Source organism: Platalea leucorodia (genome assembly GCF_965183815.1).
Source record: "Platalea leucorodia genome assembly, chromosome: 3".
NCBI classification, from domain to species: Eukaryota; Metazoa; Chordata; class Aves; order Pelecaniformes; family Threskiornithidae; genus Platalea; species Platalea leucorodia.
The window spans coordinates 91154718-91226806 of record NC_138825.1 but is presented as its reverse complement, the minus strand read 5'-3'; the positions used below and the strand labels follow the sequence as shown (position 1 = coordinate 91226806).

General features: G+C 39.0%; 1 protein-coding gene across 2 annotated transcripts; it reads left to right on the top strand.

The window, feature by feature from the left end:
- Positions 1-32618: 32618 nt before the first annotated feature.
- TTK (TTK protein kinase) lies at positions 32619-71855 on the top strand (the record flags this gene model as incomplete). Of its 2 annotated transcripts, none has more annotated exons than XM_082305913.1 (22): positions 32619-32787; positions 38238-38382; positions 38682-38907; positions 43503-43609; positions 47627-47770; positions 52412-52520; positions 52615-52690; positions 52774-52871; positions 53913-54012; positions 54763-54859; positions 57716-57894; positions 58007-58143; positions 59751-59877; positions 60836-60928; positions 65143-65300; positions 65391-65542; positions 66765-66889; positions 67213-67293; positions 69188-69364; positions 70102-70192; positions 70461-70558; positions 71766-71855. In XM_082305913.1, exons 2-22 carry the CDS (start codon positions 38238-38240, stop codon positions 71853-71855), a joined length of 2610 nt encoding a protein of 869 aa, XP_082162039.1. In that variant the 5' UTR covers positions 32619-32787. The 2 variants fall into 2 exon arrangements, with proteins under 2 accessions (XP_082162039.1, XP_082162038.1); XM_082305912.1 differs by having other exon boundaries at positions 54736-54859.
- Between the last annotated feature and the right edge of the window lie 234 nt (positions 71856-72089).

The following is a 72089-nucleotide window of genomic DNA, read 5'->3' as shown; positions in this document are numbered from 1 at the left end:
CTGGTCAGTGGCTGCAGCACAGAGGACATGGCCCTCAGACCTGCTGGCTATCGTGTCAAGAAGCAGCTGAAACATCTGTCTTGGTTGCTGTCACCATCTCCACTCTCTTTTCAGCCCAGACTGGCTGCCTATCAAATAACCTCCATTTAACTTTCTGCAGCAAAGCAAAAGGAAAGTCGTATCTTTTATCTCTATGACATACAAGAGTTTCCATTTCTCTTCTGTTTTGAATTAAGTACTTGTGAGTTGTTACTTATCATCATTTTTTTTCTTGTCTGAACGTCCCGTTGCAGCTTTTAACTACCTGTTATGCTTTCTCTGCCCTACTGTATAGATCAGTCTACTGCCAGTAATCTCTTCTCTATGTAGGTATTCATATGTCTTCATTTAGTAACCTCTTGATTTTTTATTGGACTGCAAACCAGATTAGTCTTATTTTGACTGTTATTGTTAGGCATATATTCCAGATGTTATATCATTCACCAAAGTTTTTGGAAGTTTTCAGTATTTTTTTAGAAGTGTGAATGCCAGATCTGTCCGTGGCATCTCAGAAATGGTCTTACTACTTACAGCTGAATGGCTCTCCATTTGCAGTTACCCTTTTGTTCTGTCACTTAATTACTTGTTAAGCCATATAATTTAAATTAAGTAATTTTTGCATCTCTATTTTTTTCATAAACTCATGCAATTCAGGTGCCTACAGAAGCTTTATCTTATATTCTAGTACCATTACCTTTATCGGTCAGACTTTTGATCTTCAAATAACAAAACCCATCTGACAAAATCTGTATTTCGTAATACCAGGCTGATGGACATTAATTGCTTATATATTTTATTTTCTTTCTCATGGAATCCTATTTCTACCTTTTTAATTGAGTCCTGAATCCATGTCATGTTAATGTGCTACAAGTTTCTGAAATCAATCAGTTTAACATTTTGACATTTTCTCTAATGCACTTGCAATTCATGAGTGGTTCAAGATTAGAGAAAAATCAACTTTAATCTTTCAGAGAGTTCTTTGACCAACTATTTTAATATTTTAATACTCTTGGAGAGTGAATTCTCCACTCCTGTGTTTTTTTAAAATATTACCATATAATTAAAGATCTGTGTCCAGTTAATTATAATATTACTTCCAGTGTTTCGAGTGTGATAGCTTTACTTAGTGACTTGTGAAGTGCGGCTAGGTTGGATGCAAATTGTATTCTGTTCCCTGTGTACTGCATTTAATGTGTCATAAATGACAGAAAAGTTTTTGCATGGCAACTAAAAATGAAATCTATTCCTAGCTGTATTTTGTCTTTTTTTCTGATATGTACAAAAGTATCCTGGAACACAGGTTACAATGTGACGTGTCCTGAGCTATACTTCCAGTATTTGCTATCTCACAGTACGTCATACAGGATTTATGATCTGTTAATAATCGCAAATTTGCTCACATTCATGAATGATACAGGTAAGACACACTGTAAAGGAATATTTGTGAATGTACAGGTGTGATAACAATCACAAATATGCTACTGTATAGGAATTGCAACACTGTGATAAATAATAATAACAGTAGTAACAATACAGCCACAATACCCCTCATGGTCATCGCAGCGGTGTTTGCAAGACTGCTATATTTAGAGAATCAAGCACTAAACCATATATAGCATATATAGCAACTTTTATTGCCACTTGGGTTTAGATTCCCTATGAATGTACAGGGTTTTTTCTTGCATGACAATATTAAACATGTCAGAATATCTGTCAGTATATCCTAAAATCTGAATATTCTGTGTTTCTAATACATGTATGAATGGAATTTCATCCATGAGTATAATACACCCAGTGTATAACAACTATGGATTATAGGAGGTTTAAAAAATATTCTATTAATTGCAACTAATAATGGTTTATTTGCAATGTCATAGCAACGAGAAACTCTGGAACTTGTATGTTAGAAATCATTTACATTACAGCAAGGACACAGCCCTTACCGTAAAGACCTTAGGCTTGGATTAAAATATCTTATAGGCAAGTCGGATATTGGCAGTTTCAAAACACTCTGACATGCTTGCATGAAAAATGCTTTGGCCATGGGAGGGGAGGCTAGGGAAAATGGCATCTGGTTCATGTTATGGGTAGAGACTACCAAGAAAATATTCCTATATAGGTATAGTGACCCATAATAATGATTCACTGATCTTACTGCTGTTTAAATAAGTACCTGAGGTGATTCCACCTCCTTCGCCTCTTCCTACTCCTCCTTTCATTTTTCCAAACATGAGCTCAGCTTTGATGTTAAGTTTAAATAGATTCTTGCTGCGTATTCTATTTCTGTGGTTAGGGCTTGCTGTGCGTTCAACGAAGAAACCTGAGCTCATGCCTGCAGGACTTGGAGTTTCCAGGTTATTCTCCTGTGTTGTGTCCGTACGCTAACAGCACAGTGTAATAACAATCCACACGTGCAATAATAGAGCTGGGTACACGCTTGTATAATTTTTGTTATTCAGCTGTCCAGCTTGACTTAAAGGATATGGTGGGTACAATGCATATTATCATCTTACACAGGGGATATTTTAGCCATATCGTTCTTATGAACAAATAATACATAGCAGCAGTTGATTGAGCAAAATGGTAAGTCTGTGATTAATCTCACTTTACTGTGTGCGCCTCCATGTCTTGTATGAACTATTTGAGGTTTCATAGCCAATGGGGAGAAATAGAGGAAGATGCAGCCTGCCACCCTTAGATAAAACAAGCCATTGCCTGAGGTTTTCTGTCTCTATCAATAATATAAAGAGCCTAGGGTGCTGACTAAGGTGAGATACCGAAGTGTTAGATGGCTAAAGAAAATGAACCCCACCCTTATATACAGTTGGTAAACCTCACCCATTCTGAGCCAGTGTATATATTCTCTATGTACATACAAGCAGAATGTCCTGTCCTATTATGAATAATAAAAACACTTTCCATGTATGTGTCTCATTCACCCCAGGATATCCTCTGTGTGCTTTATGATCATTAATTAATGTGGCTTCATAACAATCTCATGAGGAAAAAACCGCCCCCAATTTAGAGATGAAGAAATGCAGCCGTAGCGTGCTTAAATAAGTTGTCCCAGGTTGCACAGAAAAACAGTGGCATAAATGCAAATACCAGAGGATGCCTCACAATCATAGCCCAAAGATAATAATCACATCTTAGATGTGGTGTTAGCCACATCTTAGATGTGGCTCCCAAATCAATACAAACAGTATAATATGGTGCTTGCTTCCTCCCTATTCAAAGTAAATAGGTTGAGCTGTGGTGTGCACAGGGTAATTCCTGATGTGTTCACATCAGTCATACATTAAACTTGGTACAGATGTAGCCAGACTGACTAAGGACAGAATGACAGGGCAAGGGTCAAATACCTGTTCCACATGCTCGAAACATTTTTGTGTCTGTACGATTCTGCAGAATCCAACCTTTCAGCAAAGAAACACAATTTGATAGCAGCCCTGCAGAGAAGGACTTGGGGGTATTGGTGGATGAAAAGCTGGACATGGGCCGGCAATGTGCACTCACAGCCCAGAAGGCCAACCGCATCCTGGGCTGCATCAAAAGCAGCGTGGCCAGCAGGTCGAGGGAGGTGATCCTGCCCCTCTACTCTGCTCTGGTGAGACCCCACCTGCAGTGCTGCATCCAGCTCTGGGGTCCTCAGCACAGGAAGGACAGGGACTTGTTGGAGCGGGTCCAGAGGAGGGCCACAAAAATGATCAGAGGGATGGAGCACCTCTCCTATGAAGAGAGGCTGGGAGTGTTGGGGTCCTACCCCCTGGACAAGGCTTAGAAACAGCTGGGGAGAAGGCTAGCTGGTTCAGGCTGAAAGCAGGACAGGGAGCGTTTTAGGAACTTGCTAGTGTAGATGATTTCAGTTCAGGATCGTGGAACATTCCTTGACGCCAATTTATTAGTGAGAACATAGGCACTACTGATGCCAGGCTTTGTTCACACCTTCAGTTGGCTTCACGTCATGACTTCCGAGGTTATCTTCAATATGGATTTACTGCATATTTTTCCCCACACTGCCCCTCTCCCCTTCTGGCTTCATGCCTTTATTACCATTCTTGCCCAACACCTCTTATTCACATGTCTAAACCTACCATTATCAGTGTGTGCATCTCCAGAGCTGCAGGAAAAATTGTGTGGTGAGGTTACCTCCCTGCTTTGCCATATGGAAGCAGCAACCACATGGGTACTTCAAATGCTGTTAAAGTAGTCTCAAAGTATTTTTCACCCAATTCCCTTCATGTTTTTATTCTCCGTACTTTCTTCCTTGTCACTCTTCCATGTACTGGATAACTTCCTGATATGTATGATTTGTACAATGTTTCAGTCTCCATTTCCATATGGCCCGCTCCATTTGCTATGCAGTTCATCGCAGTTATGCCAGCCAACCAAATGCCAAGTCACCGTTCTTGCTGCTATCTGGGTCATGGTATGGTTTGGGTTAACTGCTGGTCTGAGCAACCAACAGCCAACTCCTTCAGCCATCACCATCTGCTATGACATAACTTTGAACAGAGGCTATCTCATCCTTTTCCTGGAGGATACAGGTGAAAGTAACTAAGAGGTTGCATGTTAATGGCAAAGAGGAAGGAGAAGAGACCGCAATGACCATGGGCCTCAAGGTCAGCCACTGGAAGTGGGTGCACTGGAAGGTGTTCTGCTGAATGCTACAAGCGCCAGACTAAGTAAACCATTCTTAGAGAATGGTCTATGGCCAGAAAAAGGTCCACTGATCCTTTTTACTGTTGTCATGGGCGAGCTGTAACAGAACAGGAAGAGACTCCTGAATTGCACTGCAGTATCCAGCTTTACGCACTGGATTTATTACTGTTTTACAGCTATGAATTGTATTTGGCTTTGTGTAAAGATGGGAGAAATAGCATTTCTCTTGCACCACTTCTTTTTTTCCTATATCTGGTAATCTACAGAGGATGGAAAGGAAGTGATTTAAACATACAACTATGGCCTCTTTTCAGCTGTCTTTGCAATTTGAAGAAATATAAGGGATATAGGTATAGTAAGGAAGAGTACCTGTCTCTTCCGATATTTTTGTAGATCTATCCCAGCAGTAGATTGAGACAGATTAACTAGCACTGAAAAATTGTTCAAACGGATGGACTGTGGATCCCAGTACAGTTACAGTCTTTGGCTTGTGTCATTTCTTAGCAAGCTTTTTCTGATTGAGAGGGCTGGGGAAAGGCACATGAAACAATTTGCTTTTTGGAATTCCCCTCATAGTTCAACTTCTCTTCATGCTTGCCTAGATTTTCCCTTTAGCTGGCAAGTGACACCTCAGAACACTGCATACGGGTGGAATTGCAGGTGGTCAATGAGATGCTAGTGAGTGCATGCTTTCAATGGCAACCTCCATAACTAACACATATTACAGTCTATAATACACGGTTGAGTCACCAGGTAATGAAGAAATCTCCTGTGCATTAACAGGTGGAATTATGATTATCTTTCCATAGTTTACCTTTTTTTCAGTCTCCAATACTAATGTATTCCAGGACCCACTGAGTATGAAGCAATAGTGAAACCATTTCTGGTAACAAGATCATGATGTCATACTATGTTATATTATTATTTTGCCTAGCAATTCTTCCTTCCATTTTCCCAGTTATTAAAAGTTTTTACTGGTTAATAAGGAAAAAAAAAAAAATTCTTAACATAGTTTTTGTTTGTTTGTTTTGGCTCAGACTGCTTTGGCTTTAAAGACTTCCAAATGCACACTATTTCAAATGGGAATAAATGCATGCCATGTTGATAACAAATCCTAACAGGGCTTTCGTTTTTGCCTAGATAAGAGATGGACATTTTTTCCCTCTTCTATTAAAAATATTTTCAGTTGTTCTGCACATACTTTTGGTTTTGCAGATACTTTTGATTTTGTTGATATATTGGCTGAGTACCCTAAAAATGGGGTTATGTGCTTGGAAAATGAAGGAGGAACATGTTGTTGCACCCAAAACTTTTATGGTAGGTAGAGTCCCTTAAAATTCTGTAAAACCAAAAGTCTCTGATGCACAACGTCAAATCAGTCCATAACAGGAGAGTGGATACGCATACCACAGCAGTACACAACACATGACATGACCCGTGGTTGCCTGGCATTCCTTCATTCCTAAGCTACATCATCCTTCAATAGGGGATGTGGGAGCAGGAGGCATCCCTCATTTTCCCTGGTTGCCTCCTCTTAGCCTCAGAGGGAGGAGATGATAGGATTTCTGTCTGTGTGCCAGATCTAGAAGCTGAGTGTGTACTGGGGTAACATATGCAACCACAGCCTGCCATATCTTCTCAGATAATGAGAAGGTAACATAAAAAGTATGTAAATGTTCACTACGTAAGCTGCAGCATGGCCAGGACCATATCCAGGTGTTTCCCTACACAGTGACATTTTCACCTCAGACTGCACATTCTTCCGTCGTCCTGCAATCACTAGGCATCATGGTAGGTGCAGGTCAATGGGATTCCTTGCAGCAACAGTGAAATCACATGCTTAATTGATTACCCTGTCAGTGAGTAAAGTCTCTGTTGTCCCAAAAGCCAAACATTGGATCTCTTCAGCAATGTGACAATATATACCTTTGCTGATACTTCTTATATATACATATACACATGTTGAGTACCACTTGAGAATGATGGAATAACAGCCTCAGCAATTCACTTTCCACGTGTTCACTTGATGGGCAAATGAGGTACACGTGAGTACCACTGATGACCTTACTAACACTTGGTTAAGTCCAATTCCAGACAGCTGCTATTTCAGGGATATTTGAAGAACTGTCCTATCACACAAAGGTGTCATTTCAGTGCCTGACTTTCTATGGTGCTACTCTAACAAATGAATTAGAAAAGGGAATAGGAGTGAAGCATGTGGCAGTAGAGCTGGATCTTGATGCAAATAAGAAGACAGATGCAGATGAGGAAATGGATAGACCTTTCTGTTTGGGAAAAATGTTGTGAAGACAGAGAAAATAAGAGTATAATTTTATGATGTGGAATTGGGAAGGGATTCTCCCAAAGAGGATGGGATTATTTGAGAAGACAGGTGAATATAGTATTGCCAAAACAATGCCAAGTGATAGGGGCACCAGATACGAGTGTGCATGGAAAGCTGATGAGAATTCAGTGTGGAAAAAGGAAAAAAGGTGAACTAGTAGTGAAGTTATTGGACCAGGCTCTAGGATTACAAGTGTTATTATAGACATGTACATGTTGTTTTCCTGAAGGAAGGGAAAAGGTATGCTATTACACTTCCATTTTGATGACTTTCAGAATCTTGTTAAACAATCAAAAATATTTGCATATGGGGGTTTCATTGATGTTGAGTCTCTTCAGCATTATTCACTTGTCATCAGAGCTGTGTCCTCTTGAGCTGTTCCATCATCAAAGAGGTAGGGCACAAGTAAATCTAACTGTAGCTTCTCTTATGAGTCCAATGCAGCCACCTTTCTTAGAAGTATGTTAAAAAGGGCTGTAACTGAATATTCAATTTATTCCTTTGGAACTGGAGTTCTTCAAGCTCTTAGAGTTACTCTGTACTGTGGCTTACTTTCTCCTTTCTTTTTCTCCCTATGATACAAAATTTTGATAAATCAAATACCTTATTCAACAAAAACATTGCGTAAGTCTTGCAACAGTTAGAGACTCACTGTTCAACAGAATGGACACTTCTGAGAAAACTACCACTCAGAAGGCTCATTTTAAAGTTATCCTTAGCAAATTCACCATTTCAACAGATGGACTAGAGAAGAGATAGGACTAAAGTGCATAGTGGTGGAAACAGGACTGCAATGCAAAAAAGAGTTCCCCACAATATTCATGTCATATGAATTACACCTCCTATACAACTATGCAACCCAGTCACTCAGCATATGGGAAGTCATTTAGGAAACAAAAAGTAATAAAATAAACACGACAATGCATTTAATAGTTCTGGAAAATTTATTTAGAACAAAATTGGCCCCATTGTCAATGCTGCATTGCTAAGAAGGCAGAGTAAGGTACATGCACGAATAACTAGCCAACAATGACAAAAAATGGTCATAATTCCATGGTAACTTAATTAGTACAAAAATTAGATTGAAAGACTGTTGAGTAGGAGTTTCAAAATGTTCAGTCTTTAGTGGGATCTCTTCTCCTTCTGGTAAAATGGACTCATGTTTAAATAGATTGTTTTTTCTGATCTTTCATGCACTACATGTTTTTAATTCCCATCTAATTTTGGTATTCATGCCTCAAGAGCAACCAGAGATACCTTAGCCTCATTAGTATTCTTCAGGTGTACAACATCAACCATACTGATCAGTACAGGCAGTACTTTTTGAAGTCCCACATTGGTTTTGGCCTCCAAACTCACTGTCAGGACCTCTGAAATTAATTATTTTACAGTGTTTTAAGTCAGACAGGACTGTGAAATGAACAGCTGTGCCGACATATCACGACTCACTGCATTTCATTGTATGACCTTTGTGTTGAGCCAAATACATTTTTTAAAAAACATTCTTTCAGAAGAAGTAAATTTGATTCAAAGACGATTATTCAAAGCTTTATTTCAGTGGTTATGCTCTGTGCTGTGCTTTGTCTCCAGTTCAGATGTGTCCAGTTTCTTCTTCCAGACATTAGTTTCTTTGAACTTTTTCTCCACTAGAGACCACTGTAATCCCCACTCTTTGCTCCCAGCAAAGATAAACACAGTAATCAACTTATCTCTCAAATCTCCTTTTTTTTTTTTTCTCTTTAAATATCTAAGAAGGCATTTTGTTCAGCTCTGAGGTATTTTTGTGGCTCTTTTGTGCATTTTAATGACTCATTTTTTGAAGTGAGGATTCTTTGCTGTTGTCTAATATGAGACTCACCAGCACCATATATGAAAATAAAATCGCCTCTCAGCTCCTACTCACTAATCACCTGCTTTTTATACATAAGGATTGAGTAATTTGCTCTTGCAATACCATCATAGTTTTAAGTTTGCTGTCCTTAAAATCCATATAAATCTCAGAATTTTCCAAAATACATCAAGGTTCTGGAGCAAGGAAGACTTTCCTTATGTGGAGGAGAATCATGTTAGGGACTATTTAAATAAACTGGACATACACAGTGGACCTGATGGGATGCACCCACAAGTGCTGAGGTTACTGACCAATGTCATTGCAAGAACACACTCAATTATCTTTGGAAGATCATGGTAACTGAGGTAAGTAACTGAGGACTGTAAGAAAGCAAATGACAGTCCTGTCTTCAAAAAGGACACGAAGGAGGATTCAGGGAAATACTGTGAGGCCGGTCAGCCTCACCTTGATTCTTGGGAATGTGGTGGGTCAAATCCTCCTTGATACTATTTCAAAGCATAGGAAGGACAAGAAGGTGTTGGGAGCCGTTAGCATGATATCATGCCTGACCAACCTGATAGCCTTTTACAAGGAGACAAGTGGCTTAGTGGATGAGGGGAGAGCAGTGGATGTTGTTTATCTTTACTTTAGTAAGGCTTTCAACACCATCTTGCATAATATCCTCATTGACCAACCGATGAAGTGAGGTGGCTTGAAAGTGATCTGAACTACTGGGCTCAGAGGGTTGTAATCAGTGGCATGAAATCCAGCTGAGGCCAGTCACTAATGGTACCCCAGGGGTTGATACTGTGGTCAATACTGTTTAACATCTTCGTTAATGATCTGGATGATGGGACAGAGTGTACTCTCAGCAAGTCTGCAGACAGTGCAAAACTGGGAGGAGTGACTGACACACCAGATGGTTTTGCTGCCATTCAGAGGGACCTTGACAGGCTAGAGAAATGGGCCACTAGGAATCTCTTAAAATTCAACAAAGGGAAATGCAGAGTCCTGCCCTGGGAAGGAATAACCCCATGTACCAGTACACACTGAGGACCAACCAGCTGGAAAGCACCTTTAGAGGAAAGGACCTGGGGAGCCTGGTGGACAAGCTGACCATGAGCCAGCAAAGTGCCCTTGCAACAAAGGCCAACAGCATCCTTGGCTGCATGAGGAGAAGCATTGCCTGCAGGTCAAGGAAGGTGATTCTTATCCTCTACTCAGTCCTATGGTGAGACACAGCTGGAGTGCTGGGTCCAGTTCTGGGCTCCCAGTACAAGAGAGATATGGACATACTGGAGTAAGTCCAGAGAAGGGACACAAAAACGATTAAGGGATTGGAGCATCCCTGATGCAAGCAGAGGCTAAGAGAGCTAGAATTGCTTAGCCTTGAGAAGAGAAGGCTCAGGTTCCTGGCAGGAGCCACGGCCTGTGGAGACGAGCCCACACAAGAGCAGGTTTTCTGGCAGGAACTGTGGCCTGTGGGGGACCCACGCTGGAGCAGTCCATTCCTGAAGGACTGCACCCCGTGGGAAGGACCCACATTGGAGAAGTTGATGAAGGACTGAAGATTCAGCTCCTGATTGGCTTTGGCTTTCCTAATTCCATGCCTGCATGCTCAGGTCATGCCTCTATAGTCCTCCTGAGTCACCTGTCTTTGTTTCCACGTCTTGCACACTTCCTTTCTGTGTTTGAGTTTTGTTAGGAGCTCCCTGCTCATGCATGCAGGCCTCCTGCCATCTTTGCTTGACTGCCTGCCTGTCAGGTTCTACCGTTCTTGAGCTTGTAGGAGGTGATCCTTGAATTTCAAACAGGTCTCCTGGACTCCTTTTCTTTCCAGGACTGTATACCATGGGATTTCTCCAAGCAGGTCTTTGCAGCCAAGACTGCCCTCGACCTTCACATGCCCGAACAGTTCTTCCTTGTTTGTAACTATCAGATCCAGTGAGCATCTCCCTTCGTTGGCTCTTCAATCACCTGTGCCAGGAAGCTGACATCAGTACACTCCAGAAACCTCCCAGATTGCTTGTGCCCTGCCATGTTGCTCCTCCAGCAGGTATTGTGGTGGTTCAAATCCCCCATGAGGATCAGGTCTTGTGAATGTGAAGCTTCTTCCAGTTGTCCAAAGCAGGCCTCATCCACTTCTTCTCACCAAGCAGCCTGTAGCAGACACCCACCCCAATGTCACCCATGTTGGTCTGCCCTTTAGCCGACCCATGAGCTCCCAGCTGTCCCCAGGCAGAGCTCCATGCATTCCCGCCGCTCTCTCACATAAAGGGCAACTCACAACTCTCCCACTGCTCTCCTGGCCTGCCCCCCTGAAGACCCTGTATCCATCCACAGCAGCACCCCAGTCCTGTGAGCTACCCACCACGTCTCTGCGATCCCAGCAACATCCCAGCCCTGCAACTGTACTTTTCATGCATTATGCAGAGAAGATTATGATGTCAGTGTGTAAATTTCTTGTTGCCATTTCTTTGTTTAATATTAATAGGCCTTTCATTCAGATTTGATGGCTTTAAAAATGGCGTGGGGATGGGAGAATGTGATGAACTTGCATATAAAAATGGACGACAATCCTGTAGCTCCATTCACAGGTGGAGTCTTTGCAACTATACTTTTAATCTTATTTTTAATTGAAGAAATTTGCCCATTTAAATCACTTAGGAAACAAAATGTATCCAGTAAAGATTGTTTCAGCCATTCTTCTTGTCCTTCACCCTATTAAGGACAGCAGATTATTGTTGACATGTCAGTAACACACTGCAGCTTCACAATAATGTTGTGAGGCATTAGCTACATTATTTATAAACTGCACACCTTGGTTATATTTAAAATTCACAGAGAACCAGATTTTAAAATAAAACCGTGAAAAATCCTCCCTATTTCAGACTTGCCTGACTTCCCAGTGGGAAGATGTGGGCAAACAAATGAAGTGATGCACTGTAACTGGGTTGTAAAGGGGGATACAAACGGTGCCAGGGCCAAGTGATTCTGCTGCTACCGCGTTCATTAGTACAGCTCCAAGTTAGTGTGGGTGCCTCTATACAGTGCAATAAAGCAGTTCTCCCTGGAGTGTAGTGAAGCAAGTATCTCATTAATCTAGTTCTTTTCTCTGTTCTTAGGTATGCCACTACTTCAGTAACTTTAAATACTTGCTTTTGGATTTTCTCCATATACTGCCATTTAATTTCTTGGCTTCGTTTTCCATTTTTGTCCAGATCAAGCCAATAGATTGGCCACGTCAGGGCAGAAATCTGAAGAAAGACCCCTGTATTCTCTTGTTTTTCACATCTATGACCCTGGCTTGGCAGTGAAAAAAAATGGCAAAATCTTAATCCTGCTTCCAAGTTGCAAAACTACTTATAGAATAGGCTTTCTGGTAGATTTGATGGGTAAAGGAAGTTTTGCATTGCCAAAAAAAAAGAGAAAATGGAATGGTTATCTCTTCAAACATCCAAGCACTCAAAGAAAATGATTTTTCTGCTTGCTGGCTTTTCCAGGGTATTCTGTAACACATTTTCTCAGAAAAGGTGGACTTTATATAAAAAAATCAACCTGAAAACCTTTCCGCGGCTAGTATTAGAAAGTATTTAATGTAAAGTCATCTGATCCTGCAATCTTTAATATGTAGCAGCATTCACAAAATCACAGGTTAATATGCTATCTCTGTAAATAAACAGGGGTGGATTTTGCTTTGTGGAGGAGTCTTGAAATACATCTTCCTGTTTCAAGCTAGATACTGCAGGTTCCCTGAATGAAAATAATTGCTCTTCTCAAATGCAATTACTGTCCCTGACCCATAAGCAATCAAACTTAGGAGAACAGCAAGTGGACAGACTGCCAGGCAGTAATCTAGGGATCTGAAGTCCCCACATCTCAGCTACTCATCAGTATCTAACTAGGTGCCTGCTCTCACCTTGTGGTAAAAGTGAGTTCACTGAGGGGTGATCTATTTGCCACATTCTTCAGAGATTAAACCAGACAGTAATGCATGGTAACATGGGCAATTAAGGGACAGCTGATGCATTCTAAATTCATACCCTACCTTAGCCCGCAGTAACTGGCTGATACATTCATCTCTTCAATTTACCTTCCTGGTATTAATATGAGACCACACATGGTTTCTTCTCAGAAGACGTGTAAGATAAAGACTAGGGCAAAACCAGATGTGATCTTATTGGTTGCTCTGCCAGTTATCTGGCCAGCTAGTTTAAAACATTGTGGGATTTTTACACACAGGAATTCAGATTCCAATGAAACAGTCAATGTTGAGCGTAATGGTTTGGGACATGAGAAAATTTTGCTGCGTCTGTCTAATTTTGGGTGAGAACTCAGCAGATTTTTTTAAGGTGCTTTGTGGGTTTTGTGAAGAAAGGCAATAAATCAGGCACTCAGCTGCCATGCACTTCAGAAAGACAGCAGGCACTTTTTTGGGGAAAAATGGGACTCAATATTTCATAGAACGCTCACAGAATAATATAAGCTATAAGGCATTGGATTTGCTCAACCATGAATGCTTGATTCTTTCAGTTTAACGTGGAGAAAAAAGTCTTCCTCCTTATCCACTTAGATTATGTTGGATTTGCATGCTACAGCGAATAATTCACTATTCCTGCTCTGATAAGTTTTTAAAATTTATCTTCTATTACCTTAAGTTATCATTTAATTTTGGAAGGAATAACACTGATGAATAAGACAACTTTTACTTGTAGTCTGTTTTTCTAAGGCATTTTATATTTTTGTATGAAAGAGCTGGTACTGAGGCATGAGACATGCCGGTATTGGTTAGTGGCTGGGTAAGTAAGAGTACCTGTAAGCACTCAGGATGTAGGCTTTATCTCTGTTCTCTTTACAGAAGATCATCTGCTGAAACCACTTTCAACCTCTGTAGGGTAGTTTTCCTTTACATCACTCATTGATAGGTCAGATTATTTGCTAATTCAAACCTATCCCAGTCATGTCCTCTGAGCACTTTTCCTCTGTGTTAGCTCAGTCCTTGATCTTTGCTGCTACCTTGTTTAACACTCAGACCATCTTCAACGGGTTCAGTACTTTCTAAACATCCACTGGGATTTCAGATATTAATGGCTTAAAGTTTCCAACAAAATTCTTCAAAGAGTGTTAAGCTTGAAGGGTTCCTAACAGGTTTCTCTATTTGCAAGGCAGTCCTCACAGTGCTTTCTTGGTCGTACAGGGTCTTCCTTTTTGACAATCAAGATATTTCATTTGGTCATAAATAAATTCCCTTCTTGCTACTGCAAACAGGCACAAGTTTTCAAACTAGTTTTCATGCAGAGTCTACATAAGCACACACTGGAGCATACCTTGGCTACATCAGCATAAGGAACTATTCACTGAGAATGAGGCTAAATGCCAATGTCCTACTAAGTGATTACTTAGTAATAGTAAGTAATAATCAAGTTCTCCTAGTATATATGAACTGGCCGGCATAGGTAAGGTCAAAATGTCAACTTTACCTACCTGTGACTGTACTTTAGTTCTGAAGGATTTAATATCAGCAGTTTTAAGATCATTTGCTCCCTTAAAACAATGGTCTTAAGGTCCTCTAAGGTGTCATAATCTGAATTTCAACTTTCCCAGGGCATAAGGTAATAAACTGGACAACTGCAGTGGTTTCTCCCCTAGACAGCATCAGAAATGTGCACTGCCATGATGACTCCCCGTCCTTTGTTCTTGTATTTTCTCCCTGGGGACAAGTCCTCTTGTGATGCACTCTAAGTATCGAATAACTGGTTATTCTCATGTCTTTGCTTTTAAAAAGAAGTTTTGTTTTGTCTTACCTCTGGGTACCTATTTCACGCACAGGGAAAACAGGTGTTACTGCAAGACTACAGCAAGTAGATCAGCCCTTCCAATGAACCTGGAGTTGTCTTGGCAAGTTTAGCCCTCTGGGTAGAGGACCCTGCTGTCTCCACTGGCCTCTCCACATGTTCACCTACAAATGGGATGCACAGCAGCAGCATTGGCAAATACCACTATGTGGGCTGTAATCTGGCTAGTTCAGTTAACCACAGCATTGATAACAGTAACAGCAACAGTAGCCGGGGCTATACAATGAATACAGAATACATTGGTTACTGGCCCACACCGTGTTGCCATGTCTTCACTGCTATGTTACCTCTGCTTACGGGATTAAAGCTGACTTGTGCTTGTCTCTTCATGCTGCTCACACACCCAATGGGTAGACAAAGCCTTCTAATCTCTTTTTATCAGTACTGTGTGTCTGGACATTTGCTAATTGCTAATTTCAACTCTCACACCTTTGATTAAATCACTCTTGGTGGTTGGTTCCTTTGTGCCATTAATCTATGGGTTCCTTTTTGAGTAACCTCCTTCCTTGAGAAACCTTGGGAGGGGGTGTTGCTGCAGTGAGGTAACACGAGTACAGTTTGCTAGCCAAGCCATGGTTCCTTTCCTAATTTTCTGTTGTTTTCATACCCCATCAATTAGAGAAGTGTGCAGCTCATCATGCAAGATCTGATTCCCAAGGAAGTAACCTGATTTTTCATTATCAACCGTCTTGCAAACCTGTCAGGACAGAATAGCAGAACTGACTCTGTACAAAATCACGATCGTCTCTTAAGTTAGTCAGATTCTTGCAGAGCAAACAAAACTTTCTATCAAGCAGTAGTCTGTACTGTGCTATATATTATAGGTATTCCTTAAAAAATGTTATTTGGGTACCAGAAGCAACAGTGACAGCATGGAGAACCATGCAGGATAGAGCACAGCTTCTCAGCTCAACAGTTCTCAGCAGCGTGTGGGAGCCCACGTTGCTCTCTGTTGCTGCCCTTGGACTGCTTTCAATAACCAGGTTAGCTCATTTAAGATGAGCTAAAATTAAGAGCTCTAACGAGGATGTCCTGAGGTGGATCTTTTGGCTCTCATGCTGCTATTTACAGCTGTGATAAAAATCAGTTACATATTTATTCCTAGTAGTAAGATCTTAAAATGCACCTCATGTTTGGCAGGCTTAGATCAATTTTTTCTTCTACATATTTCCTGAGGCTCTGTTCTGGGCAATCTGCCTACTAACAGCTTCCACTAGCTTTGCTTCATTGTGTCATCTTGAATTGCATTTTCGGCTGGAAAAGTCAGTTCTTTTCATCCAGTACCATTATTTTAGGTCTTTTTAATAATTTAGTATTGGCGACCAGACTTTTCCCTTCAGCTTCAATTTTAATTTCGTTCATGCTTTACAAAAACAGCATTTCAGTCAATTTTGTGTCTATGGTAAAATTTCAGTTTGCTTCTCTTTTGCTGAAGTTTAAAATATATTTTTCAATTCCAGCAATGGCAACAATCCCTGATATTTCCAATCTTACCATTCTTCACTGTTTACATGGTCTCATATTATTAAAACAAAAAAGCTCTTTATTTCCATTTACTGAGAGGTATCCCAAAAATAGCCAAATAGAATCATAGAATGACTTGGGCTGGAAGAGACCTTAAAGATCATCTAACTCCAATCCCCCTGCCATGGGCAGGGACAAATAAACATTCAGTTCCCTTAAATACTTATTCTTCAGTTGATCAAAGTTTTCTTTTTTCTTTAAAAAAGATGTAGGAAAATAAGCCTTAATTTAAAATCTATCATCACAGTTTAAAAACTTGCAGAGAAAATATTTACTAATTTTCTTGATACATTAAAAATCAAACCACAAGCTTCAACTCAAGGGAACTACTGACTATTTTGAAGAAAATAAATTGAGAAAAATAATTTCACAGCAGAGAAAATGAAAGAAAACAGTTTCTACACTCTGTGCATTTTGTCGAGAGTGTTGATGGGATTATTTGGCTGTATTGGCAATTAAACAAAAATCTACGTAACTTCAGCTGAAGCAGTATCCACAAGCAGGTATTTTTCTGAGACTGCAACAAACAGTTTGTATGTCAGGTTCTATCTTCCTCTCTGGCAAGGTCTGATTAATCCCTGTTTCCTATATGATTAGAAATAACAGGGTCCACTTTCTCAACAATACTGATGGGTAGTAATTACAATGTACCTCCAAAGAGTGCTCAAGACATTAACATCAAGATGATGCAACACAAAGCTGACCTATCTGTATGGTACTACAATCTGTTGCTTCTGTGTGTAATTTTAATTATCAATCAGTCCAACTGAATATTATAGCATGATGCATTGTTACTGCTTGTCCGGCTTCACAAATAAAATTCATTCAATTTTGTCCCCATGTCATTTTTTACCAACTGCCTGAATTTTTTATTATTTTTCCAAACTCTTTCCAATTTGTAAATAACTTTGTGATAACATAATAACTTTGTGATAATGTGGTAACTGGGAGCCTCAGTGATGCTTTTGATGCAGTCTGTCCAAAGCTGTTAAGAAAAAGAAGATAGGAAACTCTGAATCTGATCTCTCTGCTAATTCTGGCAACAAAGGTATTTGAATTCATGTCCCTGCCATCCTGGTTGAAATGACAGGCTTCCTTGTTAGCAGATCATTAATTTGTTGTAGAGTTGTGGTTAGTGCATGCTCACAGTTCATCTACCATACCAAAATCTCCTGTTGAAATGAGCAGATGAATGCTTAGTGTCGCTAGAGTCTTCCACTAATGCTAAGTGTGAGACAAATGTCAAGCATTGCATGTTGTTAACATTTGAGTTGTTTTCTCATTACGATCGGCAAAAACAGTGAGAACTTTCAGGGTAGAAACAAATTTATCAATTTCCAGGGGTAGGAGATGATTTTGAGAGTAATTGGCCTGAATGTTTTGATCATACTGCTGAGAAAAGAGGTGAACCAGTTTGGGAGACTCCCTTCATCCCCCTGCCTGAGGTTACTTTCCCTGTAGCAGAATGCAGCAAAAGAAATGCGTATTTGAGCTGCACCAATTCGGTCGAGCATCCCGCTTTCGCTGGGATTAAAGAAGTATACTGCATTCTTTATTTGCATTATGGAAGTAGTGACCTCAACAAAAGAGGGAGAAAACAGGTAAGGAGTGAAAAGCAAGATTCATGAGAACTCTGTCAGAGTCCTTAATTGCTTAAAATGGCAATTGCTTTTGGGGGCAGTTATGACATACTTATGTCCTTGTGTAACATCATCTATACTTCCCTTGCAGCATTACTGATTGCCCACTTAGTCATTCTTTTTGAATGTTTGTGGGGGTTTTTTTTATAATTTTGTTTTCTATTCTGGTTCTATTTTGTATTCTCCTGAGGTTGTTACATGTTACTCACTTCTATTCCAATTCTTGCCATTCACTTATCAATTTCACTAATATTTTATTTATTTCTTGTTAAGGTCATTAATAAAGGTGGGTCAGAAGTGCAATCTCTGTGGCATAATAATACATTGTTTGAATGCACTGATAATTCAGAGGGTGGAATATTAATGATTGGCTACTTAAATAAATGTTGAACCCTACTTCTTCTAGTCATGAGGGGACACTTAATTCCAGTACAAATATATTATTATTTATGCAATAATAACAATAACTGCATTTACATACTTATAATAGTATCTTCCACATAAGGAACTGCAATGATTACAAATCCATTATTATCATCACTTTTCATAGATAAGGAAGAAGAAAAAAACCAAAGGACTTAAGCCTTAGCCAAAGGAAAAAAAGGAGAGTTTATGACCTTCAGAAGAAGGGACAAGCAACTCAGGAGGACTACAAGGATGCAGGGAGAAAATTAGAAGGGCCAAATCCCAGCTAGAACTTAATCTGGCTACTGCCGTAAAAGACAATAAAAGACGTTTCTAGAAATAGAAACAAAAGGAGGGCTAAGAAGAATCTCCATCCTTTATTGGATGTGGAGGAAACATAGTGACAAAGGACGAGGAAAAGGCTGAGGTCCTTAATGCCTTCTTTGCCTGTCTTTAATAGTAAGACCAGTTGTTCTCCAGGTACCCAGCCCCCTGAGCTGGAAGACAAGGATGGGGAGCAGAATGAAGCCCCCGTAATCCAAGGGGAAATGGTTAGCGACCTGCTACACCACATAGACACACACAAGTCTATGGGGCCAGATGGGACCCACCCAAGGGTACTGACGGAGCTGGCGGAAGTGCTCACCAAGCCACTTTGCATCATCTATCATCATCAGCAGTCCTGGCTAACTGGGGAGGTCCCAGTTGGGTTAGCAAATGAGATACCCATCTACAAGAAGGGCCAGAAGGAGAATCCGGGGAACTACAAGCCCGTCAGTCTGACCTCGGTGCCAGGGAAGGTTATGGAGCAGATCATCCTGAGTGCCATCATGCAGCACATACGGGACAACCAGGGGATCAGGCCCAGTCAGCATGGGTTTATGAAATGCTGGTCTTGCTTGACTAACCTGATCTCCTTCTATGACAACGTGACCCACTTAGTGGACAAGGGAAAGGCTGTGGATGTTGTCTACCTGGACTTTAGTAAAGCCTTTGACACCATTTCCTACAGCATTCTCCTGGAGAAACTGGCTACTCATGGCTTGAATGGGAGTACTCTTCACTGGGTAAAAAACTGGCTGGATGGCTGGGCCCAAAGAGTGGTGGTGAATGGAGGTAAATGCAGTTGGCGGCCGGTCACAAGTAGTGTTCCCCAGGGCTCAGGATTGGGGTCAGTTCTGTTTAATATCTTTATCAATGATCTGGATGAGGGCATCAAGTGCACCCTCAGTAAGTTTGCAGATGACACCAAGTTGGGCGGGAGAGTAGATCTGCTGGAGGGTAGGAAGGCCCTACAGAGGGACCTGAACAGGCTGGATCGATGGGCTGAGGTCAACTGTATGAGGTTCAACAAGGCTCAGTGCCAGGTCTTGCACTTGGGTCACAACAACCCCATGCAACGCTACAGGCTTGGGGAGGAGTGGCTGGAGAGCTGCCTGGCAGAAAAGGACCTAGGGGTGTTGGTTGACAGCCGCCTGAACATGAGCCAGCAGTGTGCTCAGGTGGCCAAGGCCAACAGCATCCTGGCTTGTGTCAGAAATAATGTGGCCAGTAGGACTGGGAGGTGATAGTGCCCCTGTACTCGGCACTGGTGAGGCCGCACCTTGAGTACTGTGTTCAGTTTTGGGCCCCTCACTACAAGAAGGACATCGAGGTGCTGGAGTGTGTCCAAAGAAGGGCAACGAAGCTGGTGAAGGGTCTAGAGAGCAAGTCTTCTGAGGAGTGGCTGAGGGAACTGGGGTTGTTTAGCCTGGAGAAGAGGAGGCTGAGGGGAGACCTTATCGCTCCCTACAACTACCTGAAAGGAGGTTGTAGCGAGGTGGGGGTCGGTCTCTTTTCCCAAGTAACAAGCGATAGGACAAGAGGAAATGGCCTCAAGTTGCACCAGAGAAGGTTTAGATTGGGTATTAGGAAAAACTTTGTCACCGAAAGTGTTGTCAGGCACTGGAACAGGCTGCCCAGGGAAGCAGTTGAGTCCCTGTCCCTGCAGGTATTTAAAGGACATGTAGATGTGGTGTTTACGGACATGGTGGCCTTGGCAGTGCTAGGTTAACAATTGGCCTTGATGATCTTAAAGGTCTTTTCCAACCTAAATGATTCTATGATTCTATAAATGTCAGTAAGACGGTAGAAGACTCATAAAGAAAACACAAGTCTTTTCCCTATTACCTTTTCATCAGCTCAGTTTTTATAAAATTGTTGAAAAGGAATGCTGGGAAAAGAAGTAGCTGGCAAGTAAGAGGTGGCGTAGATATGGAGTCGTACTTACTCCTGAGGGGCAGAGGAAGTGTTCCCATCTGTTGGATTTAGTGTCTGAAGGCTTGACCCTGTCTAGGCTTGTTGGATCTTGATTGTGCCTTCTTGGATGTAGTCATCTTCAAAGACCTTCTATCTCTCTAGGTCTCTTTTTCCCAGCAGATGATTCCTGGAAAATCAACCCATCTGTTGTTTTTTTTCCTGTTACTAAATATCATAGTTACATGGGATCTGGGGGTTCTGGTCGATGGCAAGTTGAACATGAACCAACAGTGTGCCCTGGCAGCCAAGAGGGCCAACCATGTCCTGGGGTGCATCAAGCACTGTATTGCCAGCTGGTCAAGGGAGGTGATTGTCCCGCTCTACTCTGTGCTGGTGTGGCCTCATCTTGAGTACTGTGTGCAGTTTTGGGCCCCACGGTACAAAAAGGATACCAAGCTACTAGAGAGTGTCCAGAGGAGAGCCACAAAGATGGTGAAGGGTTTAGAGGAGAAGCTGTATGAGGAGTGGCTGACGTCACTTGGTCTGTTCAGCCTGGAGAAGAGGAGACTCATCGCAGCCTACAGCTTCCTCATGAGGGAAGGAGGAGGGGCAGGCGCTGATCTCTTCTCCCTGATGACCAATGATAGGACCCGAGGGAACGGCAGGAGGATATGCCAGGGGAGGTTTAGGTTGCACATTAGGAAAAGGTTCTTCACCCAAAGGGTCGTGGAGCACTGGAACAAGCTCCCCCGGGAGGCAGTCACGGCGCCAAGCCTGACAGTATTCAAGAAGCATTTCGACAACGCCCTCCGACATATGGTGTGATTTTTGGGGTTGTCCTATGCAGGGACAGCAGTTGGACTCGATGATCCTTGTGGGTCCCTTCCAACTCAGGATATTCTGTATTCTATGAAAATTGTAGAAGCTGCATATGAAATGAGTCTGATGAGAACTGACATCTTGGTTAAATATTTAGAAGTCACTTCATGTTCTTCTGGTTGACTATCATTTAGATTACCCAAATCTAGATCTTGCCATCACTTTTTTCAGGACTGAATTCACAATTATATATGGTATCTTTTCTTGCTTTCACTGCTTGTGGTAAAGGAGTCACTGAAGGAGACTTTTAACAATTGCAGTGGTCTCAACAGCTATACAGTCTGTGGAGCAGCATGCCCAACATTTTATAGATCTCCCAACCTTCTAAAGACCCCATTACATGGACTGGTGAATTAGCAGAAACAAATCTGTATCTTATTTTCTCTGCAGGGTCCTATGATCTGACAATAAACAACTGTGGATCAGTATTTATCTTTTTTTTTTTGACACTGAAACAAGAATTGTCTGATACCATAGCTGTATGTCATATTACAGCTATAATGGTGATTGCTGTTTAGATGTCTGTTACACCTCTTTTAAAAGGTATATGTTAAAATGACTGATGCAGATTATTGCGTTATGGCCACCTACTCTTTGAAATACTCTAACAATGCAGTGAACAATGGTAACATGTTGTAATAACTTTAGGCCTTGATCTAGCATTGTGAACAAGTGCATCTTTCGCTCATGCACATTCTTAAATTTGCTACTTTGAGCTGCCCACATAAAACTACTTTTACTTGCTTCTTTCTGATAGTCTAAGTATTTTCTCCAAAACCTAACAATAGCAAAGTCTCAAGTCAGTCATTTATGAGGAAAGATGTCAAGAACAGATGTTGAGCAAAGTCAAGTCTCAGATTTCTTAAACTGGAAGGCATTCACAGATGATGTCCCTCTGCCCACCCCCCTTATTTTCATTAAAAAGTAAATTGCAGTCTCTCAGGACTTTTTAAGGGAAAGGTGAAAATAGATTCAAGTTTCTCTGTCCAAGCTTAAGCTAGTCACATAGAAACCACGTGCAGTCTAAGGGCTGTACAGAGGAATGCTATGCACAAACAATCATGTGCTGCTTCTCAGGCAGGCTTCAGAGGACCATTCCAGTTCAATTGTGTCTTTTCTGAACTGGGCCTGGTCCATGTCCAGCTGGACCAGAACGTGGGCAGAAAAGACTGTAGCTTGTAGCTATGTGACTAATTGTCCTTAACTGACCACTTCTGCCAAAGCTTTAATCACAGAAGTATTATCTACAGTTTTACAGGTCAAAACTCAGATTTCAAATTTCACTAAGGAACTGAGTAGCAGCCAGTGTAACAAGTTTGATAGATGTCCTGGTTTCAGCTGGGATAGAGTTAATTTTCTTCCTAGTAGCTGGTACAGTGCTGTGTTTTGGATTTAGTATGAGAATAATGTTGATAACACACTGATGTTTTGGTCCTTGCTGAGTAGAGTTTACACCAGTCAAGGACCGTTCAGCTTCCCATGCTCTGCCCGGTGCACAAGAAGCTGGGAGGGGGCACAGCCAGGACAGCTGACCCAGACTGGCCAAAGGGATATTCCATACCATACGGCGTCATGCTCAGTGTATAAACTGGGGGAGTTGGTTGGGGGGCAGCGATCGCTGCTTGGGGATGTGCTGGGCATCGGTTGGTGGGTAGTGAGCAATTGCATAGCGTATCACTTGCTTTATATCTTATTATTGTATCATTATATTATTATTATTATTACTACTACTATTCTATTTTATTTTACTTCAATTATTAAACTGTTCTTATCTCAACCCACGAGTTTTCTCGCTTTCACCCTTCCAATTCTCTCCCCCATCCCAACAGGGCCTGGGGAGTGAGTGAGCGGCTGTGTGGTGCTTAGTTGCTGGCTGGGGTTAAACCACGACAATAGGTTTTATTGCAGTTAATATATATTACCTGACATTTTTAGAAATATTCAAGAATGCTTTTATAAAATGTACTGCAGTAAACACGGCAACTGTACCATGCTTAGCTGCTATAAGATGGTCAATCAAAAGGAAATTTCTGACAGAGATATATACAAAATATATTTTCTTCTGTTATTTTTACATGGACATACAACAGAACCTATGGATCCAGCATGACCTGAAGTTGTGAACCTGCACAACAGACTGTTCACATGATTTCTCAACTCTGTTCTTTTCTAATTATTTCCAGCCCACGTGAATCTGTAACTCCGTTTGGCCATATACAAAGTAAGCTGCTGAACAGCACCAGCTGGATCTGATGAAATCGGTATGTACAACGGGGTATTATCCTCCTACTGAAGGTACCACAACTCTCATATCATCACAGATTTCCTATGTGGCCTCGTACATACATTGTACTGGCCAGATAACAGAACAAAACACAGGAGAACTCCAGTTGAAAAGTCATCCACGGCAGATTAGTAATTATCCAGTATGCGGGTGAGCAATCACCTACTATTTGTTGTACTCAGTGCCAACCTGTAGAGGCTGACACTGTAATAGGTCTTACAATTATCACCATTTGAAGTTGGTATATATAATAATATACTTTTCCTCAACGATTACTGCAGCTATTGAGTGCTAAACAAATACTCAAATGAGAAGGTTCTTAATGTGCTGGAATTGACATCGGGATCTCTGGGGTTGATCTCTAGATCTGTTTTGGGCATCCTGTATGACTTAAGGTATGCTATTCACTTTCCCGTGCCTTAGTTTTCCAATATAAGATGTGAATAGTATTTCTCAGTCTTACATAGGTGCTGAAAACAAAATTCTCAGATACATTCAATGTATTCTGATGAGATGGCGATGCACAGAAAAGCATCTGAAAATGAAAAGGAACTGACAGGATGAAAATGGGTATTCGAAGCATGCAGCAATTCATCATTGAGATACACAGGCTGCCCTGTTATTTCCAAGGGGAATAAGTTAAAATCTTTAATAATTAATATTTAATTGACTGTGAGTTACGCATTTAGACTAAGATAGCTGCAGACATTCCCTCAACCATCAGCTGAGAGAAAGAACGACACCTCCAGAGTCCCTCACCTCATCTGCAGACTGGACGGACGTAGGGTTAGACAGTCTCCCCTGCGCTGGCTGCAAAAGGAACATGGATCACTAGCTTTGACTGGCTACCTACCTCTCAGATAGCTCAGAGGAGGTAAAATTAACCCTACCCTCCTGTTTTGATTTTTTTCAATAGTAGCCAAAAGCTTAATGCTAGCAGTTATTTCAAAGTGTAATAATGAACAATCAGACATTGCACCACCACATGAGTAAAGACATGTCCTTATTATAAAAGAAGTATAATTAACCCTGTCTTCTCTATAGCTCTCTCTTGCGCAACTGCTAGCTGTTTTTTGGCAAGTAGCAGAGGTTTGTATCCAGATTAAGCAATTCTTGTTTGATAGATTTTGAATATTATTTGAGGCCAGTATTCCTTAAGCAGCAAAGACAGAAAGAGAAGAACAAAGAACTAAAAGCAGAAAGTGGGAGAACAAGACACGTATAGATTTATATAAGCAGTAAGAAGATTCATCAGAAATTATTTCTCCAATTCCCCAGGAAGCAGGTGCTGTGAAGAAACAAATCTGAAGAAAAGAAACTTCGGAAGGTGAGACCTATACTTTCCAAGCCATAAAGAATGCTGATCAATTCTTGAACACCAAGGATACATCTCTCCCAAGTCTTGTGGATTCACGGAGTTCAAGGCGGAAAGGATCATTGGATTATTCAGCCTGATCTCTTCTTAGCACAGTTTAGAAATTTTCACGTAGTAGCCCTACTATTGGTCAGAGTAAATTATGCTTAAACATAACATATTTTACTACAAGCTTTAACTTAACTGCCAAAAGCAGGAAAATGTATGCATTTCTTTCCAGAGCTTATCACCTCTTTTCCCATTTCTCAGCTCTTTTTCACCAACCTTGTGCCTCCCTTTCTCTGTCCCAGTCTCCTCCCAAATACAGGATCTGCTGCTAATTCCTTTTTCTCCGTTAGTCCCAGTTCTGATAAATTTGTATTCAAATCTGGTATGTCCAGTACCATTACCTAAGTGATCTCATATTTATGATGTGTTTACGTAGGTGCTTTTGGTGTTGTAAGATTGTACTCCACAAAAGATGCCCTTTCCAAAATATTCCCCTTCAAATAACCTGGGAAGTTTGGCTGTTCCTCACGTAACTCCCCCATAACCACATGTGAGATCCAGCCACCTTTCACAGCATGATCTGTAGCTTTCATCAGCTTATCACAAAGTTATTAATGCTCAGCAATTTCTCATGTCACGTTCACTAGATTTCCACATCCCTGCAGCTGGCTTAACCTCAGGCCAGGACCTAGTCAACAGCCCAGTCATTTGCCTGCAGCCTCAACACCACCTTTGTATCAAGTTTATCAGCAGCCATTTTATATTAACCTCTGTATCACCGATACAATACTCAAAATCCATCATGGTTAGAGCCAGTCTGTGAGGTACCCTTCTGAAATGAACAGCTCGAACATTTCTTAGTGATGCTTCCTTTTTGGGATCTGTTGATTAGCCAGTTTATAAATCAGTACTTTCTTTGTGTGTGTACATCTGTGCATTTAACAGCAAAAAATGGTATCTATCAGACAACACAAAGAAGCCCAGGTACAATGGTTCTCATTATTTTTGTGATCGAATGCAATCATTCGAAAAAAAAGTTGGTTCCTTAGAAAAAAAGTTTCTAAGTCCAGTCAGAAAGCATGCATCAGATCTGTAAATGAAGAAACGCCATGGGACAAGATCCACTGATACTTTAACTATCGTTCTCTCTTTCTCTTCATCAAAAAACTAAAAAAAAATACACACAAGTCTCAAAGTCGTCAGTAGTGACAAACAATTGGTATGTCATGGAAACATAACAGCTAGAAGGAGTGGGAATACTAGGTATCTGGTGATTACTCTTGCTGCTGAAAATCTTAATAGCTTGTTAATTACCCACTTACTATTTTTAGAAAAACTTCTCAGTCGTTGAGGTGACTCCGCCATCTAGATCGTTTGTTTGCTTCTTCTCCTGGACATCCGTAGGTTGTAGCAATGCATCAGCAGTCAGGAACACTCCGGATACTCTCGGTGAATGGAGTCCATGAAATATTCCGCAGAGCTTTCTCCAAATGCGCTTTCCGCCGGATCAGCTACACTGAATCTCTGTCACTGGTTGTAACCAATGAGCTACCAGCTCCTTTCTTTTAGATCAACCCTTTCTATCAGAGGCATTAAACCTCAAATACCAACTTGAGAGGATGGGTTAGTGGCTGCCAAATTTTCAACTCGAAGAGGAAGGCCTTTCTCTCATATCCATTTACAGAAAACACCACAGTGTGGTATAAAGATTTTATCAACACTTGAAAAATCCTTAATGACTCACCTGTGCCTTTGCTACACTTGGGTTTGCAATACCATCATCCAAACTGGTACAAAATCTTGCCATATGATCAGGTATTTAAAATAATAAACAGGATTCTCCTGATGGTAACTCATCACAAAAGATTGACCTCTCTTTCCTTCTGTTTGTCATCCAATCTTGTCCTTGTTTTTTGTGATTCACATGTCACATTTGTCATTCAAACTGGAATCACCTTTAGGTGGAGACTTCAATTGGTATACTTCTTAAATTCCCTATAGATCTATGACTTTATAATGAATAACAAGCATAAGCAAGTAGATGATGGTTCTACCAACAATCCAAACACCACACATATTTTATATTTTGTTGAAGAATACTAAATGGAGGCTCCTTTATTTTTTCTAAGCATATTACAGCCTTTCGTTCTCTGACCTTTTCTCTCTTTGCTGCTTTCTCCTTCCTGTTCATTTTGGTTTTGCCAGGATTCTACAGGGTATCCCGATTTGTCACAGCTACAGAAATCAAATGACAACCCCTTACAGCACTATTCACTCACTACAACAATCCAACTCTCATCTCCTTTGACCCAATCAAGACTCCTCCTAATAAAATAATCTATGACTATGTACCTCAAGTGAAGACAGATGCAGAGCAGATCCATGCAACTTGTGCTGCATCTTTAATTTTTCACTAGATCTGGATTCTAGTGGAGCACGAGAGCTCCAACACAACAACAAAATCATCAAAACCACCAAAAATGTGTATATGCAAGGAGTAAGGCAATATAGAAAAAAATATAATCTCACTTAATCTTAGATACCTAAAAGTTAGAATTGCTTTATACTTCGCAGAGAAAAAATGAGACCTCCCTCAAAAGGATGACCCATTACATTCTAAAATAGGTGTTTGAACTGAATTTTTCTCTTGAAATGCCTCTTTTCCTTGACTGTAGACCGAGTTTGTATCACTAGATTAGACAAGATACTTAAATTCTAGATGAATAAAGATGAGTAAGATAAATTGCAATGATAGGCCGCTTGAGGTATATTATTAAGATATCATGCATGATGTCTATGGAAAGCTAGTGATTAGTAACTTATCAAATTAATAAGGCATGTATATACACATCTCACTGTTTTTTATAGCATGTTAACAATCTTGAAAATATTATAAGCAACAGAAGAACCATACCTGCTATACAGAACACTAATTAATACGTACAGCCAGAATGTAAATTGAGAGAGGCTGAACAGTTCTTCGTGCATTTGCATTACTGTAATCCAACTCCAAGAAGAACGGGACAGCTCAGAGAAGGAGCTGCCTTTAGCAGCCGTAGGCACGCTGCAGATATGGGACCCTCTTATGAAGAATCCATCTGAGAAAAATGGTAGAGGTAAACTGTAATCTTAAGGAGCTGGTCCCACAGTTCTGTTACAGCTGAATGAAGCTTCAAAAAAAAATAAACTAGTTAGCCCTTAAAGTGGAAAATATTTTCAGCTTTATTTTAAGTAAGTTTGCATTATCTTGTTTGTGTGCTCCGCACTTTGTCATCAAGAACTGAACCCGGGCAGCCCACACTTCCCTTTCCCTCTTTGTGGGAACCGGGAATAACGCCGGGAGCCATGCCAGTGCCCCGGGCGGCGACGAGCCTACTTCGACCGCCCCGGCAAGCGCTCGGTCGGGAGCCTTCCCGCACCGCTCCCCAGAGCCCACCAGGGAAGAGAGGCCCATGGCGGGCCGCCGGCAACAACCCGCCACCGCCGCTGAGGGAAGGTCTTCCCGCCCTCCAGCTTCTCCCTGGAGGGCAGCGCGGCGGCCCCTCCCTCTCCGCTCTAGGGGGAAGGGGGTAGCGGCCCGGGGGTACCGGAAGGCGGCAGCCCCAGCGCCCCCTCAGCACCGGGGGCGCTCAACGGCCCCGCCGCCCGCCCCTCCGCAGCGCGCCTGCGCACAAGGCCCCGCCCGCTCCGCGGCAGCAGGGCGGGGCGCGGCGCGAGCACCGGGGGCCCCCACGAGGCGCTGGGGGCGGGAAGGAGCCGTGACTGTTATGGACCGCGCGGCCGCCACGGCTCCCCTCCAATAGGCAGGCGGGCTCCGCTGTTTTTCCTTCCCCCGGCCAATCAGCGCTCGCTTCCTCCCCTGCCCCATCAGCCGTTCTGGCCAATGGGAGGCGGGCTCTTTGGGCGTCAGTGATATTCAAACCGAGAGCGGCGCGGGTGCCGGGCCGGAGCCTCCTCCCGGCGCTGCAGCAGAAGCCCGCGGCGGGGGTGAGTGCGGCCGGGCGGGAGATGCCGGGGTGCGCGTCGAGCGGTGGAGCCGCGGAGCCGCTGAGCGGCGGCGGAGCCCGCGCCCCCTGGGCTGTGTGTGGCGGCGGCGCCCGCGGGGCTCCCATCGCCTCGCATCGCCTCCTGCCGGCCCCGCCCTCCGGTCCCCGCCGCGGCCCGGCGCAGGCCTGCGGGAAGCGGGGGTGCGTGGGGCGGGCTCCTCGGCTGCCCCGGCCCGGCGGGGCGCTGGGCGGAGAACGGGGCCTGCGGCTCCGCTGGGCCGCCGCCCCCGCCGGTGAGGAAACCCGGTGTCTCTCGCCTCATCTCCCGCACCACCTTCTCTCCCTGCCTTCCTCTTCTGCGATTTTGTTTTTTAACCTGAATTTGATGAGGCATCTCGAGAGTGGTGGTTTTTTTGTTTGTTTGGTTGGGTTTTTTTGTGTTTTTTTGTTTTTTGTTTTTTTTTTCTTCTTGTTTAAGTTTTGTATATTATGAAATTAAAGGGAAAAGAAAATCTGGCTGCAGACTTGGCAACATGTAATGAGATGTAATTGGGTGAGGATATCAATCCATCGTGCAAGTTATCTTCAGTTAGACTGAGGAGTAGCATTTTCTAGAAATAGACACAAAGCAGACCTGTGCTTGCTACTAATTTACACAAATTGTTTTGGAAATAGAAAGGTGTATGTGGGCAAGGAGAGGGAAAAGGAGAGAAAGGTCTTGGAACGTGTATCCATTCAGCTCTGGCTAGTGCAGGTGATAAAGCAATAGCTGTTCCTGAAATGATACCCTGAATTAAAACTTCTCTCAGTGATGTCCCTTGTCACTGCTTGGCTACATTCTTAAGCTTTCAGAACTTACAGTTGTGTCTCGGTGAGTTTGTGTGCTGCTCTGTTCTCCTCTGCCTCTTGGTAACTTTTACGTGCCCTACAGCCTCTAGTTTGTTTATGCTACAGTAGCTCACCTGCTTCTCTGCTGTTGAGCCTTTTTCTGATTAGCCCTGTTTTGTATCTTTAAGTCTTTTTTTGTAGCTAACACTAGAATTTCTATTTTTTCTATTTATATTCATAGTTAATGTTGCTAACTGTTTAAAATTATATTTGTTTGGGTTTTTTTAATGTTGGGTGGTTTTGTTTCCCTTTGAGAAAATCCTGATTTAGGCTTTAGGACTTGTAAACAAAATCAAACAAAGATTATGCACACGTATAATTTCTTTAAAGCCTGGGTAGACACTTCAAAGACACCACGTTTCCATGTATTTTGGGAAATAGTGGCTGTGTAAAGGAGAGACTTGTACTTGTGGCTGCATTAGGGAGCAGGTTAGAAGTGAGTTAACAAATCTGTCTAGTTGGATAGCTAATTAATAACTGTTTAACCCAGTCTTGTAATCAGGATGTCATATGGGACATGAAAGGAGTTGAAGTTGGAGAGTATTTGGAGGACTTTGCCGCTCATCTGAATTCAGGTTTTGGTGACTGCTTTTGGAACAATTTAGCTTGATGCTTTCTAGTAACAGCATTTTTTTAACATCTGTCTGGAGCAAGCAAAAGTCGCAGGATTTCTTTTATGTTCCTACCATTGCAATTTGCTCTTTAGACTAACCTAAAAGCTTGTATTGTTTAGCAAGCAGATCTGCTTTCTGCTTTCCCATGGGTTTTAAAGAAACTCATGGGACGTGGTTTAGTGGTGGATGTGGCAGTGTTAGGTTAACGGTTGGACTTGATGATCTTAAAGGTCCTTTCCAACCTAAATGATTTCATGAAAGCTGGTATCTGTTCCTTCAAAGGAGTAACGAAGACTAATTTCTGCTGTGATACCTGCAGAATGATAATTGATAACTGGATGAATGAAAGACAATGCCATGTGTTTCTGAAGATGGTTGTGTGTTATCGCATGTTTCCATTCTTATTTGCCTTGAACCACGGTGGCAAGATCTCGGAGGCAGGAACTTTTAAGCACTTTAAGTCTGTGTAATAGATCCCAATGTTCAGGAAGGGTCTTTGGTAGTACTGTAGCGTATTTTGGCAATGTTGATGTAACTGCACTTGGAGATAGTTCTACTTCCTGTTACTGACAGCATTTGCTGTACTACCAGCAGGCATCTGTATCTTTGCTTAAACGGTGAGTGCTGTTAAATAATGAACTGAATACATCGGCAGAATAATGCAAATACTGCAGAAGATGAAGGCTACAGTTAGTTTTCCCCTCTTGTTTGTGTGTGATCTTTCTGCGTAGGAAAGGAAGGCACCAGAAGACACATGCATGGATAAAGTTCCTGATTTAGAGGTGGCATTTTCACCTCTTCTACACAGAGTAGAGGACTTAAAGTTCTTCAACGTATAGTCTTTTGACACTAGTAGACACTTTAATCAGACCATAGGAACAGATCTAAACACATATTTAATGTAACGGTTGTAGCCACAATGGTCTGGGGGTATAAGGAAAATATAATAATAATAATATTATATATAATAATATATAATAATAATATATAATAAATATAATAATAGGATAATGTAAATATATTTTACTGGGCTGATCAATTCACTTGGAGGTAAAAAGCCAGGCAAGCTCTTGGGTGCTTGCTTAAATTTTTTGCTGCCATCTACACCTCCTTTGATAAACAGTTGCAATATTTCAGCAGATTCCAGGGGTAGGAGGAAAGTACCTTTTTGGTCAATAATTAAAAAGTATTTTCATGCTTTCTTAAAGTTTGCATTTGAGGAAAAACTGCATCTGGCTCCATTCAGAAACTGAACAAATAAGGTAACATAGCAAGACTGGATGCTATTATTTCTCTTTAGTATCAATAAATATTTTTGGGTGTAGTACACGTGAAACCCTATAGATAACTGGTACTGCCACTTCATGCATTTACAACATATACTGCTTTTTAGTCTCTGTCCCTTGGCTCCTTATTTAGTGGGTCTGTATGAGGGGTTGAAGTTACTTTACTATGCCTTTTTAAAAGGTTGCTCCATTATCTTCTTGATCTCTGCATACATGTTCTCCCTGTTCTTTGCTTCTCTGTCTCTAACCTCCTCTCTTGTATGGCTTTTCTAGATCTCAAATGTGTTGCCATGTAGCCGTTGCAGTTAGAAGCTCAGTTCCTATTGAGTGCATATATAAGAGCATGTTGCTATTTTAGATCGTTGCTATCTTGGCAGATTTTGAACATGCTGCACACAGAGAATTAAATGGCAAATGCTTTCTTTAAAAGTAATCGTGCAGCAGATTAAGCCAAAATGAGACTCTGAATATTACTTACTTTGGCATGAGTAGAAAGATTAGTTGCAAATCATGACAGTACACAGGTGATTATGCCCTCAGTGTATTTTTTATCTGTAAACGTTATAACAAGCTGACACATTTGGAAGTGCTTGCCCTTAGTCCAAAAGCAATCTTTGAGCTTTTTTGTACTGGTTTATTACTAACTAGGAATAGTTTCATTGATTTAATGAAAACTATATTTCTGGGATGTCATGAAGATGAGACAAACTTACAGGGTATACTGATATTCATTTACTTTTCAATGCCTAACCATTCCATTTTTGATACGTAGGAACTTCTTCAGGATGGAGAGCTACGTTTCTTGCCTTTGCTGGATTCTTGGGATCATCTGAGATAGTCTGACCCTCATCCACATTATCTTTTTGACAAGGCATATCCTTTCTTCAGGAGAGGTTTTCTCCATATAGTACACGTTGAACCTTGAACAGTTGAGCGACACACCAGCAATGTAAGTTTGACATGTATTGATGACAGTTAAGACCAAATTTATGCAAAAAATGATTTTTTTCTGTTTTTGGTCTACTACATTTGGCAAGCTATCACTGTAAAAAGAATAATGAACCTTTTACATTGGTGAGGAAAATATAAATATTGTGTTTTAAAAAAAAAAAAGCATCTGGGAATTGTTAGCAATTACAGTTGTAATGAGAGATCGCAGTATTCCTAAACCTGAGGTAAATGTCTTTTGGTCTTCTTGGTGCTTCAAGTTTTGGAGAAGCTGACTTCATCCATACTTTGAGGGAATGGGTGCAGTTCAAGGACAGATCTTTAAGGATATCCTCACCCATAAAGAGGAGATTTAGAGTATTGAGTTCCTGTAGCCCCCTCTACTGTATTTATCAAAAGTAAAACTGCAATATGTACCAAAATCTTCCTTATGAAGAGCCGGATGTTTTTTTTAACCTGTGAAGTTAGTAAGTATCATCTTCAGAATGGCACATGAATGGTCTTTGCTACAGTAATAACGTGTAATTTTTAGCAACATAATCTCCAAAAGATGGGATAGTTTACAGAGCCAGTCTCAAACAGCCTAAGGTTTTTCCCAATGCGCTTTAGGGAGAAACAGATATTAAAGGAAGTTCCAAATGAGCACTGAAATTAGAATTTTTTCAATGTACTTCTTTTAAGAAAAATGGAGGGTTCTTTCTTATCTAGTTTCGGCTCAATGAAACAAAAATTGTTTTTCAGATAACACTGATTTAGTGTGCTGTCTCTAGCTCTCATAGTTTTTCTTCTGTATAGGTCTTGCTTACAGCCCTGTTTGGGGGATGCTTGCTTCTCCTTTTCTTAGACCACTGGAAATATTTCATTTTGTAAATGAAGGAAGGAACCAGTTTCAGAACTTAGTGCTTTTGCTTTTCTGCAAAGATATTAAGAAGTCATGTGTAGAACGTCTCACCAGACTCCAACAGTTGTTAAAGCGATGCTAAGACCTTTTGATAGTGGTAGTGTACATGGTGCTTTTGCCAGACTAAATCTTGGTGTTCACACAAAAAACCCTGTGTTTTGAACCTACTAAAACAACACCTCTATATAGACAAGAGAAGGCTTAATATTCTTGGTAGGCCATTTCTAATACAGGAAGAACATGAAATGTGCCCGCTTCTGCTGTATAAGCAAGCTCATAAACATGAAAATCTTTCTGGTTTATGGTCTCTGCTTCATGAAAGCCGAGAGTCTTCCGCTTTCAAAGAAGCGCAAACTTGCAACAACTAGTACTCTAAAAATTAATTGTGAGGCTTCTTGAAAGTGGTGCCAGGTTTAGTTTTTAGATAGTGGGATTAGAGGTGGATGAACTTACTTTATCCCATTCAATTACATCTCTTTCAATAATTAATCTAAAATAGATCTAATCTCTCTGGGCCTTCCAGCAACTTTTTATTGACTTGTTATATCTGAGTACAAAAGGATCAAAGACCAACAATTCACTGCAAAAATAAACTTAGTCTTTCTTTGAACCTATTTAATCTGTCCAGAGTGCGTTACCTTCCCTGTTTCTGGGCCCAACTTTACAATAATCGGCAAGTCAAATCCCCTTGATATGCACTTAATTCACCAGAGTTTTTAATACTAAAATTTTCCTGTTCATTAGATGCATGGAGCATTGATCACAGCTTTTCCTATGTTAATCTGTGTTTCAGGAAAATGTAAAAGATTTTTGTTGTAGGCGAAAAAAGAATTGCCTAGATTCTTAGATTGCCTAGATTCCTATCTCTCAGCTAGATCCATGTATTGTATTTCAGTTGATAATAAACTGATATAGCATTGAGGATTTGGCATGAGTTCCTTAAAAAAAAGTCTTTAAAACTCTAAATCCACTTGCTTTTAGAAACTTACAAATAGATGTCACTTGTCTTTGGCAATACTGCTTTGAACACAAGAGCATGTGAATTCTTTTCCCCTTACCTGCTGTGACAACTAATTGCTGTAGCCTGTGGCAAGGAGCTTAGATTAACATTGCGTGCTAAACTTTTAGACAGAATAAATGAAGGATGGTAATGGGATCGTAGCTTGTGTTGACTTCATGGAGATATACATGCAGAACACTTCTGGTTTTAGGTCTTTCTCCTTTTTGTGAATTGCCTATAGTAACTCCTGTGGAGGAACAGGGGCTGTGAAGAGGAAGAGAAGACTAATTTTGTCGGAGATAAAGCCTGTGAGGGTCTCTCTTTCCGTGAGGCTTTATGTCCTGGAGCTGTTAGAATTTGAGCCCCTGGCTTTTGTTGTAGTCTGAACTTTGGCTACTAGATGTACATTGGACACATACCACTTGTTAAAGCAGTAGGGGAATCTGGAGGAAGGGGATCATCAGGATGGGATAAGCTTGTGCTAAACAGAGAGGATATAGAAGTCTGTTTGCTTTTGGTGTACAGATTTGGCTACGTAATTTAGGAAGTAACTACAGCTCTGTAATAGATTGCCAGATGTGCACATACAGTAATGAATATGGAAACTTGTGTTAATGGGTTTTAGAATATTAACTGATTATTGTGATGTGAAGGGGGTGTGAGCTGGGAAGGTGGATGAAATGTGAAAGTATCGAATAAGAGGAAAAAAATGCCATTTTTCTCACAAGTGCTTGCCTGTTCTATGTCTGTTGAAATTGCTGAATGTGTTTATTAGCTCTGCTGGAAAAACCTCCAAGCTTTCTGTGTATCCCCAACAGACATTTTACTATAGCAGTGGTTTTCAGCATTTATTGATTGGTGGAGCTCTTAAGTCTTCTAATGAAGTGTTGGACAGTTATAATTTCACTAGAGTTTAATTTGCTGTCTTTGCTAGTCTGTGTTGATCTGAAAGTTAGACCCTTATAGTCAACAGATCAGTCTTGAGTACCATTGTGCGGAGACTTGAGGGTGAGGGGCATAATGCTTCTTACATTTATTTAGACATGTTACCAACCGAAAACCTAGATTTAAATTAACAGCTTAATAAATAATTGCAAACACTTACGTATAGCATTTAATAGCTAAGCTACTGTTATGAAAGATTAAAAAAAAGTCTTTCAAGTTTCCCAGAATACCAAGTTCAGTGATACTCACTTTCACCTTAACTTTGTTTTTACCTTTTTCCCTATGTTCGTTTGTTCTTCTCTTTCAGTGCACTCTAACAAACCTGTGTGCACTCTACCTTGATTTGTACTTAGGTAGGATGTTGTAAGCTTTTACCTAGTTAGCTTGTTTTTTAGGAAGAATCCTAGCTCTGCTGGAGTTTCCTTTTCACTCAGAATGTCTTTTCACAGTTCTAAGTGTCTATTAAACTTGCAAGGCTGTGCCTGTCTTTTCCTTGTGGTGAGCAGATCCCTCGGTCCTCTTACTGTCACACACTGTGCAAAATAATGCTGTAGATGCATAGTGTATCTTTTTTTATGTTTGGTATATATTTGTTTTCTTACTGATACCGTTTATTTCTCCTGAACTCTTTTCGGGCAGAGATGCATAGTTCATCCCTGTCTCATCACAGCCTTAATTCCGCTAAGGCTTACCCAGAATTATTCATTGTTTGGTTTAGTTTATATGTAAAAGCAGTGGTAATTTTGAAATATTTCCCTGTCTTCTCTGGTAACTGTGAGAGCAGAGGTTTGGAGTTAGATATTTATCTATGACTTTGCCCACTTCTAGCCAATTTTGTTCATGCTTCTCCAAGACAATGTTCGTTGGAATGAAGCTTTATAATTTAGTTTTCACATTGAATTATAGTGAATGAATTTGCAAGGTGTTAGAGTCAACTGTAGGCATACAGAGACAGGTTTGTATAGCATACCTCTGAGTAAAGACTCTCTTTTTTGTTAGTAAGCTGCCACGCACACCAGTGATGATGTTATATCCTTTGAAAAAGTAATATGGCTTGTTCTTTGGAAATATGTACAAGGGTTTGCCCTCCCTGAACAGAGAGAATCTAGAAAGGTTAAACATACATAGTTCTGCCTTACAAAAGTAAATATTAGGAACATTATTAAGCCTCAAATTACTCCAGTTATGTGGAGATAATGCTTAGTAGCTGACAAAATACACGGATTTGCTTTAGGGTTCTCCCAGCCTGCACATAGGCTGTGAAACTCTGTGTAGGTATGTCTTCGGTGTTTCCTGTGTGAACTTTCCTCATCTTAGTGTCTCCTGGCTAGCCCTCCCCTCCATCATCAGTTTTTAGTTTGTGTTTGATTGTATTCCTTAATAAAGCAGACATTCCAGCCAGGAATTAATATAAAGTTGAATATTATTCATTACAAGCAATGTAGTATAGTAATTTGTAACATAACCCTTAGTGGTTCACCTGCATTCAGTGGCTTGTGTAATCTCTCAGAATTAATCCTTTTGGATAGACATCTAAGTGGTAAAATTCTGCAACAGCAAAACTGTGAGAACTAGGACAAGGAACTATTTAAAAATGTTTGATTTAGAGTCCCTAATAGTGTAAATAAGTGCACCACATTTCAATTAAGTGCTACTTTAGAGAAGGATAATGTTAAAATTGAGGCATAACAAGAACAAACTGATATTTTTCAGAGCACATCTCACTGTCCAACTATACATGTATTATGTTAAATAAAAAATGACTGTTAACAGAGAGGAGGTAATGCTAAAAGATGGGTTGTAAGTATCTTTTATGTCTTGAAACTTATTATTTCTACTATAAGTTATAGCTGTGATTGGAAATATTAATATTGTTAAAACTTCAAGTTTATAGTATCAAGTTTTCTTTCCATATGAAAAACGTTTATGTTTAAGGGAGGTGTATGTGTGGGGTGACACATGTAAGGTGGTCTAACCCAGCCTTAGAGGTGTCATCAAATGAAAGTCTCTCCTTCCTGCCTTTCCTTTCTCTTGGCCATACGGTGACACAGTTGAGAGCGCAGGAAAAGCATCAAGCAAAAAGATAAAAGCTTTCCCCCTTTTTTATGTAGTTTTCTGTTGGTATTTGTCCCTGAGCCAGGTCACCATGAAGTCTGACAAATGCTTGTTCCATTGCTGTTTATTCAAGAGAAGTGGCAGGAGTTTATGGTTAGGAGGACTGCCTCTTAGCCATCCTCATCTATGGATTCAGGATGTGATTTAATACAATAGACTCATAGCTATTCAGGCAACATATCCCACCCCCATTTTATTCGAACACTGGATATACCTTATTGAAGGGGCTGCTGTGAAGCATGGACTAGTATGTGGGCAGATCAGTTAAGTACCGATTCCTTTTGCTCATCTACGTTGGCTTCTGCTAAGAAGTTTACTTGTATAACCACATTGACAAAGGCTTAATAGAGTATTTGTGTTACATAATGTGGTTGAGTCTCAATTAATCTGCAAAATATACACGAGAGGCTTTCCCGTGGTAATTCCAATTAAGGTGAGCTACAACCGGGTTCTTCAGTAACTTCACTGGATTTTAACCTTGTGTCTGCAGATGGAGGAGGAGGACCTAAGTGAAAGAGGATTGCCACAAATTGCTTCAATCATGAATAGAGTTAGAGACTTGAAAAACAAATACAGAAATGAAGACAATATCACAGATGAACTTAACTGTACTAAAATCTCAGCTGATACAACAGGTATGTGTTTTTGTTACTGTGTTGTCACTTACACAACTGATCTTAATGGATCTTTCACTTTTAGTCCAGGTTAACTGAGAGGATTTAAGGTTTAGCATTTCTTCAGTATCAATGACCACAAAATACATTTCATCTCTCCTTGTTTCTTTAGTTAACTGTGTTGCTCTAATCTTGTGTAAAACAAACAAACAAACCCCCAAAACAACTCACTAGTCTTACATGAAAGCTTATAAAAAGTGTTTTCTTCTGTTCATATTTGCTGGAGTTTTAATCAATCTCCTTTGTTATTTTTCTGTCAGATAACTCTGGAACTGTTAATCAAATAATGATGACAACAAATAATCCGGAAGATTGGCTGTGTTTTTTGCTTAGGCTAGAGAAAAAGGGTATTCCTCAGATGGATGTTAGCCTACTGAATAGACTCATTGGTCGCTACAGTCAAGCAGTGACTGCATTACCTGCAGAAAAGCATAGTCAAGATGAGAGCTATGCTCGCATCCTTGTGAGATTTGCTGAGTTGAAAGCGTAAGTATAAATTTTCAATTTTTGATATAAGAAATCATCATTTAGAATTCTGAATTTGAATGATGATAAAGTTTGTTTTCAGTAGTAGTTTCTGTAACGAATTATCATTTTGAGTAGGGATGTTTTCATATTGACTCCTTGAAACTCTGAGCAGCTTTGGCTAGTCGGCTTATCTGTTGTCTGCACAGTGCTTGCATTTTTTTGTATATGCTAATAAACATGATTGTTCAGAGCTATTTGATTCAGAGATGTTAACACATTTTTTTCTGGGTTCTAAGGTACATGGGAAAATAGCATGCGACCCTTTTTTCTTCAGCTTTATATTTGATCTCAGAAGAAGCTGTATGGGTGAAATCTGATAGAACTTTGGGTAACTATATTCTGTGTATTAAACTGTGTATGTTGTAAGTTAGGATTAATTTCCCTGTGGACTTCTATAACTGATTTGGCTGTGACAATTTGCTATTATCTAATCCATGTAGTCAAACCATAGTGGTGTATCCTTGTCTAGTCTGCTTTCTCCCTTGCTAGGAAAGATGCATCCCAGCTACATTAAGTAGCTGCCTTAGGGTAGGAAGAATGTCTCAGAACATCATTCTATACTTTCTTACTTATGAAATTAGCTTTGATTGTGGCCATTTGTTGCTTTCTTTAATCCAAATCTGAACAGTGTGGTTGTTCAGATGTTTTCAGACATACATTGGGACAGGGTCATAATTTGATTTTTTCATAAGGAGTTCTTTTGTCACTTGAAATACTGTGACAGCAAATATTTCGATGAAGAGCTATGTTTTAACATTGCAGCAATCCTTAACAATTAGAGTTGAGCAATCCTTAACAATGATCTTCCAGTGCATATAGCTAGTCTTTTTCTGTTTCTTGTATGTCCTCCCATTTGGCTTTTTGGCAGGTGGCTTGATCTTGTGTTACGATATGGTCTACTTCTTTGTCTGTACTGTCATTTGCATGGATATTGCTGCATCAGTGTTTATTAAAAGTATACAATGGAAGTAATCTGTTGAATCTATCATTGAGAAACAAGCAGGAGTGAATAATGACCTGCTGTGAGTCCTTAGTATCTTGGAGAGGTAAGGTGTTTTTGTGTAAGAGGAGTAAAGCATATCCTCCAGAAAGACCTCTTGTCTTTAAAGATACTGAGTGGCAGCATTCTTGTTCAAAGGTTAGTTGCTTTCCCTCAGAACAGAAAGTGTGTAACATGGGCTTCCAGCTCACTTTCTGGAATTTGTTTTCTAGAATGGTGGTTGGATGCTATTATCAAGTCACATCTGTTATCTCGTTACGTGCAGTAGGAGTTGAAGTTCAGAAAGATTATTTCCTACATCCCTAATAACTTTAAAACTCTTGGACCTCTTTCCACTTGATCTTTAAAACATGGTTTTAAAGGTGGATACTTCTTGAATGGATACTAGAACTGTGCTCAGTATTTTGTGTATTGTATTGTAGAAAGCAAAACTGAAGGCACTGTCAGTAGCCTGTTAATGCTAGAATGCAAGAATATTATTAACAGTTGTCACTGCAGTGTCCCACTGAAATGTCTTCAGTTGCTTCACTGCCACAGCCTTCAGGGACCCTCTTGGGAGAGTAGTCTATCTTGTGTCACTACTAAAATGCACTCTCTATAGCTGTACTAAAATACCTTCTGCTTTGGTAACCAGCATTACTGTAGAACCTACCTAGCTCACTGGGTAGTTCAGATCCGCTCTTTTCGTCTTCTGTTTTGTATCTTAATTGGCAAATACCATCAGTCATATGTTTCCTGACTTGCTAATGAAAATTATTTTTAAAAAAAGATGAACAACCCACTCCCAAACCCCTCTTAAAAATGTACCCACAAAAATCTGACATAGCATCAATCCCAATGGAATTTTGCTGTATTTTCCTAAATGGTCCCCCATTTGAAAATTAGTTTGAGAGATTAGCCAGTTCTTAATAATGTATTATAAACTAATGTTTTCTCATGCGTTTGTGGTGTATAATATAAAGTCAGTCATTTATATGAAACTACATTTATGAACTACACATGTAACCTCACCAGAACATGAAATTGCTTTTGACTGATCAGATCTAAAAAACAACAACAATGTTGCTTGTCTGTAGTCTTTGGAGATTAAGGTTAAATTAATCCGTGAGTGGTTATTTGGATCTTTTGTTTGGATCTTTTGTTTGGCATGTTCACTTATTGCTTGTAATTTTCTTGGTGTTTGAGATTTCCTTGGTGTTTCGGACTCACCTTCTCTGCTCCTGGCTGTCAGTGTGTCTAGTACTATCTATTTGTCTCCGCTCAGTTTTAGCTTCTGTTAAAGAAAATCATGTCATCTCAGGACTTCCTAGAGTGCTTCTGATTTATTTTTTTATCTACTGCAAGTAAAGTAACACTTTGATACATAGGTGCTCTGGTGGTACTGCCTTTGGTGAGAGAAGAAAGGTGCTCTTCAGTAGAGTTCTGTTTGCTGTTCTTCCAAATGTTCCACCTAACAGGAAAAGCGAGTGAGAGCATCACAGACTTCGGAAGCAGTGACAACGGCTTGAGATTTTCGTGTCTATTGGCGTCAACACTTTTCACTTTTTTTTCTTCTGATCAAAGCTGGATTATTCCATTGTTGGCACTGGAGCTGTCTTCTCGTGGTATCTTCTCTAGCTGGAGCCTGACTATTGCAAAACCTTTTGACCTGTTATGATACTGAGGTGGTTTGAAGAACCCTTGAACATACTCTGAAACAGGCAAAGGTGAACAGCCAGCTGCATCTGTGATTGATTATTTATATTGCACATTAACTACACCAGGCCTGCTTTCATGTAATGCTTCTGGCTGTAGCACAGTGCCACCAAGTGTGTGGCACTTGATGCCTGTTGCTAACATTAGGTCTTGTTCTGCATATTGCTATCCAAGTCGTTGCTGCTTTCTACAGGAACTTAAATTTTAACATGCTTTTTGAAAGTGAATGTAATTCACATGTTACAGCTTAGTTTGTGTTACTCTGACTTTGCCTGCGGATGGGTTATTCTGTGCCTGTCCTGTTGCTTTGGATGATCAGAGCTGAGTTTATTAAACTTACTGGAGTCCAGTAACACGCCTAAACTATGATAGAGACTTTTTTTCATTCTTAATTCCACAGAATTCTACGGGAAATATGTTCTCTTTACCTTTCCGTGTTGTATTTTTCTGTATTTATTTTTCAAGTCATTGTCATAAATTTTTCATCATCCCTACTTCTAAGTACTACTTGTTTACCTGTTGAACCAGGGTGGAATTTTAGAAGAAATTCCTTTATTTCTCTTCATCGCAGATTTTGTGAATAAAAGTGTTAAAAGAATTCTTTTTTTTTTTTTTTTTTTACACACATATATATATATTAAAAAAGGGTGAGGGACTCTATTGAAACATAATGTTTATTTCATAGTGATATAGATTCGGACCTTTTATATCTTGACAAGTGTTTACTTAAGCTGTAGATTCCCTGGAATATTTAAATGTTGGTGTACTGTGTGCAAGTATCTCAGGTTTCCTACTTAGCAATCTATGGCTGAATGTAAAACTAGGATTAAAATTCAGTAAAAGTAAAGCAACTATTAGATGTGAAGTATCTTGTCTGGACTTTGTGGCGCAGTCTCTACATTTCTGAAGAACACTGTTTGCCATTGCTGCTTCTGGTGTGTCTGTAGAAAACAGACTTAAATCCACCTTGTGCTATGAAATTTAACTGATAAGACTGTGTTGCCTAGGACTATGGGGAAAACGGAATTAATGCACTGCATCTTGTAAGGAGTTGATGTTCCTATAGAATCCTTGATAGAGGTAGCTGTTGGATAAATGCTCTTGTGTCCTGGTTTTCTATAGGTATGGTATTATAGATGTACCAACAGAAAGAACTTCTTTCAGTGACCTACATCTCTGCTAAGGGAATCTGACAATTTTGGTACAGTTGCAGACACTCTTCAGTGTAGAAAAGCTCATAACCTCTAGCAAAATTTTGGTGTTCAGTATTGCTTTAATCTAATGGATTGGAAACTTTGTGACTATATTGCTGTAGAATATAACTTATAACTAATAATGTATATAATATTTCTTCTGACTTGATTAATACAATACATTTTTCCACACTTGGTGTTTCTAAAGCAATCTCCTCCCCGTCCCCCTGCCTTGCAGCCTCCTTTGTGTAGGAGTGGATGCATCTAGAATAATGGAGATTTTTCTCCGGATAGTGTCAGCATGTAGCCTGGAAGGGCTACAGATGGGTGTTCTGTACAGATTGGTGGGTGTTCTGAGGGAAAATATCTACACATTTTGAGGAATAATAGCAGCAGCGACGAAGAATGAGTCCTTAATCTTTCTCTTCAGGTTTGAGCACATTGTGGTTTTTGGAAAGAGTCAGAATGATATCTTTCAATTATTAGCTTTTTAGGACTCTCTGCTTATTTGTACTTCACTAATGGCTCTCAGGAAGAGGAAAAGCTTCAGCTATAGATGGATTGCTTTTCCAGAATTATCTAAAGCCATCAGCCAGCACATGGCACGTCATCCTTGTTACTCAGGCTCTTCACCTTGTGTAACTATTGATATGCTGTCTTTACAGTCTTCAAGATCCAGAGGAGGCACGGGACCAATTTCATCTGGCCAGACTGAACTGCAAGAAATTTGCTTTTGTGCATGTGGCTTTTGCACAGTTTGAACTATCACAAGGTGTGTAGAAAAACTTGTTTGCCCTTCTGTGTTGTTCTAGATTTTGTTGTTCTAAACTTCTGCTCTGTTACATAATTTGCGAGGAAACTGATAGGTGTTAAATCAGAGAAAGAAACATCTGTTTTTTTCTTCTTTTGGATTTGAAATTTAATGAGAACATGTGTGTTCATTTTTAATGAAAATATGTGCACAGTTCTTAATAGGTTTTTACCTTTTTAGAAAGAACTTTCAAACAAGATGAAAACTGCGGTCATTTCTGTTTGTTTTTTTTAAACTTAGATCTTACAGTGGGAGGTATGAGTAAGGCTCTGGCTGCATTGAAAAATGATGCTCAAATTTGGGTGGTAATTTCCCTTTAGATACTTCCAGCTTGCTTGTGGAAGAAATTCTGGCTCCTTCCAGCAAACTAACTTCCAGCAAAGCAACTGTAGATTCTTTGTTTGTGTGTTTTTTTTGTTTTTTTTTTTTTTTAATTAAACCAAAATATGCTCTAAACATGTAATTTGGTCCAATTAAACTTTTCCCTCTGCCACTCACATTCTTAGGTAGCTAGCAATTGTTTTTTAACTGATTCTTCTGTTTTCTGTTCTGTTGTTGAACATTCATGTTGGGACAATGGAGATGGCTGGTGTCTTCTGTTGCTTCAAAAATGGCATGGACTGACTTTTTTGACAGTATCATAGATGCCATGTTCCAGGCAGTTGCGGGGGGGTGTCAGTATTCAAAATAGAACGGTAATCTTTGTCATATGGTGCCATACAGCAGAGTTTTAGGCAATCCACTCTGATGTGAGAGTAATAATGTCTTAAAAATTCTGGTTCCCTTCTTTATGGGATGCCTGTACTGTCTGTCCCTGGTAGGGATAGTTGCACTGAGAGCAAACTTTCTAAGTTCATTTATCCTGTTCCTTGGTGTACTGGATCTGGCTTGGGTGGAGTTAACTTTCTTAGCAGCTCATAGGATGCTGTGTTTTAGATCTGTGACTACAACAGTGTTGATAACACACCAGTGTTTTAGCAGTTGCTGAGCAGTGCTTGCACAGTGTCAAGGATTTCTGTTTCTTTCTTGGCCTCTCCTCTGCCCAAAGCCTGGGGGTGGGCAAGAGGTTGGCAGGGGACGCAGCTGGGACAGCTGACCCAAATTGGCCAGAGGGATATTCCATGCCATAAAGCATCATGCTCAGCAACAAGAAACCTTGGGGGTAGTCTTTCCACAGTAGCAGTTGCTCGGAGACTGGCTGGGCATTGGTCTGCAGGTAGGAGGTGATGAATGATTGCCTTCAAATCACTTGGGGGTTTTTTTGTGTGTTGGTTTTTTTGTTGTTGTTTTCTTTCACTTATTAAACTCTTTGAGTTTTTTCTTGCCTTTTCTCTTCCAGTTCTCTAGACTATTCTAGACTATGTAAGTTATGCTCTAATATATCTAGAACAATAGGTCCTCAATACTTTGGGCCAGTAGTCCAGAAAGTTCACCTTGGTTTATGTCACTTCTTTCCTATTGTGTGTAGGGGAGGTGGCCCTGGTACTTGGTAGCAGGGTTGTGCTGCCTACCCGAAAATGTTTAGTGAGCGCTGTATGCTTGTTAAAAAAGATAATAAACCAGTAATACTTCAATAATAAGGATATTGTCAAAGAAGTGTAATAAAGACAACCTATTGTGTAATTTAAGTAAAGTGTAGAAATGTAACTAGTGATTACCAATGACTAAATTAATCCTTCTGTCCCAATCACTTGTGAATTTAATTACCCTCTAGCTATGGGATGTGTTAATGCAATAATTTCTTTTACTTTGACAGCAAATAGTCAACCTGAAATGAAATCCTAATCCCAAAGGGATAAGCCATTTAAGATTGGCTTTGTTTTATCCCCAGTGTGCTCTCTGACTTGTATCTGTTACCCTTGAGCTGGTCTAATTGACATTTGGTAATGTGTATGGAGCTACAGTGTGGAGCTATAAGCTGGGTGCTTCAAAGAGGATTAATGTAACATGTGAGTTGTATATTGTTACTTCAAAAGTGCTGTTACTTTTTCACTGAGTGTGTCCAGCTTAGGTCGGAGGGAGAGGAGGAGGGTAGTGCTTTGTCACCTCCTCATCCCAGTCGTTTCAGCAGTTCTTTGGCACGCCTGCCAATTGCTTCTGGATTAATCTGTATTTCCCTTTGTATTAAGAAGAAAAAGTTAATTATACTTTTCACTTCCCTGTCTTGAGCAAAATTGTGAGCTAAAGCTCAAGTCAAAATTCTGAAATTATGGTTGGCAAATTGATATTTATTTCCTTATAAATTGAATATTCATGACCTGAAAATGGAGTGACACAATAAAGGTGGCATTCTGTTTTGTTTTTATTTAAATGCTGAATATATCTTCATTTAAATAGGTCAGATGAGGAGCTGTCTCTTCCTTACGTTTGGGGTGCCTTGGGTAGTGTGCTTGAAGCAGGATTTGCTGTGAATTGCTTGGAACTCATGACCGTAAATAAAACTCTGCTTTGGGCTATGTAAAATGTTATGCCTAGGTGGGTCATGGAGGCTTTTGTGTGTGTTGAAGTGGACTGATTGGAAACTCACAGATACTTCTCGCTTTACTTTTGTGCCTTGGTCCCTCATCTGTTAAGGGGGATGGAGCAGTTCATTTTTCACATAGGTGTTTTGCTATCATGTTATTTCTTATTCAATGAGGCACTTAATACTAGGAGGAATTACTTTTCATTTTGAGTAGCAGGTCTTGTTGAAGCAATGTGTGGTTACTAAATATAGCCAGAGGTAGAATGCTGGTTAAGGATTCTTAAAAAGAAATACTAAGCCTATCCACTTGCTAAGCATTTGGGAGAAAAATAGTATTTGATTATATGGTTAAAAAACAAGTCATGACAAATATGCACAAAATAAATTTAAATGAAATCATAGCCAATCTTGTTTTCATGTTTCCTTGCTTCAGTGTCCAACATCACCATTTAATATTCTTAGAATAGGTTACTTAAGCATAAGTTCCTCATGTATACACCCCACTCCACCCAGTCTGAACTGATGGTGACACTGACATCTAACTTCTGTTATCAGTGGAGTTTTGAGTGCTGGAGACATTATGGAGCTCTGAAAAATGCTATTATATAGTATAAGAAATACTTAATTATATATGTATGTGGCACCTATAAGAACAAAGTGGTTTACATTTTGCTGCTTTGGAAGTGAAGAAGGGTATTTGGGACTTAAAGGGCATCAACAGCTGTAACAAGACATTGCATCATTTTGCCCTGATGCTCTCTAAACCCAGAAAAAGATTTTGGTTGCAGTACACATCTTTCCTTATTTGACTCTTCTGGTTTTTTAATAGCTGTATGTGTACACGCTTATATATGTAAATTGATTGATTTCAATATGTTTTGTTAAAACATGCCCTTTTTCCCCCCAGTTCTCTTCAATCTCTGTTTATGGTGTTTAGTAATGTGTAAAACTGTAATGAAACAATATCCTTCCTTTTCACTCGTCTTTACTTAACTGTAGTGCTTTCTGGAGTAGTGATGTTTGATTTAACAACAGCTGGTCTTAACTTTGATTTCTATTAAGAGCATTAAAGGTGTTTTATAATGCATATGTAATAAAGTTTGTATCTGGTCAGATTGAAATGGAAGTCCATAAAGGTTGTCTTTCCTTGCTGATACTACAGGAAAAAAAAAAACGGATTTTAGAATTTGTGTTGTATTTGCTTACAGTTCCCATAACACTAAACAAATACTGAGAATGCAGTTCTGTGAGTTTGTAAAGCGTATTTTGTGACTTGGTGTTCTACTTCATGTGAAAAATTGACTTACATGATTGACTTGTAACTAGTTCCAGGCAGCATCCTTAAAGTGGATATCTAAGGGGGAAGTGCCTAATGAACAATGGCTTCAGAGAACGATGCAAAGTGAATATAAGACAGCATGGATGTGATTGCATCTTTAAAAAAAGACCATGTTGCCCCAGTGTAATTGTTTTCTGTTTCCTTGATTTCTAACTCTGTGTTCCTTACTATTTAGGAAACATGAAGAAATGTAAGCAGCTTCTTCAGAAAGCTGTGGAGTGCTCTGCTGTTCCACTAGAAATGTTGGAAACTGCTCTACGAAACTTTCATGCACAAAAAAAGCAGTTGCTTTCAGATGAGGAGAAGGAGAACTTAGCAGGTAATTGTAATTTCTTAAAATGTTAGTTGAGTTTATGCATGTTGTGATTCTAGATTGAAAAATACCTTTCTAATGTTTGTCCCTTTTAGATACAAACTCATGATCTGCTATTGTCTAATAAACAGTCATATTTATCTATATTATCAGTCTTATTTCTTCAATATTCAGTTCCATCTTCAATGCAGCAAATGTGGTTTGCAGGAGCCATAGGATGGCAGATTCTCTAATTCTGCAGAGAGTTCCTCTGACTGTCATTAGGTATTTGCGCTTTGTAATAGAGACTTACAGCTGAAAGCGTGAAATAAGAGCTACTGGTGGTAGAGAAGAATTAGAACTGAAACATACAGACTAAACTGTACAGATAGCTTGCTTTGAGGTGTATCTTGTGACAGGCTGGTGAAGTTCTGGCAGTCATACCAGTGAAGTCAAATCTAGGAGAAATAATCCATTTCAACTTTATATTTATTTTACAAATGGACAAAACTCATTTATCAGTACAAAACTGAAGTGCTTGGCTGTATCATAAAACATAACTGATACTGGATGCTGGGTATATAACTTCAGTAAGGGAACAGTTACCTCATGAAGTTTTCATGCAATAAATTTGTTTGGAGTGGAATTGAGCAGAAAACATGGTTCGCCTTAAATATTGAAGTGCATGTAACTAACTCTTCAAAGAGTGGTGTCTAACGCTTCCATATTTTTGCTTTGTATAAGGACGGAATTAGTGCAAAATAGGTCTGATTTCATTTCCTTAGGGATATGTCTTCAGGAATGTGGTTTGAGATTTGGCTGGCTCCTGTTGAATCAACCTTTGTGTGAAACACTGGGGGGGAGGGGGGGGAAGACACAAACATTTGGTAACACTTGCAATAATACTCAGTTATGGTATTAATCTTTTTAATAAATTTTATGTTTGGTCCTATTCTGTTTACTGTTAATCAGATATAGACATCATAAGTGCCACAGCTGATGTACTGTGCCACAGGAGAATATCCTGTGGAATATCCTTCATGGATTGTACAATTTCTGTCTATTTTTGGCATTACTTGCTGCAAAGCTAAGGGAATACCTATGAGAGAATACATGGCAAAAGCCTGTCTGCCATTTAGGAAGCAGTGAGCTTTGGGGGAAGAGTAGGCTCATTCATTTTTTCATTTATATGAACTTGTAGCATTAGGTATTTGAAAAATGCTAAGTATTAATTCAGCTATTTAAAGATAAAAGTTTAGAAGGCAAGTAACACTAGACTTGAAATACCTCAAACTCAGGCCTAAATCACTGAACTTGGCTTTAAGTGCATTTGTGTGGTCCTTCTGGAGCAATAGAGACTGTTTTAATGTATAGGCATTTAAGTCTTGTCTGTTTCGTGTGTCCATTTAAAGAGTTGCTTTTGAAAGCTTTTTATTCAAAACCAGAAATGCTGTATATGTAAATGCATTTCTTCACAGCTTCAAAAGATTGTTCAGAAAGCTTTTGACAAGAGCTATATGCAGTTGGAGTGATGCAAATACAAAAACTGTGCAGCAAGTCTAGAAGCCTTTGGTTTAATTCCTTTTTCCCCTCTTTCATTCATGCATAGCAATCTAAAGTATTTGACATACCAGGTGCAATCAAACATGTTTAGTTGGGAGGAAATAATTTAGTACTTAGATATAGGTCATAGAATTGTTTTAGAATCATTTAGGTCGGGAAAGACTCTTAAGATTATAGAGTCCAACTGTAGTCATGGGTAGTATGAGGCAGATAGGCTGTCTCAGACTGTGAAGGAATAAAGTATCCTAGATCAGCAACTGAATGTGCGAGTCCAGTGGTAAGCTTGGGCAAAAAAATCTTTCTGTGTATATGGAAAAAAGGAAAACGTGTGGGATGTGTGTGTGAGGTGGTGATGGTACTGGATTAGTAAACTGCTAATTCAAAATGATGTTCAGTGTCAGTGTTATGTAAACAAAACCTCAGAACTACATTATACATTGGGGCATGTGTCTTATTTTATTGAACTGAGTAGTTTGATCTATTGGCATAAGTAGCTTATAAAAAATTAAGGACTAGAAATAGCTAATACTGCAGTGTTCATCTGCCAGAAGTCTGGCTTCTGCTGGTGGAAGGTAGAAGGGGTGCATGGGAAGATATGAAATAAAAATCAAATTAATTTTAATGAGCTGATCCAGAATTTTACAATGTTAAGAGAAATGGTACATAAAAAAAGTCCTTAAATTGTGATTTCTTGAGAGGCTGTGGATAGCCATGAATTCTTCTGTATATTGGTCAAGTGAATAATTTCCTATACTGATGGAAAACAAGGCCAATGTGATGTAGGAGATATATTATATAGTGTCTTAGTTGTCTTTTTTTCTTTTAAATACATGTTCCTTGGTGTCTGATTGTCTTTTAAAAAAGTATATCTTTATAGTGGAAGAGATCTTTCTATCTGAATAATCAGATATTAATTTCAATTTTAAAAAGGGTTTGTCAGGAAAATAACTGAATTTAAGAGGTTAGTGTATATCTGAAGGCTCTTAAAATAGCTGGTACTCCACAATGCTCCCTAAATGAACAGCTACCTTTACAATATAGAAAAGCTACCTTTTCTACGTTGTAACATATGAACACATTGTGTTCATGAGCAGTTACTAAAGCATTGATGTATTTGCATTAGTGTATTCTGACTTCTTATGGCAATTTGTTCATCTCTGAGAAATGACCTTGCCTTCACCTCTAGGCAAAAATAGTTTGGGTGATGACCATGTTGTTCTGAGCTGTTCTTTTGTGGTTTTGAGGTTCTAGAATGACTTTTCAAATAACTTGATTTCTGGTTCTGCTTACTGTACTTTTTATATCTGAAAAATATACTTTATTTTCACAAAGCTCATTAAGAATGTGACTAGGAGTTGACATTTCATTTTAAGATTAATGTACAACTTCATATAACTCTTGCCCGATCTTCAATAACCGAGCAAGATTCTCTCCTGGATTAAGGTGGGGCTGGTGAATGAGGTGTTCGCTATTGCCTGCCTTGATCTTCCCTGACCTGGCAGTAGCGTACAGCTTATAAGAGCACTCTCAAATTTGCCATCAGTGAAATTAACTGGTTTAGTTTAACCCAACTAATTGCTTAGTCTAATTCAGTTGAATTTACCTGATATGAATTAGGGATTACTCTCGTAAGTGCCGAGTTGGCAGGTCAGTGAGGTGGAGGGACCAGTAAAAGGTCTGAGCTAGTAAATTCTTCAGCTGGTTAGTAGAGTTGGCCCTAGAAGGGAATGTGGCTGTGGCCACACAGTTGGAGGTGACTTTGAAATTTCTTTCAGCCTAGGATTTGTCAGTATGAAAACCATGTTTAGAAACTGAAATTGGGAAGCTTCTTAGTGTTTCAGTGACTAAAACTGTCTGTATTCAAAGTGCCCCTCTTTCTAAGAGGGGGAAGGAGAATCTGAGGGAGAAAAACGAGTGCTTAGTTGATGATTGATAATCCTGGTGTCCTGATTCCTGTCTTCTAACTCTGACACAGTAGCTAGTTCTAGGGATTTAGTATGCAGCCTTCCAGAAATTGTACTGAAAAACCTGAAGGAGAAGGTATGCTTGTGAAAGATTTACTTATTTATGTTGCGATTGCAACTTTTTTTTTATAATTTTCGCTAGAACTGAAAAGGCTGCATGCTTTTGCAATTGCAGGCACCCATTAAATGCTTTAAATCCAGATGGATCTACAGAAACATAACTGAGGTAGCACAAAAATATTGTATAAAAATGAAATACCACATAAGTGAAGTCAGAGCCCAAAATCAAGTGTTCAACAGGGGCAGAACAGGAGAGGTCAGGGATATTATCAATATCTTGGGTCTCTGCAGTGGTAGGGAGTTTGTAAGAATTGTCTAGACAGTTGTACCTTTGAGATACTACCTCTGAAACAAGCTGGGTTTTGACACTTAATTTAGGATTTATTATAGTTATTTAGGTGTGGGTGTCCTCATCACGTGTGCTGATAAATAACTGGAATAAACAACAAAAGAATCTAAATGTAAGCAGTTTTAAATCTCCTGAGGAGTCCTTGTGGAGCAAGCTTTGGAAGCATCCTTCGGATGATGCTGTTTTGGAGTGGAGGTTTATTCTCAGAATGTAGATTTGGAAAATCGTCTTGCTCTGAAAGCACAGGTTTCTTCCTCCCTCCCCCAAGATACTACTTAAACCGGTGTTTTTGGTGCTTGTATTCCTCCTTCTGCATATAGGGTAAGATTAACAGTGAGGTTTTTCAATTAGAAGTTAAATTGTTTGGATAGACTTTGGACATCTTGAATCTTTCTTTTATGTGTTTAAACATAGTTTACAACTTTAGCTGTGTAGAAAACAAGTAGCTTATATATTTAACAATTGTTACAGGCCATTTTGTGCTTATCCTCGAAAGCTCCTTCTGGTTGTAAGTCTGTGTTTGGGTTTTTTCTTTTTTTCATCTGAATTATCATATCTTACATAATTATATAAAATATCTGTTTAGATCAGTAGAAAATAATGATATATGTCATTGATACTAGATTACTGCAAATGTATGTATTCTTAAATTTCACTTATGAAAGAACACTTCTTTTGAAACAAATACAATCGGCAGTATTATCTGAATAATTCTAACTAATTTACCTACAGTATCAAGTACACAAGAGTCTGGACTTCAGAGCATAGTTGGAAATCACAGAAGCATAAAAAAGAATGATTCTAGTGAAAATTCTTCTACTGTTACCAGACTTTCGCTTGGGTAATGGCTTGATTTCTTATTTAATTTTTTAAAACATCATTTAAACCAAAACCAAACATGTTGCGTTTTTGTTTGTTTTTTTTCTTGCCTTCAGGGAGGAGAAGTCACAGGAACTTGATGCTCTAGTTAATTACCACAATCCATTAAGACCACTAAACAAATCTAACCAGGTAGAACATGTAACATTTTGCTTCAAAATCTTTAAACTTTTCGTTCTGCTTTACATATCTGATAACTTTCAATTTGCTTTTAGGCCTGCTCCTTTGGGAGGGTTCCTGTTAAACTAGTAACTGATGCTAGTGATGATGCGAAGACGACAGATGTCCCACTTACAGCTAGTGTTATGAAGAGGTATGGTTATTGGCTTTACTACAGCACAACAGATTTTAATACTCCTTTTCAACAGTGTTTTTACTGGATAGTGGATATGTCAGATGTTAAGAATGTTAAAATTGATCTAAAGATTATTGACAAATAGTCATTATAATTGCAATAGGTATCACAATAACCTATTTCCTATCTTACTACTCAGATTCTTTCTATGAGAGTAGGCAAAGATAAATTTCTTGTTCTGGCTAATCAGTAGGCTCAAAAGAAATGGAGACTAAGGCAAAAATAAATTTTGTTCAAAAGAAATTTACATTTGTGTATTCCAGTGTCTAAAATTAGATATGTCAGTCTTGTAATTTCCAAAAGATTTTTAAATCCTCACTTTTAAAATAATCCATATGATAATCAATATATTAAGACGGTGGTTATGCTCATTTTATTGTGAATTACTGCTCCGCAGTGGAAGAATCTGCCAACTAAAATAGTATTTTGCTACATTACCTGACCGTAGCATAGCATGAAAGAAAACAGAGGAGAAAGCTTTGCTCCCTTCTCCCCAATCAAGTCTGTTATGCTAACTTTCTTCCTCTCTTGTTGCTTTGTGATTAAGTTCATGCAGAAATGGGAACTTTGGGAAGAAATGCATAACCAAAGAGTAAAAACTGCATACTTAGCCTCTCAGAAGTTAGTTAAAGCCCAATATTCTGAATCTGTGAAAGTAGCAGGATAAGGTATTTCACATAATAGTATTGTTCTGTAACTATTTCAAAATTTACTTTGGAACACACCATTGGGTTTTAGGATCCTAGCTGTAGCTTATTACTGTTGTCTGTGGAAGACAACCAGTTAAGTTGTCTCTCCATTTCATAGGATGATGGTGGCATTGTTACAGATTTTTTTGTATTGTTTCTTACTTGTCTGTCAGAGTGGACGTGCTTTTCTGTATATTTGAAACTTCTAGCCAAAAGTCTTCACACAACTGTCTTTTTCATTTGGTTCACAAAAGGCAATCATTGCATTATATGTTGGCATGTGATGTAATTAACAATGTTATTTCAATAGGCAAATATCCGGCTCCAGATGTACAGCCTTCATTGCACCTCTTCTACCATCAGAACCAAAATCTACTGGCGGTGATTCATATGACCTGGGAGACTTGCAGGTAACTTAAATCTTTTAAAAACAGATATAAGCAACTCTACCTGGCTATCCTATGGTATCAGAAAGGAAAATAATAACACTTTTTTTTAAGAAAGAAATAAGGTAGGATTTCTTTATGTTAAGTAATCAGTTGTGAATAGAAATGTTCATTGTGGCTTTAAAATTTTAAAATTGTTATGCATAGTCAGGCATTAAGAGCTTTCTCTGAACAATACAGCTGATGGGAGAAATGAGGGGTGTTAAAAATCTGTCATATGATTTATGAAGAGGGGATAAACATTTCATCTGGACTACAGGAGCTCTTTCAGCTGCAGTCATGAGTTTTATCATGGGAAATACACTATTCAATGAAGTCCATTTAATTGAGTTCATTAAGTGCTCTATGGAGCTGTAAATTATGGCTTTTGATAGACATTAACTTTGAGCTATGCCTTGCATTTTCATGTCCTGTGTCCCCGGCCTGTGAAAGAAAATTCAAGAATAGAATTCATTTAGGTCTTTGTTATAGTCTTTGTTACAGAAATGGTATGATGGAAATTCAGAGTGTTGATGGATTTAAAAATAATATCAGTAATACTTGTCTGTATACCCTGTTCTCTGAAGCATATTTGCTTTGTGGTCTGTTGGTCATTTAATTACCATAAGGAAATGTCTTTCGGACACTATGCTTGGGATCTGTTTTGATTCTTTTTAAGATGCTCTTTGGGTGTTTTGTTTGTTTTAGTCCTTGCAAGAAAAAAATTCTTTACAGTTGCAGATGATGGATGAGAACAGCTCAGAAACAGCTGCCAATTCAACTGTAACTCTCAAGCCCAAAATGGATACAAGTCTTGCAATGAAAAGAGAAGGTAACTATTAATATGTGATGTTTTAGTAGTTTGAAATGGAATAAGCATTGAAAATTTACTGTTCTGTATTTAAAAAATTCATTGCTAAATAAAATATTCTTCAAAAAGTGAAAAAGTTGGTCTGCTTGGAATTAAGGGGCATTTAACTAAAATTTGGCTTTTGAATGGTACCTGTGAAAGTAGTGGAAAAAAAAAAAAAAAAAAACGAACCAAACAAAAAACCCCACCAAAGACCAAAACGCACAAAAATCCCCACTGCAACACTGTCCAAAAGTGTGGAGTGCTGGGCTTGAAGTAAAATGCCAATGTATAGTGCGAATTCATTATGTCCTTAGCTCTTACAATACACATAACATAAATAGGCATTGACATAGCAACAGTGCAAGGTTTCTGATTAAGACTTGCCAGCCTGAGTGTAGAAAAATGTTGCCAGAGTATCAGATAATAGTGCTAGTTTATATGAGGAAAAAAAAAAGGTGGATGTTGGCTGAGGGAAATTCAGACTAAGGATTATAATGTTCTTGAGGGGTAGTCTGTTTAGATTTTTTTTTTTTTGAGACAGACTCAAATTATAGTAGGTTGCTTCTCCTGTGACTTTCCTTGTATATGCTCCTAGTTTACCCTATGGATGCCATAGCTCTAATTTCTTTTGTTGAAGTTTAATCTGAGATTGTTTTGGCTGAAGGAAGCTTAAAAAGGTGAGACCATGACACTTCTCACTTGGAAAAAAAAAAAGTGCGAAGCTCCCGCAATTCTCTCTGAATGCAGAACCTCTGTGTCAGCTGCTGCTTTCAGCACTCTGCTTTCTATCCTGTTTACCCATCAGTACATGAAACTCTAGGTAGCTTTTTCTGCTGCTGTTTACATATCAGAGACTATTTCTCCTATTAGGGTTGTTCACGTATCTGAATTATTTGCTTCTGCTTTGGTCAGGCTTCTCTTGTCTTTTTCTTGGTTTCATCTGTTAGGTATCTCTTGTCTTTGGTCAGCTTCACTGCCTCATGGACACTTACTTCTAAAATGTTTTAAATTTATGACACTTTGGGCATTTCTTAACTTGTTGTAATATAGTGTTTTCCTCACCCGAGTTTTACCACAGCCTATGTACGCATCTTAATTTTGGGAAAAGTATAAAATAAATAAGCTTTTTTAATGTCATAGTTATTTTCTTATGAGATTTCCCGAAAGTATGAAAACAGTTTGTCAAAAGGCAAATTGTTTGCCCCTTTTTTCTATGTCCTGCAAAAAAAAAAAAAAAGTCATTGTTCTTTCTGTATGCTCAGTGTAGTCCAATTGTATGAACTTGTACTGCAGGGATCCTTTTGTTCGTGTGAATGACACTTGTATTAAATAAATGTGTACTCTTTAGAGACTTAATAAATTTCAGTGTCAATCAACTGCACTGTTACACTTTTGATTACTGTAAATGCTCTTGCTTTAAGCATGGTGTTTCAGCATTAACTGTATTGTTCCTTGTGCTCCTTGATTTTCTGTAAAGATAGCACATGATGATGCTTCTGTCTAATTTGTAGAAATTCTGTTTTTAAGGAACCTTAAGTTTTGCTATCATTTGAATGGCTGAGATTCTTATTGCATTATTAACATACTTTTGGGGAATGATTTTTAAGTTATTTTAGAAACAGACATTTTTGGTGTATTCCAGAAATAACCTAAGCTCTAATTAAATATTTATCTAATACATGGAGTTTGACTATCATGTGAAGTCACCTCATGACATAGAAATAGGGGTGATGTGAAACCACCTTACATTGTGGTCTTTCTGGGAAATGTTGTAAACAACTCAGATTTATAGCAAGTATTTCAGGGCTGGTAAAATTTAGAAGGTTACTACTGACGACTCCACACCAACACAGTGGAATATGGGATACCTGTACTAATCTTTTACAGTTACTTGCCACTTCTGTGTTTCATCAGAAATCTAGTTGGCTTTCCGATTTCTGATCCTGCTGAAGAAATTAGGTGAAAATGTCTAATAATATTGCAAGAGTTGGATTTAGGATTATATACATACCTATCTATTGTAAGAAAAAGATTTAATTTGAAAAATGGTGGTTTTTCAATTTCAGTGTCCCCTCACCCACCCAGCAAAACCTTTCCCATTGACTTGCATTGGGATCAGTTTGGGTTTCAGGTCATACTTTCACTGTTTGTGCCTCATTCAAGCTGCCAGAGTAGACACTGGTCGTAGTAGCTCAGTCCTTCAGTAGCTGAATTGCACCCAACTTCTGCTTAGCATGGGATACTGCTTTCTAGTCATTTGAAAACACAACTGAATGAGCACGTGAAGGAACACTCTTAGGCTGTGTTATTTGCAGCATGCCCTGCAATCTTCCACCAATTCAATGTCCTATTACCTCTGCAAAAGGAACTATGAGATAGAGCATGCCTTGTCCCTTTATGCCTCTGGCTTCAGTCATTACATTAATAGGTTGCCTATTATCACAGACAATAGACTTCTAATTTGAAATATTGCAATAAGCTTATCTTAAATGCTTTATAAACCTGCTCAGTGTCCCAGTTATGTTGTAGTAGAAATGATGAATATGATCTTTTTCTGTGTGTTGGTGAAGGAAACAGTTGTATCTCTACTACTGTTATAGTAGTATCCTCAGATTTTGAAGAACGTTGTCATGTTACTATGCTGAACTGAATACAAATCCTGAAGATTACATTAATGCCTTTTAATGCCTGACTCCAGTAAATCAACTGTGTTGATTTATTGTGATATAGAAAACAAGGTAAAATTCTTCTAGAAACTGTGAGATAAATCTGCCAGAAACTGTGTCAAGTACTAAATATCAAGTCTTTTTAATACTCTGATTTTCTTTTTTCCAGAAAAAGTCCAGCATCAGAAGTTGAAGATACCAGAGCCAAGGAGTCTGGAAAGTCAACAGCAACAATCTAGTTCTGGTGAAAGCTATAGAAAGCAGTTGGATCAGATTAAACTGAACTGTGTCAACTCCAGAAAAAAATGGCCAATTCAAGAAGTGACACAGAAAAGCTGCTATAGAGAGGTAAAGTAACAGGAATATGTAGTGGTTTTCTTGCTGCAGCAGCTTTCACATGTCAAAAAAGTGATTTCTGTGGCTTCTTGTGTGCAATAATATCTTGCTTTGCCCTCTGTAGGGAAAACAATCGAACCTTGAACAATCTGGTCATCCTGTTTCAAGAGGCCTATCACCACCAGATACTGTTTCTAAGAAAAGTGATCCATTGCATGTTTGTGGAACACCAAGCACCACATATAATGACTATATGGACTGGTAAGCCACTTCTTTGAGCTGTACCTCATGAACAGTAGTTGATCTCTTGAAAGACTTTCAGCAGTTTTTAACAGGGTTTCTTAAGCTTTTCTGTTCAGATAGCAAAGAAGATTTCCCAGTGCTTCCAACACTTATTGTCAAGTGCCTGACTTGAAGTTTCAGATTGCATTTAGGGAACTTTGTCTTCCCTGTCAGCTTTTCAGCATTTGGAAGTACACCATCAAATCAATAAGTCCTTATTACAGCATTTACCTCTTTCTCTGATCCCTGCTACACGACACTTTCGGATGCCTTATTTTTTGTGGCTGACAGGCTTTTTAGATCGATAAGTGTATATCAGTCTGGTTTCCATGATGCAAGTGCCTGTGGGTTTAAAAAAAAAAAAAAAAGTGTAAGGAATCAAGAGGCTTGCAGAACCAAGCACTCAAGTTAGGAAATGCTAGCATTTGTTTATTCATGCAATCTTAAATTAGGCATAAACCCCTGTGCATATGTTGATAAGTCTTTCTAATTATATGATTGCTTACTATTTTCATAAGTCTCTAGGATGAATCATATAGGTCAAGGCTGTATGATAAGTAAGCACTGTCCCTGTTGGTAAGACCTATGTCTGTGTAGCTGTAGAATTTAGAATATATGTAGTGAATGAAGCACATAATCTCATGATGGAACTTGATAAAAGTGGTCCTTGAATAGATTCTGTTCTTGCTTCTTTCAAACTTGGATAACATGGAAATTTTTAAAAAATTAAGTTCTCATTACACACAGTATGTATGGCACACTAAATATGCAGAATTGTTGAGTGCTTTTTGTGTTCAGTGAGAACCATGTTTTTGACTGGTTTTCACTGTTTTTTTCAAAATTTTGTCATTTTATTCTCTACAAAAAAGTCCTAGGTATATAAATTCTTTTCCAGTTCTGATCTTAACATCAATTTCTGTAAATACTGTGGGGGGGGAAAAAGTATATTTGGTAATATAACTAAATATATGGTAGACACATCAAGGAAACTAATCAAAAAACATAAAAGATTTCTTGCAATCTTTAGTTTTCTTAAATACGTAATCTTTCCATTCATATACAGTGTAGCTAAAGCTCCCAAAAAAAACCTCTCATGGTTGACTTGAAGTTGTTTGTCTCAATATGCCACTTAAAAAGAAAAAAAAGTCTCTCTTCACTAAAAAGGTCTTGAATAAAGAACAATAAGCTAAAGAAAACGAACTGTGGCTCAGACTGTTGCTGTCTTATGGTCAGCTCTTCTAGTTATATGGTGCTTTCATTTTCCAGTTTGTGGGGAGCGCCAGCTAGTATCTGAAGATGGGGATTTAATTAGTTACTTATGAAATCTTACTTAAAACAGTATGTGTTACTTAAAACAGTTTAAGTAAACTTACTTAAAACAGTTTAAGTGTACTTCTAAAGGACTTCTAAGACAAGAAGTTGAAGTGATCTTAATGCTAATTATTGAATGTAGCAGAGGCTTGGGCTTTTGCTAGTCAACGGGGTTTAACTTTCAAGAAGCACTGAAGATTTCAACTTTGTTGTTAGAATAATCTTAAAAAAAAAAAATACAACTAAATGCAGATATTGTTCATAACTTCCTTCAGTTTCAGAACGCCAGTTGTAAAGAACAACTTTCTACCAGGAAGTCAAATTTCTACTCCCTACAGCCAGCTTCCATATTTCGTACCACATACTCCAGCAACTCCATTTCAAAATCAAGTTGGCTTGCAGGTAACAATTTTAGGGTGTTTTCTGCCATCTTTCAGTACATATTTTCATTGGAGACTACTTTAGGTTGAATATATGCGTGTGTGTATATATATATTTTTAATCTACAGTTGCTGTTCATCTTTCTGGATGAGTAATGGAAAATAGTCTGTATTGCTTATTCTCAAAATAACTGTTCATTCATATGTATGTCTGAGTTTAGTTGTCAAAATCCTGAAGCCTTTATGTCTGAAGTCTAAGCCTTTTCAGATCCTGCTTCATGACAGAGGCAAGAACTAGAGTCACTATTTTTGTTTTGCTATGCTTCTGTAGTGGTACTATGCACTACAGCGAAGTACCCAGAAAGAGAAGCAATGTGTGTTAGAAACCATAAGAGTCTGAGGGAGGTAAAAGAATGAAGAATTACATTCCTTCTCCATTTTGTTAGATTTCACAAATTTTGATGCATTTGTAGTGGCCTGAAATCATGTAAAAATGGATTACCTTAGATGGGTTGCACATTCAGCTAGGAATCTTCCCAGTTGTAGATAGAATTGGGGGATAGGTTTAAGCTTCCTACAAGAGGATTAATATTTAAAATTTGTGGCTGTTCTACAGCTTGGTATAGCAGGTATGGGCAATACAGGCTGTTGCGGCTTCACAGCACTGGAGCCTGCTAGCTAGTAGTTAGCTTCAAATCAGGTGATTTGAGTACAGCTCTTAGTTGCATGCTGTGACTGGAAGTCTCTTAGTCTAGTTTCCAACATTATCTGTAAAGAGGGAGGTGTCTCTAATGGTCTGAGAAGCCTTACTAAAGAACACCCTAGTCTTGATTTCCAATGTGAAGAGCATTGGTATCTTTTGTAAGAGTTCAAGGATGCGACATGCCAAGTGATGATCATTATACAGACACTTAAGTAATAAAAGTAGAGGTCTACTGTGTTCCGCTGTAATTTTCTTAACTTTTTCTGTATGTACACAGGTTCCAGCTTCTATACCTTCACATGAATGTCTTGCCATCAAAGGAAGAGTTTATACAATATTAAAGCAAATAGGTAGTGGAGGCTCAAGTAAGGTAAGATGCTCTTTTGTCCTTTGAGAGAGTCGCTCATTTACACAGTAGGAGTTGTATTGTAAACATACATGGTGAAGTCATCTAATACGGAGTGCCTAGTACTAACATGTACAAACTATGAAGAAAAGTGACAGTGTGAAGAAGAGCGACCCAAAGAATCTAGAAATTTGTTGTTTTAATGCTATGTTTAGACTTCATTCCTCATGGATGCAGAAGAAACATAGTGCACAGATTAGATTTGGTACAATGTTGTTTTATCTGCGTCTTCAGATAGCCAGCAATAATAACTGAATTAATGTTGTATTATGAAAATGATGCTTCAGTTATTACAGGATGTTAAACACACTAGTGTTCATTTTTGTGGACAAATAAAGTAAAAACATCAGGTAGATAAAGGCGGGGTGCTGAAGTAAAGAATAAACAGTGAACAGAAATTCTGAACAGATGTGGTCAGAACACTGAGCAGAAGTTACAGAAATAGGAAAAAGTGATCACCCAACTCTCATGAGCATCTAAAAATATCACTTAAATCAGTAAACAATGGTGGGAGCCCACTTCCTTTTGGTTTCTGCATGAAGGCCTAAAGGTAGATTGTGTATGCTCTTGAAGATAACAATTTCTATGGTGGAATAAGTATTAAAATTCCTAATAAAATCAGCTCTTCTGTTATAAAGAGGTATGCTGCAGTATTACTGTACATCTTAATTTGAGAGGCTATTGTTTAGGGCAGTGTGATTACATTGTTAGGAAACACATGGCTTGTAAGGTTGATTGAATGTTCCTGAAGTGGACAGACCATCCCTTATTACTGAAGTCTTCTGTAACTTGTGTGGGAAGTGGAGTGTAAGTATGACTGAACTGGTGATTGAGCTGCTTTTTATAAGGAAAAACGGGGTCATAGGAGCTTGAGAAACAGTTTTGGCAAAATCTCTTGTTCAGAAGATAAAGAATTATAACAAAAACAACATAAGCAGTTTTGCATGAGTTAAATTTCTCTTCTGTCTGCTTTCTTCTGTCTCCCACACCTCTGCTTCACCTGTATGCTTCTGTCCGTGAAGACTGTTACTAGTCACAGGGACAGCCTAAGAGTTTGTGTAAGGGGAACTTGATACATGCACACACTAATTAATTAATCAATCCTTAGTAACATTCTATGTAGTACTTACAGTCAACAGCACATGGAAAGTGAAATGGTTACTTTTAGTTAATGAGGCATGCAGTAAAATATAAATTGGATACTTAAATGGTAGCGTTTCTATGTAAAACTATTTTTTTTAAGTATCCTTTTGACTTGCCAAAAATTGCCCAGAAAGCTTAGTTAGAGCTGGTTTTAGAACTGACTATCTCTAATCTTATCCTTAAGTTCAATCCATTAAATCCCCTGGTGTTTTGTTTTAAATGCATGGATTTTCCTGAACAGGCCTTAAATGCCTGAGATGGTACTTAAGATTGACTTTGTTTTGTAGCTTTTCTATTTTTTAAATTAAAAATATTTGATAGTTGTGAAAATATGGATTTCATCAGTAGCTTAATTGAATGGAATGTGCTCAAGCTCTCATGTTGCAATTGCCATGCTCACTTAAAATAGGCTTCCTCTTCCGCAAAACTGAGGAGTGTGGAGGTGTCATCTTAAAAAGTGACAAGTACTGTCAACAGCATGTATGCTTTATTGGTTTTCAGGTATCTTACAATCCAGTAAATAGTCACAGAAAATAGGACTAGAACTTTGTTCAAAAATCCGTGTATGTCTAGATTTCAAATATTTAAACACACTTATTAAATAATATTTATTTAGACTTGGCTTATATTTATGACCCTTTGTCCCTACTTTTTATTTTAGTTTCATGTTTGCCTATGCAGGAGCTGACAGAACCAAAGTGGTACTGAGCAATCAAGCTGTGTGTTTGCTAGTGATAAAGAAACAGTCCGGGTGTGTCATAAGAGATGGGAAATTGGTTTTAAATGTTGCATATCTTACACAATTATGTTAATCCAGAGAGTAATAAAATGAAAAGAATAACAGAATAGAATAAGATATTTCAGTTGGAAGGGACCTACAACGATCATCTGCCTGACCAATTCAGGGCTGACCAAAAGTTAAAGCATGTTAAGGGCGTTGTCCAAATGCCTCTTAAACACTGACAGGCTTGGGGCATCGACCACCTCTCTAGGAACCCTGTGCCAGCGTTTGACCACCCTCTCGGTAAAGAAACACTTCCTAATGTCCAATCTAAACCTCCCCTGGCACAGCTCTGAACCATTCCCACGCATCCTATCACTGGATACCAGGGAGAAGAGCTCAGCACCTCCCTCTCCACGTCCCCTCCTCAGGAAGCTGTAGACAGCTGTGAGGTTGCCCCTCAGCCTCCTTTTCTCCAAACTGGACAAGCCCAAAAGGCCTTGGCTGCTCCTCACAGGACATTCCTCCCTTTCACCAGCTTTGTTGCCTTCCTCTCATTCTTAACATCCTTCTTAAAATGTGGGGCCCAGAACTGCACACAGTACTCAAGGCAAGGCTGCACCAATGCTAAATACAGTGGGACAATCACCTCTTTTGACTGGCTGGTTGCGCTGTGTTTGATGCACCCCAGGATGCGGTCTGCCCTCTTGGCTGCCAGGGCACACTGCTGACTCGTATTGAGCCTGCTGTCAACCAGCACCCTCAGATCCCCTTCTGCAGGGCTGCTCTCCAGCCACTCCTCTCCCAGTTTATATTTGTGCCTGGTGTTACTCTGTCCCAGGTGCAGAATCCAGCATTTGTTCTTGTTAAATTTCATGCCATTGATGATTGTCCAATGCTGCAATCTATCTAGATCCCCTTGCAAGGCATCTTGTCCCTCAAGAGAGTCAATAGCACCTCCCAATTTGGTATCATCAGCGAACTTGCTTATGGTGCATTCAACTCCTGCATCCAGATCATTGATAATATACTGAACAGGACTGGCTCTAGAATTGAACCCTGAGGAACACCACTGGTGACCGGTCACCAGCCAGTTGTAGCCCCATTTGCTACAACCCTTGGAGCTCTGCCCTTCAGCTAGTTCTTCATCCAGTGCACTGTGAGCCTGGTCATCCCACAGTTGGACAACTTGTCCAGAAGGATGCTGTGAGGGACAGTATCAAAAGCCTTACTAAAATCCAGGAAAAACTGCATCCACTGTCTTCCCTTCATCCACTAGGCAGGTGACCTTATAGAAAGATATCAAATTGGTTAAATAGGACTTTCCCTTTGTGAACCCATGTTGACTGTGCCTGATGATTGCATTAGTCTTTAAATGCCTTTCAATAGTACCTAGTATGATCTTCTCTGTAATTTTTCCAGGAACTGAGGTTCGACTAACAGGTCTGTAGTTTCCTGGGTCTTCCCTCATGTCCTTCTTGTAAATTGGAATAACATTGGCTAGCTTCCAGTCAGCAGGGACCTCCAGGAAGAAAAACCTCCTGTGTTGGCAGCATACAATCATAGAATGAGGTAGGATGGAAGGGGCCTCTGCATGTCCCTTGGTCCAATGGTCTGCTTAAAGCAAGGCCAAAATAGAGCAGGTTCCTCATGGTCTCTTGCAGTCGAGTTTTGAGTATCATTAAGGATGGAGATTTCACAGCCTCTCTGGACAGCCTGTCCCCCTGTTTGACTGCATGATGATGAAAAAAGTTTCCTGATATCTAATTGGAATTTTCCTTGTTGTTAGTTATGCCTGTTGCGTCTCATACTTTGATGGTTCAAGAGGAGTCTTTTTCATACCTTCCCTTTAAGTAGCTGAAGACAGCAATAAGATTCCCTGTAGCCTTTTCATCTTAAGACTGAACAGACTCAGTGCTCTTAGCCTCTTCCCATGTGCCATGTGGTCTAACCTCCAAATCATCTTGGTGTGATGAAATGGGTGTGCAGTGGCAGGTCAAACCCTTATATCTGTGGGAGGTGTTATTTTGCATTCTTTATTTTAGGAACAGTGCAGACTTGTGATCAAATACATCTAGTGAAATATAATGTGGTACCAAGATGGTTTCTGATAGAGGGTTGTTTCTGTTGTAACTGGTGGCTTCGTTCTTGATTTTTCTTCATGCTGACTTGTGTGAACTTTGTAAATTTTGTGTTGCTTCTTCCTTTTGAAAAGGTACCCTTTTTCTTTGAAATTCTGGCTGTGGTGAGGTGACGGGCCGTAGTAAATCAAAATTAGGATTGCATGAAGTTATTAACTGATATTGTTTTGCAGGTGTTTCAAGTGCTGAATGAAAAGAAGCAGCTGTTTGCTGTCAAATATGTGAATCTAGAGGAAGCTGATCAACAGACTGTTGAGAGCTATAAGAATGAAATTGCTCATTTGAGTAAACTGCAGCAACATAGTGATAAGATCATCCGCCTTTATGGCTAGTGAGTAAACATTAATTTTATTACACCAGTATCTTTTGATATAAAGAAGTTGCCTTGAATTTTAACATAAGTATATTTATTTATTTTTAGTGAAATTACTGATCAGCATATCTACATGGTAATGGAGTGTGGAAATATTGATCTCAATAGCTGGCTCAAAAAGAAAAAAAACATTGATCCACTGGAACGAAAGAGCTATTGGAAAAATATGCTGGAAGCTGTTCACACAATCCATGAATATGGTACTCTTAAATAATTCTAGGTATTTGTATAGGTTATATGGCAGAAATAACATGAATGTGTTTAAATTTTGGAGGTGGTACTGCTCTTAGTTTTGGTGTCAGCCTAGTGATCTTCAAAGACGGGTATTTACTGTACTGTGAAAAAAGTTTCAGTGAAATAAAAGACGAGTAAATCTCGATGCAGAGGTAGACTTGCTTTGCTAACTCAAAGGAATCTCCAAGGATCTTTTCTGTATTAGACTACGGTGTATACTCCCAATACTGCTTGTTCTCCATTAGACTCAAATTTCGGCTCCTTATCCTCTCCAAAGAAGCTTTGACATTAATGACAGCTTTTACGCAGCTCTCTGGTCTTTACTTTGACATAGTGTTTCAGCTTTTTCCTCATAGTTCTTCAGGCCTTCCTTTCATCTTTACCTATGTAATTGAAGTGCATGCATCTGTATTCTGTTTGGCTGTATAATGTAAAGGGGAGAGCAGATTTGGATCCTTTTCCTATTTAAGGGAAAAAAGAAGTGGAGACCTGTACATATAGCAGAGAGCATCACCTCTTCACAGCACAAGAACACTAGAATCTTCAATAATATAGAGAGACAGCAAAATCTACTAAAACACAGGCTACATATTACATGAAGTGTCCTTGAAACAATTTTACAAAATATAAAGATGGATTGGCTGGTTATATGGGTAATAACGGAAATTCATAATAAATCGTGTGAGTAGGGTTTGTGAGAGGTCAGTCACATATAATCCTTCGTGAATGGTACCTTTGAGATCAGGAGGCAGAAAACATCAGATTAAGCAATATAATTCTTTAAATACCTGCTTACCTAATTATTTAAGAGAAAGCCACAGGAGTGGACAGGCCATTGAAATGATCCAGAACAACAGTTCAGTATGGAAGTGTGCACATACAGCTAGAGGGCTTATCCCTAACTGAGAGAAACTATGCAACTCAAGTATCTTGGAGCTATTTTGGGGCGCCTGCAGATTTGAATAAGTAATAATTCAAACGATAAACTCATGCAAGTCTTAACTGTTTGAAAAGAAATGGAAATACTTTTATGAAATCTGCAAAGAATAATTTGGTTTTGGCCAGGTAAACCTGATCTGCACCTTCCCTCTGTGCAAGGGTTATGGGAATTAAGCAATAAACACCCCATACTTCAGTAGTAGCTTGGATTGACTAAACCTGGATTGACTTTAAACTCTTATTTTGCAGGCATTATTCACAGTGATCTGAAACCAGCAAACTTTCTGATAGTTGATGGAATGTTAAAACTAATTGACTTTGGCATTGCAAACCAAATGCAACCAGATGTGACAAGCATCATTAAAGATTCTCAGGTGAAATACTTCTGGAAAATGGATGTACACTTTTCTGTAAAGTACTATAGTACTTGCTGATTATGTTGATTAATGCAACAACTTCAATGAATACTGGAATTTTATGCTGAATGGTTTTATATGTATATAAACAAATAACATTATAACATATATATAAACATATATAAAGAAATAAATATTATAACAATGGCCTTCAGCCTTCATAAAAACAAATTTTCAAGATGCTTTTCAGTGCTTTAAAATAAAAATCTAACTTTTTATCAAGTGAGTTAAATCAAGTGCATGCTTCACTTAAAGGAATATTTTTACATTTTCATGGCTAGGTTGGCACGATGAATTATATGCCACCCGAAGCAATAAAAGATATGTCTTCCTATGGAGAAAACGGGAAATCTCGATCTAAGGTAACATGATCTTTTTTTCTCCTATTCTCTTCATGTTAAGAAGAAAGGAATTCAGGCATATATCTTAAGACTTAGTTTTCTCAATCTTCCACTGAAACTAGAACACAAGGAAATCCATTGTGCCATGATGATGGTGGGCAGAGATTGAAGGTTAAGTTTATTCCTTTCAATTACCTAAAAGCATTTTGCAGATGGTGTTTAGAAAAATGTAAGTGCTGAATTAATGAATAAAATTGAAAGCAAAACTGATGCACAGGCTTGGGCGTTGGAGGAACTGATAATAATAATAAGCAATATAGAGTGCAGTGAAATGCATGCAGCCTTTCATATATCAGAGGCTGTACTGACGACTAATGTCACAAAAGTCCTTTGAGCATGTTAAGGGTCCACGATGCTGTGCATCTCTGACAAGTCCTTCTTTGCACTGAAATCACTCCAGGCTAGAGCTTTCAGGGGGTGTTTTTTGGAGGATCTTCCATGGAGTCAAGTGAGAGAACCCTTCCTCAGTCACTTCTTGGTTGCCTGTTGTGCTGCTTATGCTCTTTTGTTGCAGCTTCGTTCTGCCAAAAATTGGTGGAGCTCTTACGGTACTGCTAGCTGCTACACAGCTACATTTTAGCATTCTGCATAAATAACTCTGGCTTAGAAATCTTTTTTTCTGAAGGGAATAAAATTTGCTTTCTGGTATAAACCATTGTTAGTATGTTTGCTTAAACAACAAGATATGATGATGCTTGTGTCATTATCGTATTTTTTAACTCGTTTAAGTGAGAGGCAGGTTTTGCAAGAAATGAGTGATACCTAATAAGGTATTTTAAAAGATGATATAATAAAATCTAGTATTTCAGGGAACACATGGATGAATTCTGTGTATCCTATTGATTTTTCTATGCTACAGAGTACTGTGTATTGTAGAACTTTTTATACTTTCACCGGGGCAACGGAATGTGAATGATGAGGAAAGTGCTGAAGGAAAGCAATTTCACATTGGCAGTCAAACTTCAGTTAATGGGTTCATAGCTTTGTGGAAAGGTATTAAAAAAAAATCCATAATCATATGTACGTGCATATACACGCAGAAAGATTGTGACTTTTTAACAGTTGAATGGAAGTATTATGTATTGAAACACAATCTTGTCTTTCTAAACACAGAATAGAATGTTTTATAGATGGATTTCTTTTGTTAAGGCTGACACGTTTTACCTTTAGAAGTTTTACCTTTACATTTTAAAAATTGCATGCAAAGTACAGACTTGTTCTGGAGCTCAGCTCATCTAAGCAAAAATTTAACCAGTGTGCTGGGAGTCAGGCTCTCTGTGTGCCTCTTTCCCCACCTCTCTCCTCTCCCCCACTCCTCCAGCTGTATGTGATTTTCTTAGTGCTTTAGCTTCAACAGGAGAAGTGGAAACTCCTGAAAGGAACAGCCCACGTGTGGTGTTTGAAATCTGGATCTGATTCCTTTAAACCCAGAGGAGCTGAAACTATGGCTTCCCACTTTGGGAACATAGCTGTGATGTCTCACTGGTTTCTGGATTGAATTAATTTAGTATGCTTTTATTTGTATTTACTTATAAATGTGAAATTAGAATCCTGCTGTTCAACTTGTTAAGGACTACTTTTAATTTTATTTTAACTTATTCAAATAAGTTGATTTTCAAAGATAATTAATAAAAATAACTTTCTTATGGAGTATTACTGAATGAAGCCACATCACTGTCTTAGTAAATAATGGCATGCTGTCTTGGTGATTTTGTGTGATAGTTACTAAGATCTGTTATCCAATGCAAAATAGATACCCTGTTAAGTGAAATAACTATGCAATTATATGATAAATTGACTGAAGGTACAGTTCCTTAAGTGAGGAGTAATCTTAATTTTTTTCTTTTTATATTAGATAAGTCCCAAAAGTGATGTGTGGTCATTGGGATGCATTTTGTACTGCATGACATATGGAAGGACTCCATTTCAACATATAACAAATCCAATTAATAAACTGCATGCTATTGTTGATCCTAGCTATGAAATAGAATTTCCAGATATTGCTGAGAAGGATCTTCAAGACGTGCTAAAGGTAACTGTACCTTAAGATTAATTTTGATTCAAGTAATGGCAACTTCTTTATTTAAAGGATACTTTCTTAAGCTGAATGAGTTGTGCTTGAGAAACCTTTTTCACAAATAAATGCTCACTACTACTTGTAGTAACGGGCCTTATTCCAAAAGAAGACTTAATGAAGCTAGAGCTACTTCATATAGTTTCCATAGTAAAAGTCTGTTTTCAGCTCAGTAGCAAATAAAAAAGTAAATACTTAAAGTAGTCTGGCTTAACTCCTTTGGCTGAACAACCCAAAGTAAATACAGCAGCTTTTGTACTCGCCATCCCTTTCCCTCACCCTGTATATTTGCCTGCTTTTAAAACTTGGCTTATGCTTTTACTCGAACCCTAATTGTGTTGCTCAGCAGGTAACAAACTGAAATCCAGAAACGCTTATCCCCTTAATTTTCAAATCTCAGTATCATTTTGTGTCATTCAGAATAAAAAGACGTTGCGGGTTCTGGTCTTCACCTCTTCCGACATTGTTGCTTGAGTAAAACGGGATACCAAACTTTACTCTGAAGATAATTGCTAATGAAGGCAATTAGGTTAATCTGTTATTGTATTTTGAGTTGAGTCTTTGAGTATGTAGTTTGGCAGTAAGAAGTTCTGACGTGCATCTACAGGGTCTTTTAAATATCCTCACTGTTAATTCTTAGGAAAATTCTTAGTTTATAGGCAAAGCATTCTTCCTCTTCTTTTTTTCATTTGCAGCGCTGTTTAATAAGAAATCCTAAACAAAGAATATCTGTTTCGGAGCTGCTGATACATCCCTATGTTCAAATTCAAAGTCATTGTCAAACAGGTACATTTATTTTAAAATAGATTTTTATTAAATAGTACTTATAAATCTGTTTAAGAAAACAAAATGCTTTACTCTTAGATGTACTTTCCACTTGCTGGCGTAACAATCTGTTTTGTTTCGTGCCTATGTATGTTTCAGAAAAGACTTCCGTATTTTAATTCTTAAACTCTTCATTTCAAAACTGACTTTTTGTATACCTCTTACAAACTGCACTGGTAATTTGTATGTAGTTGTATACAGCTTTAGCATAATTATAAATGAATTGCAGGTGTTTCAAATGCAAAAGGAACAACAGAGGAAATGAAACGTATCCTTGGTCAGCTTGTTGGTTTGAATTCTCCCAACTCTATTTCTAGAGCTGCTAGGGTAAGTAAATTTTCTTTTCTATTTTGTATGGTAGTACATGTTCATGCAAACAAAGGTTAGAATGTTTGGTAGTGAAAGCTGAAAGGATAAATATATCAAAGCTTTAACCACAGCTGGAAAAACATTACACATTGTAGTGCGTTTGTTAGCAAGCATGCAGAATCTCTCCACATCCTTCTGAATGAGAAGCGTTGAAAGGATGATGGTAATCTTGATTTTAGCTTTTTCTTTCCCTTCCACCTCCCAGTATTATTATTTATTTCGAAATTCCCCACTGCCACAGCATCTCCTCTCTAAAACAGTCCTTATTGTGCTGCTTTGCTTTTAAGCTGCCCAAAAACTGTGGCAGGTCTTCTAATTTAAGAACCATCATTATGGAGAAATGATCTAAATCGATCTGTCAAGTGTGCAAGCTTTTGGACTGCAACTGTTCTTACTTCCTGGAAGTCGCTGAACTGTTAATGCATCGCGATGTGTAAATTAGTCCCGGTTTGTTGAGGTATTATGATTCTGGCCTCTCTCTTTACTGCCTGAAAGAGAAGCTTGGTAACTCTTCACCAACTTCTTTCCACCTGTCTCTCAGAAGAGGTGGTGGTGGTCAAATATGTAATAAGTTGAGATGGAATGCAAAGCTCCTTTCATGGGGAGGAGAGCAAATTCAGTATGCATAAAGTAAATCTAAAGAAGTTTGTTTACACTTACAGTGCTAGTCATACCTGATTTTTATTTTAAATGTGGGGGTGAACAAGAGATTATCCTTTTAATGATATCGTTAACGTGGCTATGTTTGTGGCCACTGATTTTGCTATCTCATATAAAGCTTGCTCACCCTGAATACGCAAATACCTCTCTCTTCCATGCTGGTGTTTCCACATCAGAGACAATTAATATAGTAAACTTGATTTTAAATCTTGGTAATTAGCTCGTTCTCTGCCAACTTGTGAAGCTCTGTACCTTTGTTCGTGCTGCTAAGTCAGTGTATGTGTTATCTTTTAGGCACTACATTGCATTACAACTGGTACAACTATGCTGTCTTAAGTGTATCTTTATTTTCTGAGTTGAGAGAGAAATTTTAGTGTGGAGTTCGGAATATTTCAGTATGTGATGACTTACTTCAAGTGGTAATGTTTGTTGTAAAGATACTGTTTGAATTCATGTGCGATACAACTGTGTTCACCTGAGGACCTGTGTTTTTATTAACTTTCAGACTTTATACGAACAGTGCAACAGTGGTAAAAGTCTCGATGTATCAGCATTTGCAAAACCTGGGAGTCAAAAATCATGGACAACAAAATGATGTGCTACTGTTCAGGATGCAACAGAGATGTCTGGTCTGTTCAAAAAATATTTTGTGCTGCTAGCTTTTAAAAAGGACACTCAGCATAAAGTTCACATTTTTAAATGTTCTTTGTGTCTTCTGATAATGCTTGCAGATCATTAAAAAGAATTTAAGTGAATGCTTTTCACTGTGGGCTGTTTCACTCTTTGCATGCCACTTGGATTGAATCATGAAAATTGCTAGTTGGTGATT